At 46.5% G+C, this 52,898-nt stretch overlaps 1 protein-coding gene across 5 annotated transcripts; it reads right to left on the bottom strand.

Moving 5' to 3' along the window:
- Positions 1 to 14,390: 14,390 nt before the first annotated feature.
- tspan17 (tetraspanin 17) lies at positions 14,391 to 46,225 on the bottom strand. Of its 5 annotated transcripts, none has more exons than XM_018745208.2 (8): positions 45,799 to 46,225; positions 31,982 to 32,032; positions 23,833 to 23,979; positions 22,532 to 22,702; positions 18,959 to 19,084; positions 18,802 to 18,849; positions 18,128 to 18,244; positions 14,391 to 17,763 (listed from the first exon to the last, which is right to left on the bottom strand). In XM_018745208.2, the coding sequence occupies exons 1-8, from the start codon at positions 45,886 to 45,888 to the stop codon at positions 17,698 to 17,700; spliced, it is 816 nt and encodes a 271-aa protein (XP_018600724.1). In that variant the 5' UTR covers positions 45,889 to 46,225; the 3' UTR covers positions 14,391 to 17,697. The 5 variants fall into 5 exon arrangements, 3 of the variants coding, with proteins under 3 accessions (XP_018600724.1, XP_018600725.1, XP_018600727.1); XR_001965811.1 differs by lacking the exon at positions 14,391 to 17,763 and adding an exon at positions 18,506 to 18,715 and having other exon boundaries at positions 18,164 to 18,244; XR_001965810.1 differs by lacking the exon at positions 14,391 to 17,763 and adding an exon at positions 18,459 to 18,715 and having other exon boundaries at positions 18,176 to 18,244.
- Between the last annotated feature and the right edge of the window lie 6,673 nt (positions 46,226 to 52,898).

Below are 52,898 nucleotides of genomic sequence, written 5' to 3'. Positions count from 1 at the left end.
ACTGAAGTAATTCAGATATCCAGTAATAACTCTGGCACATCCAAAGATGTCTCATTTCTTAGTTGTGGGAGTCTTACGGATTTACCCATATTGTCCTTTAGATCTTCCTTGATTCTCCGCTGAGTTGTGGCCACCTGCCTTCTCTTTGTTTTACAGGGAGCCTCGTGAAGTCAGTGAAAAAGGAAAGACTTCCATTGTTTGGCTCTATGCTTTCTTGAGCAACACGAGCACAGAAGGCCTTGTAAGCATCATTTACAGAGTCATGGCAAAGTAAAAGAAAACACCTGTGATGTGCATTCGGCCTTATGTGACAATATCTCGAAAATATTCTACTGTATGATTCCTCTGCAGTCATAGCACTGTGCTGAGTTAGTGAACTGAACTGAAGGGAAGAGCCTGCACCTTTCAGCAATAATATTCACTGAAGGGTATATAATTTGTGATAAATGAAATCCCATTGTGGGGTTTGTAGCTCAGCCACATGTGATAAACTCACATGGTGCACAGGTGTCACATTCCAGGAATGACCAGGTGGAGAAAAGCACAAACCATTTACCCCATCATGATTACTAATGAAATGGTTATAAACAAATGGGTTTATGAAGTACAGAATGACTTCTCAGCTCAGAAAAAAAAATAGAAGTCCCAAAAACCAGTGAAACGTAAACGCGAAACACAGGGGCCAACAAATGCAGGACATCAAACTCAGTCTGTCAAGCGTAGAAATCTCAAAGCCATGGTTCAACATGTACTGTAAATAAACATGAAATGCCTCTGAAATTAGGGGGGTGCGGTGGCGCAGTGGGTTGGACCACAGTACTGCTCTCAGTGGGTCTGGGGTTTGAGTCCTGCTTGGGGTGCCTTGCGGCGGACTGGCGTCCCGTCCTGGGTGTGTCCCCTCCCCCTCCGGCCTTACGCCCTGTGTTGCTGGGTAGGCTCCGGCTCCCCGTGACCCCATATGGGACAAGCGGTTCTGAAAATGTGTGTGTGTGTGTGCGTGCCTCTGAAATTCACAAGACCTCCTCTCTCCCTACCATGCTTCCCAAAAGTTTTAGATTGTTGCATTTCCCTCATGTTTATGCAACAAAGTTGTGTTATTTGTGATTTATTTTGAAAAACTATTTTGTAACCTGGACCGCAGTCCTGCTCTGCGGTGGGTCTGGGGTTCGAGTCCCGCTTGGGGTGCCTTGTGACGGACTGGCGTCCCGTCCTGGGTATGTCCCCTCCCCCTCCGGCCTTACGCCCTGTGTTGCCGGGTAGGCTCCGGTTCCCCGTGACCCCGTATGGGACAAGCGGTTCTGAAAATGTGTGTGTGTGTGTGTATTTTGTAACCTCTTTCCTTGAGTTCACAGTTCACTGTTTCATGTCTGACCTTCTGATATTCTTCAGTGTGTCTGATGATACTGTACAAAATGTGGAAATCTTCACAAAAGAAACAAATTTACAATGTTCTCCTTCCTACTGTCCCTACAGCAGCAGTCAGTGCCTCAGGGTCTTAATTAATTATACAAAACAAATTCTGAACACCATAAACAGCAAAATCAGCTTGTATGAATGAAAAAATTCTGGTTTAATATGAAATGTTTTGAAAATGAAAATGAAGCAGGGCTAATCCAGCATGAGGCAGATCAGAAGCTTAGTCTTATCTGCAAGGCTCTTTCAGGAACATCCAAATTATTTCACAGGGTTAGGCTCAGTATCAGCTAGAAGGACATTTTAAATAGGTTTTCAGTTCTGCTTAATGAAACTGTTATGACTGTGAAGAATTTGGTCGAATGCCTTTCACAGCTAGTTTATCAGGATGCTGCAAGCGGGATGCTCTATTTTTCCACAGCTGATTGTCACTCCCCAAAACTCCTCTCACTTGTGTAGTGGGGTGGGCCATCCAAAGAGAGTGAATCATATTAACTCATCTTCCCATTAAGTGAGTAGCATTCTGATTCAATTCATTATTGCTTCCTGGCCTAGACTTAAAGCTAAATTAAATGAAGACATCATCTAATCAATGAATTATAAAACAGCAAATGCCATGAACTTTGTTTTTCTCATCGTATTGTCCGTAGCGTTGTTTATACATGACTGTTGCAAGGGGGACTGCAAATATGAAACATATAATGGTAAAATATCCATGAAAACATGTTTCAGCCTTTAACTTGTGCATTAATTAGACTCTCAGATGAGCAGATAACAGTAATGTAATGTAATGTTCCTCTATTTCCTACTGCACCAGGCAATTCATATTTTCCCGATATCGGTGACCTGGCAGAAAGTGGCTCATTCATCAAAGTGTTTGCTTTTCTGCATTTACTGTGTACTGAGTGAAAATAGCTAAACACATATTTGGACAGAGCATTAACAGATTTCCACAGCAAATGTATGCAAAATAATATAAATACATGTGAATGGCGATAAGGACTGGCGAGGAGGATGCGGATGTGCAAACACAGTCTCCATGTGTCACCTCTGGGCTTCTATTTGACGTTTCATGCCTTTCATTTTTTTTCTCAGCCACATGAAACAGAATGAGTCAAGCGCTGTCATGTGAGCGGCTGCCGCTCCGCTGTGCTGACGCAGATGTGACGCCACACCCAGCTCAATGGAGACCTTTGAGTCTACTTTTTGAGGACACCTTCACAACATAAACAGATTGTTTTTACGTGCATGTTAAGATCAGACAAATCTCTCAGTGCCGCTACTACATGGAAAGTTCATGCAATCCACTCACATCTTATGGCCCAACATCACTTATTCTTTTATGCTATTTTCTAATTACACAGCTGGTCAGGAAAGAAGTCCTTTTTTATATATTTAGAAGATTGTAATTTACAAAGGGTGGGGGGGCGCAGTGGGTTGGACCGGGTCCTGCTTTCTGGTGGGTCTGGGGTTCGAGTCCTGCTTGGGGTGCCTTGCGGCGGACTGGTGTCCCGTCCTGGGTGTGTCCCCTCCCCCCTCCGGCCTTACGCCCTGTGTTGCCAGGTAGGCTCCAGTTCCCTGTGACCCCGTCTGGGACAAGCGGTTCAGAAAGTGTGTGTGTGTGTGATTTACAAAGCAGTCACATCACACACAAGCAGTCCTCCTGGGAACATGACTAGAAGAAAGAAGTGGTCCAGATGGTGCTACACAGAGCGAGTGAGAATAAGTGTGTCATAAAGTGTGTGTGAAGTCAAAAGGAACACACTACAGATTTTTTCAAAGGAAAAATTAACACTATTTCTCAAACTCAGCATTTTTACAAACTACATTGATAATAGTTTTTTTTACTAAATCTACAGAAATGTCAACTAAGAAATCTATACACTACACTATGCATGTATACAAGAGCAACGCAAAAAATACATCCATCAGAATTAATACATTATTTATTTAAAAAATGCAACTCAGTTTCTGTAGACAAAAAATACAATACTGCAAAATGGAAAAAAAAAATCGAAGGTACAGATTTTCTGAGGTACTAAAAAAAAGCCATTACAGTAACCAGGAGGAGGTTTTGCGGTTCTACACATTTCTTTCACATACTCTGCACTGCCATGGTACAAAAAATTCACTTACAGGCTTGAGGAACAGGGAACAAGGTGGAAGGAACAAGCCTGAAAACCAGGGAATGCCACTGAACTTCTAGCCACCCTGAAGACCAAAACCAGTCTGGAAACCAAAGTTATTCCACGGGTCAATATCTCTGTCTGCTTATGTTCAAGGAGAGTGTCAAGAAGGCCAGTGAGGAACATGAGCAGATGTTTCCATAGAGTTAAGCTCAAAGATTTTCTTTAAAGATTATGTGATAACAGAAACACTAATGAAATTTTGAACAGTCAGAGCAGTGTTTTACATTCTAACAAAGCCTACCAGCTAGAGGTCAACAAGACTACGAAAACATACTTTTTCTGAGTTCTGCTCAAATGGTATGTAATAGACTTGTTCCATGACAGTTGGTAGTGTGGTTAGAGATGCTGCCTTTAGACCTACAAGTTGCAGGTTCAAATTACATCTGACTGTAGTACCCTTGAACAAGATACTTACCCTAAAATGCTCCAGTAACATTACCCAGCTGTATAAACAAGAGCTGCTCCTACTGCTACAGTAACATGGTTTATCCTTGTCTATCAAACCCTCTGTCCTGCATCAGTTTCTCCATGGGACTCTGGAACTGTCAGTCTGATGTGAGAAAGGCTGACTTCATACCAGCCTATGCCTCCCATCTCTCACTGGACCTCCTGGCTCTAGCTGAAACCTGGATCACCCCAGACAACTCAGCCACACCTGTAGCACTCTCCACTAACTACTCCTTCTCTCATACCTCTTGTTCCTCCAGCAGAGGTGGAGGCACAGGCCTGCTCATCTCTCCCCGGTGGGAATATTCTGTTCTCCCTCTCCACCTGCATGATCTGTCCTCCTTTGAATGGCATGTTGTCTCTATTACTGGCCCAATCACTCTTGTTGTGGTTGTTCTATGTCGCTCTCCTGGCCCTCTCAGCTGCTTCTTGGATGACCTTGATATCTTGTTGAGCTCTCTCCCAGAGGACAACACTCCATTGATTCTCCTAGGTGACTTCAACCTGCATATCGACGACAATCATGCAAGCAGCCTTCTGTCACTCCTACAGTCCATTGACCTCTCCCTGTCCCAATCCCCTGCTCTTCACAAAACAGGCAATTGTCTTGACCTTGTATTTTCCCTCAGCTGTGGCTGTCCCGTTCTCTCTGTCACTCCGCTGCAGGTCTCTGACCACTTCTTCATTTCCTTTCAACCCTACCTCGCCACTAATTCCTGACCTTTTTTCTGTACCCATTGTCACCTTCCACCACAACTTAAAATCTCTCTCACCTTCCTGCCTTGCCTCTGCCACGCTGTCCACTCTCTCTTCTACTGCACAATTCTCGGCTCTATCAACAGACGATGCCGCAAACAGTTTCCTCTCTGCCCTGTCTTCCACCCTTCACTCTCTCCGTCCACTATCTTCCAGACCAGCAAGCCCCAGCCCCCATGGCTGTTTGATACATTACATGTTAACAGGACCAAACTCCAGGCTGCAGAGCAAAGATGGCGAAAATCCAAGACTCGCTCGGACCTGGATGCCTATAAACTCTGCTGTCTCCTCAGCTAAAACTACCTTCTTCCACAACAAAATACAGTCTGCAACCAAAAAAACACCTAGACTCATTGCTACCTTGTCATCCCTTCTGTGTCCTCCACTGCCCCCTCCTCTTTCTTCTCTCACTGTCGATGAAGTCAATGCATTCATGGACAAGTTCTCAGCATCACCCTGCCCAGTTCGTGCTGGACCTCCCTGCAAAGTCATGCTCTCCAAATTCAAGCCACTCTCCGAATCTGAAATCTCCGACCTTCAAATATCACACAGAGCCACCACCTGCTCGCTTGATCCGATCCCATCGTCACTCCTACAGAACATTTCCCCACAACTCTCCTTCTTAATCTCTAAGATTATCAACTCCTCACTGTCCTCTGGCTGTTTCCCAGCTGCCTTCAAAATCAGTTTAATTTCACCTCTGTTAAAAAAAAAACCCTCCCTGGATCCCAATCTGGTTGAAAATTACAGACCGGTCTCTTTCCTCTCCTTCCTGTCTAAAACTCTAGAGTGGGCGGCCTGTGATCAACTGTCTGATTTACTCACCCGGAACCATCTCCTTGATGGTTATCAGTCTGGTTTCAAAGTTGGTCACTCCACTGAGACGGCCCTTCTGGCGGTGTCTGATGCTCTCCAAGCCACTAGAGCTGCTTCTCTCTCCTCGGTCTTCATCCTCCTCGATCTGTCTGCAGCATTCGACATCGTCAACCACCGGATTCTACTCTCCTCTCTTAATCAGCTTGGGATCAAAGGTGCGGCACTAAGATGGTTTGAGTCCTACCTATCTGACAGATCCTATTAAGTGGTCTGGTGGAGCTCTCGTTCTTCGCCTCTGCCTCTCTCAACCGGTGTCCCGCATTGCTCAGTTATTGGGTCCTCTTCTTTTCTCGATCTACACCTCCTCCCTGGGCCCGGTAATTGCTTCCCATGGATTCAAATGCCACTGCTATGCTGATGATACTCAGCTCTTCCTCTCCTTTCCACCTGGAGCATCAGACATTTCTGTTCGCATTGCTGCCTGCCTGTCAGACATCTCTTCATGGATGTCTGATCACCACCTCCAACTCAAACTGTCCAAAACCCAGCTGGCCTGTCCTCCTGTCACAATCTGTCCATCAAACTGGACATCTCGCTCATTTTGCCTACCTCCTCAGCTAAGAGTCTGGGAGTAATGACTGCCACGAGTCTGTCTTTCCCTCAGCACATCAAAGTCACAACCTGGTCCTGCAGATACAGCCTGCATAATATTCGTAGGATCCGTCCCTACCTCACAATTGACTCTGTCCAAGTACATGTCCAGGTCATGCTGACTTCCCATCTGGACTACTGCAACTCTCTCCTGCGTGGCCTTCCTGCTACTGCTATCAAACCTCTGCAGATATTACAGAATGCTGCTGCACGAGTTGTGTTTGATTTGCCAAAGTGTTTCTGTGTACCTCCTCTACTCATTTCTCTGCACTGGCTTCCTATAGCTGCCCGAATCAAATTCAAGACCCTGGTTATTGCCTACAAATGCATCAATAGAACTGCTCCCAACTATTTAGAGGACTTGATCAACTGCTACACCCCAGCCAGACCCCTTCGCTTGTCTACTTCTGCTCGTTTGGTGGTCCTGCGCACGAAAGGTAAAGCTTGGAGGTTCTCGGTTCTGGCTCCGTTGTGGTGGAATGACCTTCCCCTCTCACTCAGAACTGCGGAAACTCTGTCTACATTCAAGAAGGGTCTGAAAACTGACCTCTTCCAGACTCACTTTGTCCATGATCTCTCAAGCTCACATAAGGTGTAAATATTCATGCACCATAACTTTATCATCATGCCCAGATAAGCCTTTACACAGCCTCTATTCCTGTATTGTACGTAAATGTTTATGTACCTTTAAAAAAAAACAAAATTGTCAGAAAGGTGATGAGGAATTGTCTGTTTTGAGTTTTATGCACCTACTCGTGCAATGAACATTGGTGCATATAGTGGAAAGAAACTACTTACAATCACACATTTGCAACTATGTCTCTCTTTCTCCTAATGTAATGCACATATTGTATTTCTCTGAGATGTACTTCACTTTTGTTATGGCGACAGACAGACTGAAGACAGGCAGGTATGTTGTGAACCCAAGTGCGGGTTGGTTTTATTCATTTCTCCAGGTTCAAAGGGCAGGACAGGATCAGGGTCAAAGACAGGAAAAGATCTTCAAGGCACGAACGTCACAACGAGGGCAAGGCAAACTCGTGGTCAGGAAACAGGTGATGGTCAAGAATCAGGAACAGAGGTCATAGGCACAGAACAAAGGCTCACTGACACCGCAAAACCACAAGGGCATTTGCAAGAATCCGTGTTATCTTGCTGACATGGAACTCCTTTCATCCTGGGTGTCATCAATTGGTCATGGGTGTTGCCGCTCCGCTCATTCCTGGGGGCGTGACAGCTTTAGAGAAAATAATTAGGTGGTTTGACATTTTTAATTGCTTTGATGAAAAGTATGAGGGGGTGCAGTGGCGCAGTGGGTTGGACCAGGTCCTGCTCTCCGGTGGGTCTGGGGTTCGAGTCCCGCTTGGGGTGCCTTGTGACGGACTGGCGTCCCGTCCTGGGTGTGTCCCCTCCCCCTCTGGCCTTACGCCCTGTGTTACCGGGTAGGCTCCGGTTCCCCGTGACCCCGTATGGGACAAGTGGTTCTGAAACTGTGTGTGTGTGTGTGATGAAAAGTGTCAGCTAAAGGAATAAATGTTAATGAGCGTGTGGTTGTGTTGAAGAACATGGTCAATGTCAGAAATGCTAACATTGTCCTCAATTATTCAAATGTATTTGCAGTTCAATAACATTGTTGGCAAGGTCCATATTTACAACAGCAGCCTTTTGATCTTGAGACTACATAAGTACTTACAACCATGAGCTGCTTGTCTATTACGCAAAAATAGAGTGTGATTGCTGCCATGGTCCAATTACATGAAATATGATTACTCTGAATTTCATATATTTTCCAGTCCCACTGGTTGTATTATTAGTTGAATGCTGGAGTTGGCATTTTTTTTCTGCGTGTTTCACCAGCAGTTCAGGAGGCACTATCAGCTATTGAAAGTGAAAAAAGGGGTTGGAGTAGTGTAAAGACTGTTTATATACATTATCAGATGACCAATACAGGCAAACAATTTCTTTAAGTACTTTGAGTCCAGATTGCAAATGGGGTGATATAAATTGCCAGTGAAGTACAAAGTCTCTCCCATCTCTGTGAGCTTTTAAAGCACTTCAACATCATCAGTAAGGTCAAAGTAGCAGGAAGAGTGAGCACAGGCAGTGCAGTGCAGGACTCTCCAGTACTAAACTCTTTACCAATGGTGAGGACTAAAGCAATTCTCTCCTTTATCAAGACTCAAGATAGCAAAGGTATTTATTAGCATGTTATTTTTTTTTTTAATTGATTGTGGCATATTAAAATGCATGAACGTTCCAGATTTTGTATTTTTATTTGCTTACATTTTATAATTGTGTCATTAATTAAACTGTATGTATTAATTGTATTTTAATAGTTATTGTAGAGTTTTGATTGTCTAATTTTAGAAAGGGGTTTTACAAACAGGTGGTGTTTTATCATCCCAAGTAATAAATATTTATTCTCCAAGCAAAGAGGATGACTTCCATTTGATATAGATTGCTCAGAGGGTCTGTGTCTAAGTGTGAAGCAATTTTTTACGGCCTATTTTAACACACACACTGGCTGAAACTGCTTCTCCCAAGAGGGGTTGTGGGGAACTGGAGCCTAACTCCACACACAGGGCACAATGCTGGAGGGGACACACCCAGGATGGGACGCCAGTCCGTCAGGAGGCACTCCAAGCAGGGCTCTAACCCCAGACCCACCCAAGAGCAGGACCCGGCCAAACCCACCGCGCCACTGTACCCCCCTATTTTAAGAACAGTTTGTATAATTGTATTTCTTTGATTTAACAGACTTTATTGAGCAATCTAATTTATATTGTTTGACATATGTTTAAATTGATGTGGAACGTCATTATTTGAATTTGGAGTAAGCTGTTTCACTCGGTATGAAATTCTGTATTTTTTTAATGGAAGAATTGTTATTTTTATGTATGGTATTTCTACTGTGGAACTTAATTTTATGAAGTCAATTAGAAAGAAATCTATATATGTGCTTTAAGTAGTCTTATAATTTTTAAATACACTGGCTCTTTGTTTCAAAATGTGTAGTTACACATTGTCAGATATACTTTTGCAGTTTACTTGTTTAAATTGGATTTATTTACCATTCTTTTTTCTAAAATTTGTCTTGTGGAAAATTTGAAAGCAACCTGTTTTCCAGTGCAATAATTCGTTGGCAGTAAAACATTTTTAGGCAGAATGTGGCTCTGGGACCCAATTCGTTGAATTACTTTAGACAATGTTTTGTTTTTAACTGTCTGTGATTAATAACAAGATGACAAACTTTAAACGTGTTTATGGGATACGGCAGTCAACGCTAAGCGAACAGGTGTTTTTCAGAGACAAGGTATTTTATTTTCAATAACTTTCGTTTTCATACTATGCTGCACCTATATCCAAGACTTTTACAGAATCTAAGGCATAAATAAATCAAAGGACTACAGTTGGTCCCTAATTTACGATGGTTCAACAGAGTTTTTTATACTTCACGATGGTGAGATAGCGATACACATGCAGTAGAAACCATACTTCAAATTTTGAATTTTTTCCTGGGCAAACGATATGCGGAGCAATACTCTCTCGTGGTGCTGGGCAGCAGCAGCAATCTGCATCTCCCAGTTTGTCACGTAGAAATGTGTATTAGGTGTATTAAATGCATTTTTGAATTACAATATTTTGACTCTCTTACTGGATTGGGGCCTTGGTGTGGCGGAAGGGCTTGCGTGACCTAGGGATCTCCAGAGCTATGTCGCCCGGAGCATTATGCTCCTGGTAGGGTCTCCCAAGGCGAACAGGTCTGGAGTGAAGATCCATACTAACACAATCCAAAAACCTCCATGAAAAACGGAAACAGAAAAACGTTTACCCTGCCTGGAATAGGGTCACCGGGACCTACCCCTGGAGCCAGGTGTGTCGGTAGTGTTCCTAGGCGAGCACCTGGTGGCCGGGCAGCCCACGTAGCCCGGCCGGACTCAGCCCAAAAAGGCATCGTGGGGGGGCCATGTGGGCCCACCACCTGCAAGGTCCAGCATGGGGGTCCGGTGCTATGTATACCTGGTGGCGGGAGTGAGCGGGGTGGCGCATGGCATCACGGCCCCTCGCGATGAAAACTGGCTCTTGGTAAGTGGAATGTCACCTCACTTGGGGGGAAGGAGCCGGAACTGGTGCAGGAGGTTGAGAAATACCAACTAGATATAGCTGGGCTCACCTCCACTCACAGTGTTGGCTCTGGAACCAAACTCCTCGAAAAGGGATGGTCCCTCTCCTACTCAGGAGTTGCACGAGGTCAGAGGCACCGGGAGGGTGTGGGGATACTCACAAATGCCCGGCTGGCTGCCATGCAGTTGGAATTTGCCCCGGTGGACGAGAGGGTCGCCTCAATGTGACTTAGGGTTGCAAAGAGGAAAACTGACTGTTGTGTGTGCTTATGTACCAAACAGCAGTTCAGAGTATTCGGCCTTCTTGGAGAAGGTGGGAGGGGTTCTGGACAGGGCCCCACCTACAGACTCCATTGTCTTGCTAGGAGACTTCAACGCTCACATTGGCAATGACTAGGAAATCTGGCGGGGGGTGATTGGGAAGAACGGCCTGCCCGATCTGAACCCGAATGGTGAAATGTTATTGGACTTCTGTGCTAGTCATGGTTTGTCCATAACAAACACCATGTTCGAACACAAGGATGCTCATAAGCGTACTTGGTACCAGAGCTTCTTGGGCCAAAGGTCAATGATCGACTTTGTAGTCGTTTCTTCTGACTTGAGGCCACATGTTTTGGGCGCTCGGGTGAAGAGAGGTGCTGAGCTGTCAACTGATCACCATCTGGTGGTGAGTTGGATCAGATGGCGGAGAAAACTGATGGACAGACCCTGTAGGCCCAGACGTTTAATGAGGGTGTGCTGGGAAGGACTGTCAGAGGACCTTGTCCGGAATGATTTTAACTCACACCTCCAAGAGAGCTTCTCCCACGTCCCGGAGGAGGTAGGGGACATGGAGTCTGAATGGACCCTGTTCAAAACCTCCATTGTGGAAGCAGCCAGGCACAGCTGTGGCCAAAAGCTTGTTGGTGCCAGCCAGGGCGGTAACCCGAGAACCCGCTGTTGGACACCGGTGGCGAGGGAAGTCGTCAAGCTGAAGAAGGAGGCCTTTAGGACCTGGTTGGCTCTGGGGACTCCTGATTCAGCAGACAGGTACCGGCAGGCGAAAAAGGCAGCAGTGGCTGCGGTTGCAGAAGCAAAATCCCAGGCATGGGAGGAGTTTGGAAAGGCCATAGAAAACGACTATCGGTCGGCTTCAAAGAGGTTCTGGAGAACCATCCGACAGCTCAGAAGGGATCGGAGGAGTTTCGCTCAGGCTGCATTTAGCAGGAGTGGAGAAACTCTGACCTCTGATGAGGATATCATTAGGAGGTGGAAGGAGCACTTTGAAAAACTCTTAAACCCGGGTGATATGCCTCCCTTACAGGAGTCAGGGCCAGAGGCTTTCGAGCTGTCAGAGTCCATTTCCCTGGTGGAAGTCACTGAGGTAGTTGGTAAGCTCCACAGTGGCAAAGCACCGGGGGTGGATGAGATCCGCCCGGAAATGCTTAAGGCCCTGGATGTTGCACGGACCTCGGGGACAGTGTCCTTGGATTGGCAAACTGGGGTGGTGGTCCCTATCTTTAAGAAAGGGGACCGGAGAGCGTGTGCTAACTATCGGGGCATCACACTTCTCAGCCTCCCTGGGAAAGTCTATGCCGGGGTGCTGGAGAGGAGGCTCCGGCCGATAGTTGAACCTCAGATTGAAGAGGAACAATGCAGATTCCGCCCTGGCCGTGGAACAGTGGATCAGCTTTTTACCCTCTCAGGGATCATTGAAGGGGCATGGGAATTTGCTAATCCAGTCTATATGTGTTTTGTGGACTTGGAGAAGGCCTATGACCGTGTTCCCCAGGAAATTCTGTGGGAGGTGCTTCAGGAGTATGGGGTACCAGGGCCACTACTGTGGTCCATTCGGTCCTTGTACATACAGAGCGAAAGCTGTGTCCGCATACTCGGCATTAAGTTAGGCCTGTTCAGTGTGGGTGTTGGACTCCGCCAAGGTTGTGCCTCGTCTCTACTCCCGTTTGTGGTTTTCATGGACAGGATATCAAGGCGCAGTTGAGGTCAGGAGGGCATTCTGTGTGGGAGTTGGAAGGTGGCATCTCTGCTTTTTGCAGATGATGATGTCCTTTTGGCACCGTCACATGGCAGCCTCCAGCACGCACTGGAACGGTTTGCAGCCGAGTGTGAAGCGGTGGGGATGAGGATCAGCACCTCAAAGTCTGAGTCCATGGTTCTCTCATGGAAAAGGATAGTATGCCCTCTCCAGGTAAGGGGAGAGTTTTTGCCCCAGGTGGAGGAGTTCAAGTATCTTGGGGTCTTGTTCACGAGTGAGGGAAGAAGGGAGCGTGAGATCGGCCACAGACTGGGAGCAGCGGCAGCAGTAATGCGGTCGCTGTACCGGTCTGTAGTGGTGAAGGGGGAGCTGAGCCATAAGGCGAAGCTCTCCATTTACTGGTCGATCTACGTCCCTACACTCACCTATGGTCATCAACTCTGGGTGATGACCGAAAGAATAAGATTGCGGATACAAGCGGCCGAAATGAGTTTTCTCTGCAGGGTGCTGGAACTCACTCTCTGTGACAGGGTGAGGAGTTCGGACATCCCGGAGGAGCTCAGAGTACAGCCGCTACTCCTTCACATTGAGAGGAGCCAGTTCAGGTGGTTTGGGCATCTGATAAGGATGCCCCCTGGACGCCTCCCTTTGGAGGTATACCAGGCACGGCCAACTGGGACGAGGCCCCGAGGTCGGCCCAGGACCCGCTGGAGGGATTACATCTCACAGTTGGCCTGGGAACAGCTGGGGCTCCCCCAGGTTGAGCTGGAGGAAGTTGCAGGGGACAGGGGTGGCTGGGCCTCTCTGCTCTCCCTGCTGCCACCGCGACCCTTTTAGGACAAGCGGGACAGAAGATGGATGGATGAAAGTATGGATGGATGAATATTTCGACTTCCAATAGGTTTCGCAGAATGTAACCCATCGTAAACGAGACCACATGTATATTTCTTTCTTTTACCGACTGTGTACTAAAAGATAAGATGAAAGCAGACAGAAGGTGAGAAAAGCTGTGTGTGCTTATGAAATGAATCTATCAGTAAAAGGTTGTGGAAACAAATTATTATATTTGGTCGTTTCATGTGAGTTTAATTATTAATAGCTTAATGGATCTGCAGTGATGAAAAATGATTCAGAGGTAAGCAGTGAAGTATACAGTAATGTCTTGCCTCAATGCTTTTCCAACACAGGCTTTTTGGGAGAGATACTCTTCAGCTACCCTTGATCCATCATCTTGGGCTATGAGCAGGAAAAGGGAAGTCTGATGTTGGAGCTGTGGAAGTCAACAGACTAGTCCATGCGGTGTAGTAATGCCTGAGCTCAAATGGGTCACAAGCGGAAAGCAGAGGAAGAAGTAAGTGGGCCATCATCTGACTAAGGCATGAAAAGGTAGTCAGGAGGAACTGGCTTCAGATAGTAGTCAGAACCCAAACTATGCTCTTCAGCATCTGTAAAGAAGAGAAATGTTGGTCTTAGAAGTTACAAGAATTAAGGAGGATCAGTATGAAATCAAGGTGGTTAGGCAACAGCAATAAGCCTGCTGGACATCTCAGAGAGTGTGATCAACAGATTCATACACTGATCTGAAATGTAGACGATACACCACAGTGCAGACTAATTAAGACTACTAAACAATTTCCCATGCACCAGCAACCTGTGCCAGTGGTACGGCTCCAAAGAGGTGTCCCCTCTGCGATGCCCCAAATACGAGACTATTGCAAATCCTGCCTAGCTGCCAGATTCCACCACCACCACAAAGCTGGTACAGGTGGTTCCAAGTCCTGCAGAGGCTGAGAGATCCTGAAGAAAACCAGACAGGAATCAAAGAAAAAGAAACCAAAGTTTCCTTAATATTAAAGTAACGTTAAGCCAAGATGTCAATCGATATCTGGACAGCAGGTAGGGCAGTGGTTAGAGCTGCTGCCTTTGGACCCACCTCCAGCTGTAATATCATTAAGCAAGGTACTTACCCTAAATTGCTCCACTAGCTCCCCAGCTGTAAAAATGGGTGAATAATTCTAAGTAGGTTAAAACTGTAAGTTACTTTAGAGAACAGCACCAGCTAAATGAGTAAATGTAACATCTGTGATTTCCCACTGAAACAACAGTAATTCCTCAAAGCAAACATGGTGGTATGGTCTCCAACAGTTGGAATGGTCATACTGATCAAGCTAACCATCCCAGGGCTTGGAGGCATCCAACCAGAGGAAGAGGCAGAAATACTCAGGGCTTGTGGATAAATGCAGGGAAGGATGACAGAGGAGACAGACAAGGGAAGCTTCTGGTTCTGGGTAATAAAGGAAAAATCTGGCGAACACAGGGTTCGTGAGAGAAGCTGGAGGACTCTGTGAGCAGCGAAAGGGAGATGTTTGCTGCGGAGAACGGACAACTCCTGCAGGGGATGGATCCTGCAGCAAGCTCCGTATCACTGCTAGGCTACCAGGAGCTGTTCTGGGATTGAGGGGTGAAACATCAATGAGGAGTAGCTCCTGGCTGGTGACAGTGCAGCTGCTCTGAAGGCACCAGTTGAGGTGCAACAAGCAGTATTGCACCGCAGTAAATACAGCTATCTGTACATGTGATGAGGAGCCTGACTGCAAATAGTTCCCTCTTGTGACAGAAAAGGTAGACACGCACAGGAAACCAGTCATTTGTAGTTGCTACTGAAGTGTTAAACAGTGAACATTAACAGAATAGAACTCTTACTACGGTATGCAATGTGCTAAGAAACATGAGACATTAGAAGATCAACAACAGGAGATTAACAAAATAGGGCACAGACAACATTCTATATCGGATAGGAGATGGTTCAAAAGCAACACCATTATCATAAAACATTTTATTCATTATGAAAAAAGGAGCATATTTGTAAGACAGATACTATATACTCTGTTACACTAACAATCAAAGCCATTTTCATTTTTTCTACAGAAATGTAGTCTTGAGAAACATTTTACAAAATTAGCTTTTAATTAAACAATATGAGCAATGGTTCATTCCTAACTGACATTTTCCCATTGCTGTAGACATCACATAAGACGTGATCAGAATGATGCACTTACGCTTTGAAAAGGATGTTTTGGCTGGACCCCCCCAAGAAAGACAGGAAAGCTGAATAAAACATCAAACACCTCAAGAGTAACAGCGATATACTTGTGGAAAACAAAAGTGTCCAACAGAATACAAAAGTAAACATGAGTAAGAAACTTTAAAAATGAATTCATTACAATCCAATCCAGCACAAATTAACACTTGCATTGTGTAAACATGTACTGAAGTGAGACACCTGATTCAGTGGCTGAAGATGCAAAATTCAAGGTGAGATGGCAAGAAGGAACAAGGAAACCTGTGTGAAACCTCTAGGTGTGTAAAAGCTGCAAAGGAAGAAGGCAAGAAATGAAGACGACACACATTGCCTGCGCGACAGCCATAACAAAAGTGTCCTATCGGCTGGGGAAAAGTATTACACCTTAACACAATAAAAACAGGATAAATCTGTTAATTTAATGAATGCGTTCTTTCTCCACAGCTAACTGAATAATTAATGGGATTATAATTAATGACAACAGCAATTATGGTGTCACATTCAGACCTAAATTAGTGTTGCTTGCTATAAACCTTAGTTTAACTACAAACAACCTGCATAATCTGCATGTTAGAATGACATTACAGTTATTCAAGAGTTCATACTCTTCAGGCATGGTTTGAGTGATGTATTTGTGCAGAGACGCAAAATACATTATAGCTCATGATATTACTGTATACTGCAAATGTCCTGTGTCCAACTCAAAGCATTATGAGCTTCTTCTGCAGCAATTCTAACATAGCCACGACTACAGGAATGTGAAACATGCTTTACGGACCTGTCCATCAGTGCCCTTCATTTGAATCCTGAAGCGAGGGGGCTAAAGTTTGGCAATCTGACTACTGTACATATTTCATTCCCATTTTGCATTGCATAGAGAAATGAAGAGGCAAGACATTGTGATGTTACTATACTGGGAACATGACACGGGGCCTCTGAGGCCAAGCAGAGAACAAACAAAGGTAACATCAATTACAACAGAGCCGTGCTCCTAAAATGAGGTAGAGAGCGTGTTTGTGTGTTTCTGCATTTCCATGTGGTGTTTCACATGGAATGTCACACACGTGTTTTCATTGAGATTCAATACAATGTTCATTTCGCCCAGAAGAGAACCAGTGAAAGTCCAGTTCATTCCGGTCTCCCATTCCACTTAAAGCAACAGCAAAGACCCAACACGTGAGCGGCACATGCGTGATTTTGGGTTCCGCCTACATATGAGTTCTGACATTGCTCAAAGTGGGCCTTATGTGCTCCTTTGGCTTGGAGTAGAAAACACGACATCAGCGGGATCCCCAAACACCACCTTAGGTCATAAAGGACTGCACATTATTCACAATAAGAAAGAAGTTGTAATTTTGTTGAGGTATAAAGGGTACGAGTGCCAGCTGCGTGACACATGGATCAGCCCACGCGCTCTTTTGGGGATTACAGCGTGGTGCAGCAGAAGCACAGAAGAATGGTGGGGACAAGGACACGTGGACACAGTACAAGGTCATACGTGTGCCACACACAACACAGGAGTGTCGCTCCCCCAGGGAATGTTTCCACCTGCTCGGCTGCAAGGCACTGAGCTCAGAGAGGAGGGGATAACAGAAAAGGGGGGCAGTTGAGGGTGCATGCAGGAGGACTGTACACATGACACGTATCACCGACGCATCAAGATCACTGCTTCATCACTTGGAACGGTTCCAAGGACAAGTCTCACACGACTGCTCTGACATGTTCTTTCACCAGCATACGGTTCCTTCGGAGCCACTGACATGGGACTAGATGAGCGCAACACGCGCTCGTGGGTTCAGAGCAATACCAGCAAACCCTGGTGGAACACACGGGTTGGACCGAAACCACATGGGTGAAGAGCGACGAGCCGGTGCTGGATGCCACCTGGGTGATGGACAGAGGTCAGGAGTTCAGCACGCAATCTCAGTGAGGGCACTGAGGTAAAAACCACAGTAAGCTGTAAAGAAATAACAGCACAACACAGCAGAGCCACGGAGGGAAGAGGTATCTGCATCACAGCGCTGTTTCTCACAGGAGACAAAGCCACTGGACGATGAGGACAAGAAAAGAAGAGAGACCAGTGGGTCACTCCCCTAATCCAAAAAAAGAGCTATAATGCATAGGTATCCCTCAGCTAAAGCTTGAACCCAAATCCAGCACCACTCCGTGCCCAAGTCCACAGGTCCATGGTGAGGAGAAGGTGGATATGGTGCTCCGCCCCCCTGTTCCTGTACTGCAGGGATGTCACCAGTTGGCCTTGACGGCTTTGATGTCACTCACCAGGTTCTGGGCCAAACAGATGCCAAATATCTGAAAAAACACAACAGGCACGACTATAACATGTGAGCACTCGTCTCATAACACACAGCCAATGAGGCATTTTCTTCATATCCTTTAAACAGGCTACACTTACATTACAATACACGTCAGCTCGAGAGAAAATGACCGAACAGAGACATGGTGGGCCACTGCACATTTTAAAATAAGACTATTTCACATTTTATATTCAGAAAAAACATCACTCATACCAAGCACTAATAAGCAATGTAACATTACTGACGTTATGTTTCCCGGACTTTTTACACACCACTAGATAGCGCTCTTTCTTTACAAACATGCTCTCAGAGCACCAAGGGGAAATGGAGTGCACGGCAGGTTTCATCTCTGTTCTTACCTGCAGCAGTGCGATGCCGACAAACACACCAGCAACCACTATCAAATTGTCCTGAAGCCACTTTTCAAACTGTCCCACACAGCCCTTGGTATAAATATACCTCTGCTGGTCCAGCTCCTGTAGTTGGGACAGGAAGATGCATGACTGTGACACCGCCATGAAGAAGAGCAGGACACTAACACAGCTGAGAGTGTATAACACCCCGTGTGGTTCAGACCCTGGGAAACACACACACACACACACACACACACACACACACACACACACACAAAGGCATTCAGTTGATTCCACTCACACCTCATCATTTAGCTCACATTTTGCTCCAAAGCACCTGATATTGACTGATCCCTTTATGCAGCAGGTTCACTTTTACCGTACCAAGTACTCCGGTAGGAGGTAGGATTCAAACCCAGGTCCTCTTTAATCACTGGTACCCCTGCTGCTTGGGATGATGTGCACGAATGTACACACGTGAAGAGGAATAACAGGCTGCACAAATCAAACTGGTGGAGAGAGGACAGGAAGCCAACAACCGGTGCCCACACTGCAGCCCGCCGCCGAAACAGGAGGCCAGGGAAAAAGGTGGTTCTGCCAACAGATGCAGAAGGATTGGCCTCCTTGTGCCAGGCAGCACTAAACAAGAGACTAGCAGAGCAGCAGAGACCCTCGCTCACCCCCTGCAGACGCACGTCGTAGCCGCACTGCGTGTTTAGCACATCCTCCTGTGAACGGAAGCAGAAGACACCCGTTTGCACAGCAGACAGGTAGACCAAGGATGAGCCCAAGTGGGCGCGGTAACCGCACTACGTCGCATTGCACCCGGGTCCGTACCGCAGGGTCCTTGATGCAGCATGAGAAAGGCACGCCGCAGCGTTCCCTGCTGGGGTTCAGCTCAGTGCAGTTGAAGTAGATGTTCTGGTTCCAGTCGTTGGGCCCATGAGCGCCGCAGCACAACCACTGGCATACAGAGGGCACATGGTGAGAAGGGGACCCCCTGCTGGCCACAGCACTGCCATCACTGTGGCTCAAGGTGCAGCCAACAAGGTAAAAGTGAAGCAAACACCGTAACTGGATCACTGCAGGCAAAAGTGTGACCTGGGCAGCTGTAACAAAAAAGGAGAGAACAGCGAGTTCCACAAAAAAGATGCTGCGTTATCAGTAAGTGTGTGAAGAGCTCCTTACAGTGTTCCTCTAGCACTAGAGCTACTACACTCCACTATAAGTAAACAGAACTCACACCCGGAAGGAGTCTTTCTGGTAGCAGGGGATTTTAATCAGGCAAACCTCAGGTCAGTGTTCACAAAATTCCACCAGAACGTTAAATGCTCAACCAGAGGTAAGAACACACTGGACCATGTTTACACAAATGTTGATAATGTATACAAGGCCCTGCCCCCATCTAGGACAGTCTGAACATCTTTCCTTGTTAATGTTGCCTGCTTACAAGCCACTCATTAACGGGATTAAACCAACGAGGAAAATGGTTAGAGTTTGGCCTGAGGGTGCAATTGTACAGCTACAGGACTGTTTTGAGCGCACAGAGTGGAGTGTATTTGCTGAAAAAAACTCTTCATAGGTCTAGAGCAGTACACCTCATGTGCCCTGTCCTACCTTAATTACTGCAGTTAAGAAAACCCATTTGTTCCCTAACCAGAAACCCTGGATGACCACAGAGACCAGGAGTTTACTAAAACAAAGAGATGCTGCTTACAGGGCAGGTGACACAGCAGCCTATAGTTTATCCAGGGATGATCTAAGGTCATTCTCGTTTGGGCCTTCACAGTCATGGCCGGCGATGCAAACCACCGTGAAGTGGACAAAACCAAGGCGCAATTCCATGGTCTTTCTAGACTGATGGATGCCAATGATGATGATGATGATCTAAGGTGAGGCATTAATGGAGCAAAACTCAACCTTAAACTCAGGATTAAGGACAGTTTTAATAACAACAACCCCGATGTATGTGGCAAGGCATACAAGCTCTCACAGACTACAAAAGGAATGATAATTTTCCTACAGATAGTAATTAATCCATAGTGGAGGAGCTCAACTCGCACTTTGCCCGCTTTGACAAAGACAACTATAGTAGGGAAAGAGTTAATCCTGCACTGCCACCTGATCAACATCAACCGCCGACACTGGATGCCGTTGAGGACAGAAGGGTTATGCGCAGTGTCAAGGTGAGGAAAACGGCTGGTCCTGATGGTGCCCCAGGCCGTGTGCTTGTACCAAGCAGCTGACAGAGGTTTTCACCACCATTTTTAATCTCTCTTGACCACCACCGTTGTCCCCACCTGCCTCAAAACTACAACGATTGTGCCCATTCCCAAACAGCAAAATGCAAGTTGCCTGAATGACTATTGCCCGATTGCACTTAACCCTTGATATCTAAGTGCTCCCAGAAGCTGATTCTGTCACATATTAAAAATATCACTGCCACTCTGGATCAGTATCAGTTTGCCTATCGGGCGAACAGATCAACAGAGGATGCAATGAGCCTTGTCCTTCACACTGCCTTGGAGCACCTGGATAGGCCGAACACGTATGTCACAACGCTCTTCGTTGACTTCAGCGTGGCCTTTAACACGGTCATCCCCAATGTACTAGTGTCCAAACTCCACAACCTAGGGTTAAGCACAGCCATCTGTAGCTGGACTCTGGACTTCCTGACCAACCGTTGAAGTTCGCAGATGATACAAGTCATTGGTTTGATTACAAACAACGACGAACCTGCATACAAGGACGAGGTATGAAACCTGACAGCCTGGTGCTCCGCCAACAATCTTATTCTTAACACCAGGAAGACAAAGGAGATTATGGTGGACTTCAGGAAGAAAAGGAAAACTGACTTTAGTCCTGTGCTCATAAATAGCAAGGCTGTGGAGAGTCCCTGATTTCAAATTCCTGGGGGTGAACATTATAGAACACTTCTCTATAATACTACTGTCATTGGAAAGGCACAACAATGCCTCTATAATTTCATTGACAATGAAGTCTTCAATTCTATTTCTTGAGAAGACTGAGGACAGCGAAACTGCCCCAGGATCTTCTTGTGAATTTCTACCAATGTACAGTGGAGAGTGTGCTGACATACTGTATTACAGCATGGTACGCCAGCTGCACAAAAGAAGACCAAAAGGCTCTGGAACGGGTCATTAGGAAGGCTCAAAACATCAGCACACAACTACCCGGAGGCAGCAACATTTATCTGTCTAGATGTCAGAGCAGAGCCTCCAAAATTAAAAGCAACTCCACTTACCCTGCACACCACCTATTTAAACTGCTCCCTTCTGCAAGGCAATTCAGGACAATTCACACACACACAGCACAAGGATGAAATACAGCTTTTTCCCCAGAGCTATGAAACAGCTGAACACTGCCTGTTTTTTACCCCCGGAATACATTTATTCACTTAGCAGACGCTTTTCTCCAAAACGACTTCCAATGAACTCTATGTAGTGTTATCAGCCCACACACATTATTCACCAAGATGAGTTACACTGCTAGATACACTACTTACAATGGGTCACTCATCCATATATCAGTGGAACACAGACACACTCTCTGTCACTCACACACTATGGGGGAACCGAAACAGCATGTCTTTGGACTGTGGGAGGAAACCCACGCAGACATGGGGAGAACATACAAACTCCACACAGACTGAGCGGGGATTGAACCCACATCATCTTGCACCACCCAGGTGCTGTGAGACAGCAGCGCTACTCACTGTGCCACCGTGTCGCCCAACACACATGTAATACATGCAACTACACACGCACTGTATAGTCTGTCTTTTATTTGTCTTTGTCTATCCCGTTGTCACACTGGTCAATTATATTTTGCTTATTTAATTTATATTTTTATACTTCAAGTGTTTGTGTTTTATATTGTTTTCTCCTACCGCCTTACTGGTCTACTGTAATATCTTGTTTAATTTTCTGTTTTTATACTTAAATGCTGTTTTATCTGGTTGTGTAAAGAACTCAGAGAATACCATTATAATTTCGTTGTATTGCACAGCAGTACAATGACAAAGTCTTCAATTTAATTGAATTCCTCAGATTACAGGCGGTCCCCGATTTACAATGGTTTGACTTAAGATTTTTTCGACTTTACGATGGTGAGCTGGGGGCAGACATACAGTAGAAACCGTACTTAAAATTTTGATTTTTTCCTCGGTCAAGCGGTATGTGGTACAATTGTGGGACTTATGATGGGTTTCGCGGGATGTAACCATCGTAAATCAGGGACCACCTGTACTGGAATAAAGAACTATGTGAGCTGCCCTTACAGCCACACTGGGGGGGATGAGAGCTTTTTCGGGTGTATATGTGTGTATCTCCCGCACACACAGCGTGACGTCGCCGCCACTAAGCTCCTCCATCTGCAATGTGAACTCACGTATTCTTGCGCAAAGTCTATGAGGTTCTGCAGGTCGATGTCATCCCGATATGCCTTCACGTTGTTGTTGATGAAGAAGTTGAGCTGGTCTTTGATCCAGTCCTTGAAGACGAAGGCCAGGATGCCTGCTGTCAGCTCCAGGAAGAAGATGAGCCCTAGAAATACAGAGAACTGGAGCCAAAGAGGGGAGACAGCATTAGAGACGGTGTGTCAAATACACATACATACACATGCATATGCATACTGCAGTGAGCCTTGGACTGACTCAAGCAACACATTAAGACTTGACAGTGAGACATCTCACTACAGCTATTATCCACGAGTACAGAAAATGTGTGTACAACTAGTCGGTGTGTTCCCGCAACACTGTGCGTGTGTGTGTATTAAAGCACATGAAAGGAAGAATTCACTAAATCCAGTGGAAATGATGCTCAAAGTACAGCGCTGAATAATTAATCAATCTGCATTGATGTTTCCATTAGGATTCATGCAACGACACAAATTATATTTGTCTGACCGGCGATGCACTCACTGCAGACACTTCCCGCAATAAGGGTAATGTTTAACACTCCTGCCATCAATACTTTCCTGGCAAAGAAACGGTACATCATTTGAGGTCACAATGAGGAAGCGACTTATTTGCGTTTTTTTCTCCAGTTTTGTTAAATATTGAGCCCACAGGCCAACTGGGCTTTACACGACCGATTCATTCGTTCAGCAGAATCGCCCTGTCAGGCAAATGCCCAGTGAACTGGGTGGTACAGAGGCACAGTGAGTAGCACTGCTGTCCCACAGCGCCTGGGTGGTATGAGAGGATATGGATTCGATCCCGGCTCAGTCTGTGTGGAGTTTGGACGTTCTCCCCATGTCTGCATGGGTTTCCTTCGGGTACTCCGGTTTCCACCCACAGTCCAAAGACAAGCTGTTCATGTGAGTGACAGAAAGAGTGTGTTCCACTGATGTATGGATGAGTGACCCATTGTAAGCAGTGCATCTAGCAGTGTAAGTCACCTTGGTGAATAAGGTGTGTGGGCTGATAACACTATGTAGAGTTCATTGGAAGGCACTTTGGAGAAAAGTGTCTGCTAAGTGAAGAAATGTAAATGAACTCTGACAACTCAAAACTCAAACTGCTTGTAACTGGAAAACTTAACTATATCTAACATTGCAGGTGTTTTTTTTTCTTTTTTCTGTTCTTCCCTTTCGGTAAAAAAAAAAAAAAAAAGCCAGTAAAAAAAGCAGACTGCAAATGGCATTTCTAGGTGGCTGTGTATAAATAAAATGAAATAAGCAAAACGTACAAATTTCAGCAAGACGGTGTTTTCCCTTAAGGCTCCAATGCAGCCGGCGAAACCCAGAATGAACATCACCCCACCGACCACAATGAAGAGCCACACAGGGTCGAACCCGCCCAGGTCCGTGATGGATGAGATGTTGGACAGCACTCCCTGTGAAGGAAGTAGGGGACACATCTCATGTTAAGAGATTTATACAGTATGTATTTGGGTCTCCAAAAGGCACAAGTACTCCTACAGGGACCTGGCCTGTCGGCATTTACACCACCACACCTCCATGGCACTGATGATTGCATATGGATGTCCATTTGGACCAGTGACATGTGATGTGATCCCAAAATACGTTTTACAATCATTGAGGCACCGAGGGCATTCATATGGTCCTAACTCACTAAGCCTATTGTAACACATACATTGAATTATGCTCTTCACTCAGAAGACAGCAACACTTACAGGTTCCAGTCCCTCTGAAAACCACAAATGGCAGACAGTTTGGCTAGATGGCCCTAAACAGCAATGATTTACCAAACAAGGTGAAAGATGCCCCACTTGTCTCAGTCTTCACATGCAGACTGAAGATATTGTGGATTATATTTTGCGTTGGAGGTCCATCGCTGCTGTTCATGGTGTTTAAGGTAAGTGTAGCTGTTTTGCTACCGCTTTTTCCCAACGCACATTGCTGTTGAGTACCTGTGCAGACTGACAGACACAATCGGTTGTGTGTCTGTGTAGTGGTGTGTGGCACTTTAATTAATTTGTTTATTAAATAGTATTTAGAGGTTTGTTAGGGCTCACGCTCTCCGAATCATTTCTGTGTCCCGTAGCGGGAGTGGGCGTGACTCCGTGGATCGATTAAACGCGTCTGTTTGGTTGTTTGTTTTGGTCGCCATTGTTGGAGTAGGTTCAGTTTCGATTAGGAATCTCAGCTGATAGGCATTAGCCCGGTTTAAATAGCGGCTGGTGACCTGTAGCGGCAGCCTCGTTGTCGAGGACTCGGGGTGCAAAGATGAGGGAGTCTACCTGTGGAAGACCACTGAGGAAGGCCACCGGTACAGTTGTCCACAAGGGATCATGCGCCCAACATGTCGACCATCAAAGTCTTCTACGGTAAGCAAGTCGTGCGACTTCGCCACCACCGGAGACCTGGGTGCTCGCACTGCTACAGTAACTTGGTCTATCCTCACCTGTCAAACCCTCCATCCATCCATCCATCTTCCTCCGCTTTTATCCGGGGCCGGGTCGCGGGGGCAGCAGTCCGAGCAGAGTCCTCCAGACTTCCCTCTCCCCGCACACCTCCTCCAGTTCCCCTGGGGAAACCCCAAGGCGTTCCCAGGACAGCCGGGAGACATAGTCTCTCCAATGTGTCCTGGGTCTGCCCCGAGGCCTCCTCCCAGTGGGACATGCCCGGAACACCTAACCAGGGAGGCGTCCAGGAGGCATTCGGAACAGATGCCCAAGCCACCTCAACTGGCTCCTCTCGATGCAGAGGAGCAGCAGCTCTACTCCGAGCTCCTCCCGGGTGACTGAGCTCCTCACCATGTCCCTAAGGGTGCGCCCAGCCACTCTGCAGAGGAAACTCATTTCTGCCGCTTGTATCCGCGATCTCATTCTTTCGGTCATGATCATGACCATAGGTGAGGGTAGGAACGTAGATCGACCGGTAAATTGAGAGCTTCGCCTTACGACTCAGCTCCCTCTTCACCACAACAGACCGGTACAATGACCGCATTACTGCGGACGCCGCACCGATCCGTCCATCAACCTGCCGCTCCATTTTTCCTTCACTTGTGAACAAGACCCCAAGATACTTAAACTCCTCCACTTGAGGGAGCGGCTCCCCCCCTAACCTGGAGGGGGCAATCCACCTTTTTCTGACTGAGAACCATGGTCTCGGATTTGGAGGTGCTGATTCTCATCCCCGCCGCTTCGCACTCGGCTGCAAACCTCCCCAGTGCATGCTGCAAGTCTTGATTTGATGAAGCCAACAGGACCACATCATCCGCAAAAAGCAGAGACGAGATCCTGCGGCCACCAAAACAGACATCCTCCGTTCACTGGCTGCGCCTAGAAATTCTGTCCATAAAGATAATGAACAGAATCGGTGACAAAGGGCAGCCCTGGCGGAGTCCAACATGCGCCGGGAACAGGTCTGACTTACTGCCGGCAATGCGAATCAAGCTCCTGCTCCGGTCATACAGGGAACGAACAGCTCGTAGCAGCGAGCCCCGAACCCCATAATCCTGAAGTACCTCCCACAGGATACCACGAGGGACACGGTCGAATGCCTTCTCCAGGTCCACAAAACACATATGGACTGGTTGGGCAAACTCCCACGAACCCTCCAACACCCTAGTGAGGGTATAGAGCTGGTCCGGTGTTCCACGGCCAGGGCGAAAACCGCATTGCTCCTCCTGAATCCAAGGTTCGACTATCGGTCGGATTCTCCTTTCCAGTACCCCGGCATAGACTTTCCCAGGGAGACTAAGGAGTGTGATCCCCCATAGTTGGAACACAATCTCCGGTCCCCCTTCTTAAAAAGAGGGACCACCACCCCGGTCTGCCAGTCCAGAGGCACCGTTCCCGAGCTCCACGCAATGCTGCAGAGGCGTGTCAGCCAAGACAGCCCCACAACATCCAGAGACTTGAGAAACTCGGGGCGGATCTCATCCACCCCCGGAGCCTTGCCACCGAGGAGTTTTTTGACTACCTCAGCAACTTCAGCCAGGGTAATGGACGAGTCCCCCTCCGAGTCCCCAGCCTCCTCTACGGAAGGCGTGTCGGAGGGATTGAGGAGATCCTCAAAGTACTCCTTCCACTGCCCGAGAACATCCTCAGTTGAGGTCAGCAGCGCACCACTTCCACTGTAAACAGTGTTTGTGGAACACTGCTTCCCCCCTCTGAGTCGCCGGACGGTTTGCCAGAATCTCTCTGAGGCCGACCGAAAGTCTTCTTCCATGGCCTCACTGAACTCCTCCCAAGCCCGAGTTTTTGCCGCGGCGACTGCCAGAGCCGCGTTCCGTTTGGCCCGTCAGTACCCGTCAGCTGCTTCAGGGGTCCCATGAGCCAGCCAGGCCCGATAGAACTCCTCCTTCAGCTTGACGGCATCCCTTACCTCCGGTGTCCACCACCGTGTTCGGGGATTGCTGCCGCGACAGGCGCCGGAGACCTTATGGCTGCAGCTCCGAACCGCCGCCCCAACAATGGAGGCGTGGAACATAGTCCATTCGGACTCAATGTCCCCCACCTCCCTCGGGACCTGGTTGAAGCTCTGTCAGAGGTGGGAGCTGAAGACCTCTCTGACAGGGCCCTCCGCCAAACGTTCCCAACAGACCCTCACTATACGTTTGGGCTTGCCAGGTCTGTCCAGCTTTTTCCCCCGCCATCGAATCCAACTCACCACCAGGTGGTGATCAGTTGACAGCTCAGCCCCTCTCTTCACCCGAGTGTCCAAGACATATGGCCGAAGATCAGAAGAAACGACTACAAAGCCGATCATTGACCTCCAACCTAGGGTGTCCTGGTGCCAAGTGCACTGATGGACACCCTAATGCATGAACATGGTGTTCGTTATGGATAAACCGTTACTAGCACAGAAATCCAATAACTCACCGCTCGGGTTCAGATCAGGGAGGCTGTTCCTCCCAATCACGCCCCTCCAGGTGTCACTGTCGCTGCCCACGTGGGCGTTAAAGTCCCCCAGTAGAACGACAGAGTCCCCAGTGGGAGCGCTTTCCAGCACGCCCCCCAGAGACTCCAAAAAGGCCGGGTACTCTGCACTGCCGCTAGGCGCATAAGCACAAACAACAGTGAGAGACCATTCCCTGACCCGAAGGCGCAGGGAGATGACCCTCTCATTCACCGGGGTAGACTCCAACACATGGCGGCTAAACTGGGGGGGCTATTAATAAGCCCACACCTGCCCGCCGCCTCTCACCCTGGGCAACACCAGAATAGTGGAGAGTCCACCCTTGGTCGAGAAGAGTGGTTCCAGAACCCAAGCTGTGAGTGGAAGTAAGCCCGACTATATCTAGACGGTATCTCTCAACCTCCCGCACCAGCTCAGGCTCCTTCCCTGCCAGTGAGGTGACATTCCAAGTCCCAAAAACCAGAGTTGGCGCCCAAGTTTTGGGTCGGCCAGGCACTCGGCCCCGACCACCGCCCAAATCACAATGCACCGGCTCCTTACGGTCTCTCCGGCAGGTGGTGAGCCCACCCAAGAGCGGCTCCACGTCATGGCTTCGGGCTGAGCCCGGCCAGGCCCCGTGGGCATAGACCTGGCCACCAGGCGCTCGCATGCGAGCCCCCCCCCCCCCAGGCCTGGCTCCAGGGTGGGGCCCCAGTGACCCAATACCGGGCGGGGTAAACGAAAGCCTTGGTTTTAGTTTCTTCATAAGGGGCTTTTGAACCGCACTTTGTCTCGTCTGTCATCCAGGACCTGTTTGCCATGGGAGACCCTACCAGGGGCATATAGCCCCAGGCAACATAGCTCCTGGAGTCATTCAGGCACTCAAACCCCTCCACCACGGTAAGGTGGCGGTTCACGGAGGGGTCAAACCCTCCATCTTGCTTCAATTTCTCCATGGGACTCTGGAACTGCCAGTCTGCTGTGAAAAAGGCTGACTTCATACCAGCCTACGCCTCCCATCTCTCACTCGTCCTCCTGGCCCTAACTGAAACCTGGATCACCCCAGACAACTCAGCCACACCTGCAGCACTCTCCACTAACTATTCCTTCTCTCACACCTCTTGTTCCTCCAGCAGAGGTGGAGGGACAGGCCTGCTCATCTCTCTGCGGTGGAAATACTCTATTCTTCCTCTTCACTTGCATGATCTGTCCTCCTTTGAATGGCATGCTGTCTCTATCACTGCCCCAGTCACTCTTGTTGTGGTTGTCCTTTATCGCTCTCCTGGCCCTCTCGGCTGCTTCTTGGATGACCTTGACATCTTGTTGAGCTCTCTGCCAGGGGACAACTCTCCACTGATTCTCCTGGGTGACTTCAACCTGCATGTCGATGACATTCATGCAAGCGGCCTTCTGTTGCTACTACAGTCCTTTGATCTCTCCCTGTCCCAGTCCCCTGCTACTCACAAAGAGGGCAACTGTCTTGGCCTTGTATTTTCCTGCAACTGTGGCAGTCCTGTCCTCTGTCACTCCGCTGCATGTCTCTGACCGCTTCTTCATTTCCTTTCAACCCTCCCCTCACCACTAACTCCTTGCCTCTTCCTGCACCCGTTATCACCTTTTGCAGCAACTTAAAATCTCTCACCTTCCTTCTTTGCCTCTGCTACTCTGGCCGCTCTCCCTTCTGCTCCACAGTTCTCAGATCTATCTACAGATGATGCCACTTACACTTTCCTCTCTGCCTTATCTTCCTCCCTTAACTCTCTCTGTCCTCTGCCTTCTAGACCAGCATACCCCATTGCTACCCCATGGCTGTCTGATACATTATGTGCTAACAGGACCAAACTGCGGGCTGCAGAGCGAAAATGGCATAAATCCAAAACTCCATCGGACCAGGATGCCTACCAGTCACTCTTAGCTGCTTTTCAATCTGCTGTCTCTTCAGCTAAAACGTCCTTCTTCCACAACAAAATACAGTCTGCATCTAAAAAACCACACAGACTCTTTGCCACCTTCTCATCCCTTCTGTGTCCCCCCGTCACCTTCTCCTCCTCCCTCTGTTTTTTTCGACTTTGCTTTGTTTTTCAGAGAAAAAGTCAAAGCAATCACCGTTCTCAGCATCAACCTGCCCGGTTCATGCTGGACCTCTCTGCGAGGCTATCCTCTCCAAATTCAAGCCGCTCTTCGAATCTGAAATCTCTGACCTCCTGATATTGCATAGACACACCACCTGCTCGCTTGATCCAATCCCATCATCACTCCTACAGAACATTTCCCCACAACTCTCCACCTTAATCTCTAAGATCATCAACTCCTCGCTCTCCTCTGGCTGTTTCCCAGCTGACTTCAAAATCACAAATTTTACATATGTTAAAAAAAATTCTCCCTGGATCCCAATCTAGTTGAAAATTACAGACTGGTCTCTTTCCTCTCCTTCCTGTCTAAAACTCTAGAGCGGGCGGCCTGTGATCAACTGTCTGATTTCCTCACCCGGAACCATTTCCTTGATGGTTATCAGTCTGGTTTCAAAGTTGATCACTCCACTGAGACGGATGGCCCTTCTGGCGGTGTCTGATGCTCTCCAAGCCACAACAGCTGCCTCCCTCTCCTCGATCTGTCTGCAGCGTCCCTACCTCACAATCGACTCTGCCCAACTACTTGTCCAGGCCATGGTGACTTCCTGTCTGGACTACTGCAACTCTCTCCTGTGTGGCCTTCCTGCTATTGCCATCAAACCTCTGCAGATATTACAGAATGCTGCTGTATGAGTTGTGTTTGATTTGCCAAAGTGTTCCCACGTATCTCCTCTACTCATTTCTTTGCACTGGCTTCCTATAGCTGCCCGAATCAAATTCAAGACCCTGGTAATTGTCTACAAATGCATCAATAGAACTGCTCCCAACTATTTAGAGGACTTGATCAACAGCCACACCCCAGCCAGACCCCTTCACTCGTCTACTTCGGCTCGCTTGGTGGCCCGTGCACGAAAGGTAAAGCTCAAAGGTTCTCGGTTCTGGCTCCGTTGTGGTGGAATGACCTTCCCCTCTCACTCAGAACTGTGGAAACTGTCTACATTCAAGAAGGTCTGAAAACTCACCTTTTCCGGACCCATTTCACCCAAGATCTCTCCAGCTCATGTACAGTGTAAATGTTCATGCACCGTAACTTCACAAGCATCCCCAGATAAGCCTTTATTCAGCCGCTATTCCGGCATTGCATGTGACTGTTTGCATATCTTGTAATATTTAAAAAAAAAAAAAAAATGGTAGGAGGTTATCAGGATTCACCTATCCTGCATTTTGTGCACCTACTTGAGTGATGAACATTGGTGCATCAAGTGGAAGGTAAACTAGGTTTACTTAAGAGTTACATGTCTGCAGTCATGTCTCTTTCTCTTAATGTAATGCATAAATTGTACTTTTGTCAAGATGTGCGTCATTTTGGACAAGAGCATCTGCTAAATGAATAAATGTAAGTGTAAATGTAAGATGCACCATTGTACATGAGCTCTTCAGGCAGAACAGTGATCCACTCTGTGTCTCCATCATCCTCCTCATATCTCAACTGTTTCAATGTCCTATTTTCTTTAACCATTACATTTATTACTCCTCTCTTCTTTCCTTCTGCATCCTCCTCTTCATTCCCTCTGTTAAGCTCCCTGGAAGGTGACAGGATGCTCATTGCTAGCAGATCCAGCACCTTACACCAAAGCTCCCACCACAGCTCCAAGCACACCTACGCCCATTGTACAAGTCCCAGACAAGCTCAAGTCCTTAGCTACAGCAGCATCTCCCTCAGAGCAGGTGGCACAGGATGAAAAGGGGGTACCACTTCCTTGAACCTCTTGGCTATTTTCTGATCAGTACACAAGGAAATTTCCTCCTCTGTTTACTGTCTCCACGTGCTTTCCAGAGTCTCCTGTGAGCATTGTGCACGCAACTGTCCAGCTGCACACATATAAGCGCGCGCACGCGCACACACACACACACGCACACACACACACACACACACACACACACACACCGTACTGAGCCAAGTCACAATCAGTGAGCACCATGACACCAAAGTCCAGGGTTTGGGTTCTGTTAAACCTCACACAAAGCTATAATTAATTAATTGATTAATTAATTAATTCATTATAAAAAAATTTAGAAACTTCAATTTAATTACCCTCAAATACCATTAAAAATAAAACTCATATATAATTAGTGACATTTAAAAGAGCATTTCCCATGTCCTATGGAGCCCTGCCTGTGGAAGTGATCTTTTTCTGTAGGAGCTCGCAACTGTGAAACTCATTCATGTGGCTACAATAAACACAAAAGTGAGCCTTTTAAACACGTTCATTAATACCGAGCTACACCTAAATTTATTTAATAACAGCAGCCTGTGTCCAGAACATGCTGTGCAGTGGTGCCAATCATCTCAGTGTACGGGGTGGAACGGTGCAGCACCCTGGGGCCTATGCCTCCCCCAGAGCCCTGCAGGGGGCAACAGGGGATGAGCCCATGACTCTCTGCGCTCTTCACTTGCCTTCTCTGCCCAGGCCCAGAGTCCAATGCCCAGGAAGGCAGCTCCCAGCAGCTGCAAGACAAGAGAACGGAAGAGCTCGGTGAGACAGGTGGTGTTCCTGCTTACGCCAGTGTGCTCCTTATGTATTCCTTCATATTTATTGTGTCAATCACTGTATGTTTACTTTTACAATTATTGTCTAGTTTCATTTACACAATAGCTTGCCATTACCCTACAGATGCAGGCAATGTTGATAAACCGCAGTAAAATAATACATATTTTACTACTGCATCTGTCCATCATTTAGAGGAAAAGACAAAGATGAAGGGCAAGGAGAGAACACTTATTATTTCAGAAGGTGAGCTGCACACAGGCTTCGCTCTTGCTGTATGTGTGTGGGTGGAGCAGCAGTACAGAACTGCGCAACAACAAAAGACGTTGCACCTTCACAGCGACACACTCCGTTCACACAGGAGGCTCCCACTGAGGGGCTCACCAACACTGGAGACAGCAGGCAAACCGTGAGCCTCCCAAAGGAGCCTCTGCAGAGATATGAGTGGCTCTGAAGTTCTCGCTGCCACCTGTCCTCCTGGACTTGTTAACCTTCCAGCACAGAAAAGCGTGCATCACCGGTGTGTGCCGCAAACCCACGCGATGCCCTTACACACACACACCTCTCTGAGCATGAGCTTTCCCTCCCTGCCCACACCATCCCATCCAGTTCCCAACACACGGCACCCGGATTCCTGTAGCCCAAACCGATCTCGTTAAAAAACTTTTTCCACCATTTCTCCGGAGCACTTAGCACTCAGCATGAGCAGATCATTAACAGCAATTCATGAATGAGGGATAAAATACAGCTCCTGTAAACAAATAAGTCCAAGCAACAGCTCACCTGGGTTGGCCATTTCTTTTATTTAAATCAGATTTTTTATTTTATTTATTTTTTAATCTTGAGCATTTTCTGTAACTCTAAATGTTGATTTTAACAGAAATATTTCCAAAACATTTCTTTTCTTACAGAAAATGTTTAAAATTGTTTAAAACACATTTAATTGTAAAAAGTGATGTAACTGATGTGGAATCCATGGCTGCTGCCAGCCAGCTTCTTTGTGCCACTGCATCCTCTGCAGAGTGAGAGTGTGTAGAGTGTCCTTAACACATTTGGCCTTGTCCAATGAGTGTGTCTTTAATGCATGTGAACTTTTGCACCCTTCCTGGATTGGGGCCGCGTCGTGGCGAAAGGGCTTGCATGATCTAGGGATCTCCAGAGCTACAGTATATTGTTGGGAGCAGTATGCTCCTAGTAGGGTCTCCCATGGTGAACCGGTCTGGAGGGAAGATCCAGACTAACATGATCTGAAAAACCGCTATGGCAAACGTGAACAAGAGAACGTTTACCCTGCCCGGAATAGGGTTGCCTGGACCTACCGCTGGAGCCAGGCCTGGGGGTAGTGTTCCTAGATGAGTGTCTGGTGGCCGGGCAGCCCACGTAACCCAGCCGAGCTCAGCCTAAAAAGGTAACGTGGGGGGGCCATGGGGGCCCACCACCCTCAAGGTCCAAGATGGGTGTTAAGTGCAATGCCTTTCGGGAAGCAGGAGGGGGTAGGATGGCACATGGCATCACAGGCCCTTGTGGCAGAAACTGGTTCTTGGCACGTGGAATTTCACCTCACTGGGGTGAAAGGAGGTGGAACTGAGAGCAGGTTAAGAGATACCAACTAGATTTCGTTGGGCTCACCTCCACTCACAGTGTTGGCTCTGGAACTATACTACTCAGTAGGGGGTGATCTCTTTCCTACTCAGGAATTGCACAGGGTGAGAGGCGCTGGGCAGGTTTGGGGATACTCACAAGCCCCAAGCTGGCTGCTATACAGGTGGAGTTTGCCCCGGTGGACGAGAGGGTCACCTCAATGTGACTTAAGGTCGCAGAGAGGAAAACTGACTATTGTGTGTGCTTATGCACCAAACAGCAGTTCAGAGTATTCAACCTTCTTGGGGAGAGTCGGTGGGGTTCTGGACAGGGCCCCACCTACAAACTCCATAGTCCTGCTGCGGGACTTCAACGCTCACGTTGGCAATGACTGGGAAGAATGGCTTGCCCGATCTAAACCCGAATAGTGAAATGTTGTTGGACTATGGTTTTTCCATAACGAACACCACGTTCGAATGCAAGGATGCTCATAAGTGTACTTGGTACCAGAGTCCCTTGGGCCAAAGGTCAATGATTGACTTTGTAGTCATTTCATCTGACTTCAGGCCACATGTTCTGGATACTCGGGTGAATGGAGGTGCTGAGCTGTCAACCAATCACCATTTGATGGTGAGCTGAATCAGATGACAGGGAAAACTAACAGACAGACCTGGTAGACCCAAGCGCATAGTGAGGGTGTGCTGAGAACGACTGCCAGAGGACCCTGTCCAGAATCATGTTAACTCCCACCTCCGTGAGAACTTCTCCCATGTCCTGGAGGAGGTAGGGGGCATGGAGTCTGAATGGACCCTGTTCAAAACCTCTATTATGGGAGCAGCCAGGCACAGCTGTACCCAAAAGCTTGTTGGTGCCAGTCACAGTGGCAACCCAAGAATCCACCGGTGCACACCAATGGTGAGGGAAGTCGTCAAGCTGAAGGAGGAGGCCTTTAGGGCCTGGTTGACTCTGGGGACTCCTGACTTACCAGATACTGTAGGTACCAGCAGGCAAAAAAGGCAGCAGTGGCTGCGGCAACAGAAGCAAAATCCAGAGCATGGGAGGAGTTTGGAGAGGCCACGGAAAATGACTCTTGGTCAGCCTCAAAGAGGTTCTGGAAATTGAAAGAGGTCCTTGTATGTGCGAACATACTTGGCAACAAAGCTCGTTCTGATTCTGAAAACCATACTCAGGAGGTGTCGGAGGAGCTTCGCTCAAGCTGTACTCAGCAAAGGTGAAGAAACTCTGACCTCAAATGTAGACATTGTTGGGAGCTGGAAGGAACACTTTGAGAAACTCCTAAACCCAAGAGATATGTCTCCCTTACAGGAGTCAGGGCCAGAGGTCTCTGAGGTATCAGAGTCCATTTCCCTGGTGGAAGTCACTGAGGTTGTTGGAAAACTCCACAGTAGCAAAGCATAGGGGGTGGATGAGAGTCACCTGGAACTGCTTAAAGCCCTGGATATTGTGGGGCTGTCACGACTGACACGCCTCTGCAATATTGTATGGACCTCGGGGACAGTGCCTTTGGACTGGCAAACTGGGGTGGTGGTCCATATCTTTAAGAAAGGTGACAGGATAGTGTGTGCCAACTATCGGGGTATCACACTTTTCAGCCTCTGTGGGATAGTCTATGCCAGGGTGCTCGAAAGGAGGCTGCGGCTGACAGTTGAGCCTCAGATTGAAGAGGAACAATGCGGATTCCGTCCAGACCGTGGAACAGTGGACCAGCTTTTCACCGTTTCACAGATAACTGAGGACACATGAGAGTTCGCTAATCCACTCTACATGTGTTTTGTGGACTTGGAGAAGCCCTACCTACATGTTCCCTGAGAAATTCTATGGGAGGTGCTTCAGAAGTATGGGTTGTCGGGGCCACTACTGCAGGCCATTCGGTCTCTGTACACACGGAGCGAGAGCTATGTCTGCATACTCGGCATTAAGTCAAGCCCGTTCAATGTGGGTGTTGGACTCCGCCAAGGTTGTGCCTTGTCCCCACTTCCGTTTGTGGTTTTCATGGACAGGCTATCAAGGCGCAGCTGAGGTCAGGAGGGCATTCTATGTGGGGGCCGGAAGGTGATGTCTCTGCTTTTTCCGGTTGACGATGTCCTTTTAGCACTGTCACATGGATGCCTCCAATACACACTGGAACAGTTTTCAGCCAAGTGTGAAGCGGCTGGTATGAGGATCAGCACCTTTGAGTCCATGGTTCTCTCGTGGAAAAGGGTGGCATGCTCCTTCAGGTAAAGGGAGAAAAACTGCCCCAGGTGGAGGAGTTTAAGTAACTTGGGGTCTTATTCACAAGTGAGAGGAGAAGGGAGCGTGAGATCGGCTGCAGACTGGGAGCAGCGGCAGCAGTAATGTGGTCGCTGTACCGGACTGTAGTGGTGAAGGGGGAGCTGAGCCATAAGGCAAAGCTCTCTATTTACCGGTCAGTCTATGTCCCTACCCTCACCTATGGTCATGAACTGGATAATGACTGAAAGAATAAGATTGTGGATACAAGCGGCTGAACTGAGTTTTCTCCGCAGGGTGTTGGGACTCACTCTCTGTGACAGGGTGAGGAGTTCAGCCATCTGGGAGGAACTCAAGACCTGCTACTCCTCCGCATTGAGGGGAGCCAGTTGAGCTGGTTTGGGCATTTGGTAAGAATGCCCCCTGGGTGCCTCCCTTTGGAGGTACACCAGACACAGCCAACTTGGACAAGACCCTGAGGTCGGCCCAGGACCCGCTGGAGAGATTACATCTCCCAGTTGGCCTGGGAGCGGCTGGGGATCCCTCGGGTTGAGCTGGAGGAAGTTGCAAGGGACAGGTACATCTGGGCTTCTCTGCTCTCCCAATTGCCAGAAAATGGATGGATGGATGGGTGGACGGACTTGCCCAGTGAGTGTGTCTTTTCCAGTGCAAACTCCGGAACAGGAACCTTGGCACAAAATGCGGGTTTCTCTTCGAGGCCCGAAACAAGAGTACTGAGCTGGGTGAGCCGTAAGTGACCCATACTTGTAGTACAACTCTTGGTGTCTGTCAATAAAAGACCATAATATCATCATTATACAAAAGTTGTGGTGTAATTTAATTTCTGACATGTTTTTTCATGTTACAGCTCTATTAAACACTGCTTTAATTACTCTCGAGTCCTTATAGTTTCATTCATTCAACTACTTTCTGCTGATAATTTCCTCTCATTTGCAGCTGTTTTCAAGTGCTTCTAAATGTTACCAAATAAACCGAGACTTCATGAAAAGAAATTTACTGAAAATAATCAATAAACTTTAAATAAACCACTTTAAACTGGCCAAGCCTGCACCGTGTGTGTTTCTGTGTGAGAGAGAGAGACACCCATGTTGACAAAATGGGATCACCTCCACAGGCATGGAGCACCTGGCACTGGCAGGAAACACTTCTGCTTTTCAAACATTTCAAAGAAATATGCAAAGGTATGTAAGTGTGGTCTGTCCACGATTTATCTTTTTTTTTTTTAATAACTGAATTTATGACACAAATTGTTTAAAAATGCTTAAGTACTGATTCAAGCCCATGTAAATGTTATAATCAAGTTAGTTTTTCACAAATACAAACTTCCTCTTTACGATAATCTTTCTTGAACTGCATGACTGACATGAGAGAAGGAACATTCAGTAACTAAGTGCGCGCGCGCACACACACACACACACACACAAAGCAGCTTCCCATCAGCCCAGCTGAGCCTCACGTTAACGTCTTTTTCCAGAATCCAACCTCCTGTGGCTAGCTGCCATGGCGACCGCCCTCCTTACCTCTCTGCGGCTCAGATGCTGTGGGCTAAGTGAGAGGCATTTGAGTGCAGCACTCCCTAAAGGCAAGGTGACGCAGGTGCAGGCAAAGCATGCTGAACCCAGGGTTCCACTGCCAGTGCCTCCAAGGTAAATCATGTCCACAGCGCATCAGTTTGAGCAACATGCTGCACCTCAGGGGTCACCTGTAACACTCAATGTGGCTCAAGTGTCAGATATACAAGTGTCCCATCGAACATGGAGACACACTTGTTTTTACTAACCGTCACCAAACGACACCATGGGCGCTGGCAGAGTCAGTAAGCTGTAAAAGTGAGGTCTTGGCTCGCCACTTCTGCTATCAGTGATGAGAAATGCTGTTTACCATGTTCTAGCTGGTTCTACTAGAAACAGGTGCTTCACTTGCTGTCATCTCCAACAAAAAGCACCCAGTGCAGCACAGCTGCGGCACTTCCGAGACCCATTTGAGAGCACCAATGGCCCAACAGGGACTGGCTTACAGCACTCCCTCACCTGAAATACTACCACAGCCTTGGGGAAGAAAACAAGTTTGAACCCTTTCTGCTTTGAGGCTCTACAGGTGTGAGTGCTGTTTTACAGGAGGCCTGGGAAGCATGGTGGTGTAGAATTCTACAGACATCTTGAAATTTATTTATGTAGCGAACGCTCTTCTCCAAAGGCACGTACAGTGTTCACTTACCTAAAGCTATTTAACCATTTGTACAGCTGGGTCCTTTTACTGGAGCAATTCAGGGTAAGCATGTTGCTCAAGGCTACTACTACAACCAGAGGAGGTTTTCGAACCTGTGATCTTTGAGTCCAAAGGGTGCAACTTTAACCACTACGCCACAAGCTGTGCGTCTGGAGAGAATGGGAAACTAAATGTACAATGGTAGGTGAGTACTATTCAGTTTGAAATGTGCACGTCACTCAGAGACTGGGGCAAGAAGGAAGGTGGGCAAAAAATGCATCTCAGATTCTCACTTTGTGTTTCATACATTTCATGAACAGTGTCTACTAGTAGGAACAGGTTATTGATTGAATCAGGGGCAGCTCTGCTACCAATTCGAGCAACACATAGAAGAAGCGGGCTGATAAGCACACAAGAAGGCTGAAAGTGTGACAAATAAAGGGGTGAACAATGCTACAGAGCCATACTTGAGGTCACCATGTGGTCCCTTAACATCCAAGCACCTCAGACGGAGAGAAATACGAACACATGAGCCCCATTAGCTGGAGGCCTTTCCTGGACTGGGAATGTACCTTTGTCATGTCAATTCTCATAACTCAAAGGCTTTTTCAGTGTTCCTGAGCCCCAGAACTCACACCCATTGACACTATCACCAAACCCCATCAAAACTGACACAATTACTTCAAGTTAACATCAGTCATTATGACACAAGATAAGAGTGCATTTATTACCCTATAATACCCTACAGCTGTCTACCTGCGCTAACTGAACTCTTTCTTAGCTATTACATAGCACACATACACACACAAAACATACACTTCGTGTTATGTATTAATTGAGCCTTTAATGCGAAAAATGAGAGTGAACACAGCAAAGTCAATGAAAACAATGCAATGAAGCGACACTCAGAAGAAGCTGTCACGGTCTGGAGAGTCCACATGGGTCCACGATCAGCGAGATGATCAAAAATGACAGTAAACAGGGCTGATACAGGGAGAGAATGCAGTACAAGCCAAACTAGAAGTGAGAAGATCACTTGACGTGAGCTCAATTAGCGCTATAGAATTTAACTCGTGCTGAAATTGGGTGTCTCAAGGAATCACTGTACATGTATCTGTTCAGTCCACTTCCTCTCATACACACAGCTGATAACACTGCCTTTCACCACTACTGTTCCAGAATGACATTTATTAATTTAGCTGATGCTTTTCTCCAAAGCAACTTATTGTTAAGGTTACATTTATTTACCCATTTATACAGCTGGGTAATTTTACTGAAGCAATTTAGGGTAAGTACCTTGCTCAAGGGTACTACTGCTGGAGGTGGGGATCAAACCACCAACCTTTAGATCCAAAGGCAGCAGTTCTAACCACTACAATACCAGCTGTCTCATTGGCATTGTAAGCATTATACAGGAAAAAATAAATGCAAGTGTCTGATAGAAAGTGTAACTAAGGAGAGGGTTTTACAGTACTTTTACCACAGCATATCCAGGCACTGAATTCCTCTGAAAGGTGCTGAAAGCTGCTGTGCCGTCACTGCAGTTGAGGAACGAAGACGACACCCTACTAACCCTGTGCAAGGTGAAAACACAGTGAATCCCCAACAGCCGGGCAAGCGCACCTGGACAGGGCTCCGGTGCGGCGCATCCACCTTTACGTTGAGCTGCTGAGGACACCAGAGAGACATGCGGACGAGAGAAGACGTGATGACCCACGACGGCTATAATGCATCCACATAAACAGGTCTTGGTCACTTTGTCCCTAAAGCGTCATACTCGTCCCTGCAAGTGCACACAGTAGAAGGGCTGTTCCCTGACAGGATCCCTTCCCTGTCCAAACGTCCTCTTCCTACTTCTGCCACACACACTGTTGTCACACAGTCACGCTGTGACCTTACCTACCTTTACTATAGTAATAGCAGTAACTCTTTAGAGAAATCACTATAAAAAGTCTGGTTTTCCTTCTAAACAACAATACACAAGGGGCAAGAGGTACAAACTCCCCCTGAACACGAAATATATCCAAAGCAGAATTTGTTTAACACTTCGTACTGTCTTATGATTGTAATATCAAAAGAAGTGTTAAAGAAGAAGGGGAAAGATGCAGTTTATAAAGAGTTTGAGAGAGCTTCTTTAACTAAAAATGGAACATAAGGATTGTAAGAAGATTAATGGGAGTAATTTAAAATTCATCTCAACTTGGAATAATTACATACTACATGACTAAGTATAAACCTCCAACTCATCTCACGCCCACAGCCTCTCGTTCTTTGGAGCGCATGTGCTTTTCCAGTACAGGAAAGTCTTTGAGCAACAAAGAGAAAGATGTGCCTTTCATCGGAAACAAAATACAGCGAGCTCTTGGCTTATGGCATTGAGTGAGAGTGTGTGTGGTGGGAAAACTTTCCCATCTCACACACAAGTCTACAGCATGGACTACAAATCCACCTGCATTCCCCATGTTACTGAAGTCGGGAACCAGGTAAAAACAGAAGAAAACCAGTTCAGAAGTCCACAACTAGGATGGATTTGTCCAATGACTACTAGTACAGGGGGAGAGAGAAGAGAAAAAAAAAAAAAAACTCTTATATGGTGGAATATGCTTAAGTAAAATGTAGAGTGAACAAGAAAAAAGCAGAACGTGGACGAGGCTCAGTGCTGGCGGCTCACAGGACCTGGGCAGTACTGTATGTTCCAACCAGAGTTAAATTCCAGCTCAGCCTGTATGGACTCGACATTCTCCTTACTTTCTATATTATTGACTTGTATAATTTGTAAAATGCAGACTAAAATATACTTTATGATTGAACTGAATTGAATACTTCACTGTATGGAAGATGTTCTGCTGCACAGACGTACGAATGACTGGAAGGAGTTGACTGTAGTGTAAGACTGCAAGTAACCTTGGGGACAGGTGCCACATAAATACCAATAACTCACTGTACACTGTTTTGGAGAGGAGCATCTGCTAAAATAATAAATGTAGTTCTGTGTGTGTGTTACATTGAAAGTAATTTATATGTGAGATTCTTATATCCCAGGACGATATCTTCGTTCATTTGATGCAGGTTATCTTAAAGTACCTGTGATCAATAAGACCTCAGTAGGAGGTTGTGCCTTTTGTTACCGAGCACCTAAACTGTGGAATAACTCTGCCAAGGACAGTCCCAAGCCCAACTGCAAAAGAAGGGGGGTGGTCACCCCGCCGCAGTGATCAAAACTGGGAAACCAGGGAAACCAGGCAAGAAACCACATGAAATTTCGAAAGGAAGATCATACAATCAAGGCTGCAGAAACATCGTGAACAGACCAGTCGAGAAGAGCAGGCAGGATTCAAACCACAACGGAGCTGCACCGATCAAGTATTTGCTTCATTCGTTAAATGGTGGAGGAGAGGATCAGGTGTGGAAAGCAAACCATCATCGTCTTCATCGACCTTAAATCCGCATTTGACTGTGTTCACTGGCCTGCCCTGTGGAGGGCACTGGAGAACGAGCACGTACCACTGAAGATCATCCAACTTCTCCAAGCATCATACAACGGCTCAACCAGCAGCGTGCGGGTCCGAAACAAACTATCCGAGGAATTTCCTATTCAGTCTGGAGTCCGCCAGGGAGATGTCGCTTCTCCCCTGCTTTTCAATATCGTGACTGATGCCATTATGAGGAAGGCATTCGAGGGCAGATGCGGAGTTCAATACGACGTGAACAACTTCCTGACTGACTTGATGTTCGCGGACAACAGTGCCATATTCGCCGACACAGATGCAGAGGCCACCGACATTCTGCGCCAAATCGTCCGCATCGCCTAATCCTATGGTCTAAGAATCAATGCAGACAAGACCAAAGTTATGACCACCGATGGATCAGAAGCCAACATCCACCTCGATGGAATCCAAATCGAGCAGGTCCAAGAATTCAAATGCCTGGGATCGTTGGTGCAAGAGAAGAAAGTGGCATCCACCACCAAAGTCCACAGCAGGATTGGCCAGGTAACAGCAGCATTCGCCTCGCTCAAATGGTGCCTATGGAAGAAGGCTAACATCTCCACCAAGACCAAAATCCGCCTCTTCCGAACACTGATCCTGCCAATCCTCCTATACGGATCGGAAACATGGACTCTGCTCAAATCAGACATCAACAAGCTCAAAGTCTTCCAAATGCGATGCCTGAGACAGATCCTGGGTGTCTCTCTTCGTGATCGCCATTGTAACGAGATAATTCGGAAAAAGTGCGACAATCAACCCTCAATCGAAGAGCAAATCCAAGCACGCAGACTGCGATGGTTTGGCCATGTATGCAGAATGAACACCAATCGGCTGCCATACAAGCTCCTCTGGCGAGAGCGACCTGTCCACTGGAGGGTTCAACGAGCAGCGCCAAAGAAAACATGGCTTAAACATGTTGAAGACGACCTAAAGAACCAGCGACTGACCATCAACGAGGCTAGAATTATCGCCACCGATCGCCAGAAGTGGAAGCGTATCGTGAATGACATACGGAATCCAGCGGCACCTACAGCAGCATATTGGTTGAGAGGGCGACCTGCCCCCCAAATCGCCAGCTAAGGACCAAAGAAGAAGAAAGAAGAAACTGTGGAATACTTTGCCAGTTACTGTCAGAAATGCCCCGTCTGTTTGTTTTCAAATCCAGGCTAAGATTTACATGTTCACTCAGGCATTCCACCTCAAAATGTAATTCCACTTGGCTGTGTTTGTTTTTCCCACCTCTGAATCAAAACATATTTAAGTTATAAATTACTGTGGTGTGAAAATATTTAAGGGGGGTGCGGTGGCACAGTAGGTTGGACCAGGTCCTGCTCACCGGTAGGTCTGGGGTTCGAGTCCCGTTTGGGGTGCCTTGCGACGGACTGGTGTCCTGTCCTGGGCGTGTCCCCTCCCCCTCCAGCTTTACACCGTGTTGCCGGGTTAGGCTCCAGCTTCCCGTGACCCCGTATGGGACAAGAGATTCCGACTGTGTGTGTGAAAATATTTTCAGGTAGTTAATACATTTAATAATATGTTCAAGTGATTAACATGTTCTAGTTAACACTTTCAGAAAATGTATGTTGTGCCTTGGCTTCATGTTCCGTTTAACACAATGGTTAGTGTGGGTAGGGAAATGGGACGTAAAGAAAATTTGGTGACCTTTAGGATGTGGTGTTCTGCGTTAGACGCAAGGGAAGTTTCGGAAGTGTGGGCATGCCTTATGATGACCTATGTATGACCTCAAATAAAAGGAGGCAACGTAAACCGATCGGGGAGACGCCCAGCTATCTAGGGCTCTCCCATCAAGCGATGTTGTCGTGAAAAGTCTCTACGTGCCTGAGTGTTTTGTATGGATATCCTGCAGCTGATCGGTTCCAGAAAAGGAAAGAAAATGCTCAGCAAGAAGAAATTGTTAGTAATGTGAAAGAAATTATCTCCCTACAAGAAGAGCTGAGGAGGGAAGCACCTCATGCTGACTAAGGATGATGACCAACCGCCGTGATGGACAAGACGTACCTTGCTGAACCGGGAAATCAAGCTACCATACAGCAACAATGCCATTGTTATCTGTAAACTGACTTAGAATTCTTATTTAATCTAGAATGCCCAGGAGAGCAGCCACTGCCACTTGGACCCCCAGAGGTTTTCTTCTCCCTCGAATTTCAGTTGAGAGCTTTTGTTCCTTTCCTCCATGGCCAGAAGGTATACTTATAGCTTTATAAAAGCATTTGTATTACGCAAGTCTGTAGTGTCTTTGTTTCCTTGTGTGATTGATGCATTTGTTTCTGTGCTCTATGCCTGTGTTCAGACGCTCTGTGTCACTGCCTGAGAAGAGCATTCTATAAAACTGAATTGAATGTAATGTGTAAGTTCCAAGCAAGGCCTTTTCTACTGAGCTCAATGTTTATGTGCATGAGCACTGCCAAAAAATACCAAAAATACATGAGATGCTAAACCACTGAGTTTGTGCACTTTTCAAGTGATCGCCTCTAAGTTGGACAAATAACTGGCAAATATAACTATAACGGCTGTAAGTAAAAGGCATACCTCATGCTATACAGTATGTGCAGTTCACTTTGGCCTGGAAAACATTTTCTCATTGTCAGGAATAAATACATAGAAAAATTCTGTTTACTCAACCAAGTACTGTGTGAAGTTAAACCACCTTTTCTAGACAGTGCTACTGCTTGTAGTTAACATTTTGCCCACATTTATCATTTTATACATTTTGAGTAGATTAAGCAATAATGAGAACACCCACGTACACTCACATACAGTATGTGTACAATATAGCGTGGTGGTAAAATCACCCCATTAGGCAAATTCAGAATTGCTTTGGTACATTTATGAAGCAAACTAAGAAATGATTTCTTTGATATTTTCCTTGTTTTTTCTGATGTTTTTCCAAGTTATTAACGGAATTCCTGAAACTTTTTCGAAACAGAAACTCAAGTGTATCTGCATGCTTTCCCATGCCACAGCGTTATGTGAAGAGAGTAACTTCAGTTAGCAACAATAATTCGATTTATGCAAGAAGTTGCTGATGAGACATGGCAACTCAGTAACTTCATGAGAACTCAACACTCATTTTAAATGAAACAGCACAGGCATTCAAAACGTACACATACTGTATATGCACATATGTGGAGGGAATGTGTGCTCATCGCCATTAGTCGCATCTGTACTCTGCGGTTAGTGGCATGTGCCCGTTCATGTATGTTGTGACAGAAAAGTGACCATGAAATGGTTTCTTCCCCTTTAAAAGTACCGCCACCTAAAAAATGTGTTCAGTTCAATCACTTTTTAAAAATAAAAAAAAAAAAAAAATAAAAAAAAAAAAAAAACTTTCATATGTGGCACTTCAACTTTCACATGGACAATTAGTTACTGAACTATAAGAAAAGTGAAATATGAAGCATAAAGAACACATTCACTGAAAACAAGGCGTTTTACAGCACTGAAGTGAACAGTGAAACATTTACACACAGCTATGAAGGATTTGAGCAGCGCATTGTTCTCAGGCAGGGAAGCATCTACAGTTCTAAGACAGAGTGTCTCCCACCAAATTACATATTCATGGATTTTCTAAGTGCATCCAACTTTTCCTGGAGCAAATATAAATAGTACATTTGTTACTCTGCTCAACGCAACGGGTTTCATAAATACTGTTCAGCAGCAATGAGGAGGAACAAGGTCCCGCTTTGCCACACAGGTCACAGGGCACAAGTCTTAAGGACAAATAAGAATAAACATGTCGTGAAAAAGATAATGATAGTTATTAAAAGCTGGGTGCATAACGATTGTGATAATCAACAATTGCGGTGCAGACTAAGTAATTGCTAGTATTGCAGCTATTTCCACAAGCAGACGGGCTTTATGATCCAAAGAGAACGGATAGATTGGAGTCCACTGATTCAATCAGTGATTGTTCCTCCAAGTGTAGAGCCCGGCCTGCTGCGAGATCATGGGTTTGAGCTCCCCACCACCCCAAACACACAGCTAAGGAACACACTTTAAAAAATCTAACAGTCAGGGAAACAAACAAAACTGTTAGAGAAACTGCCATCTCCAGCGCTGCGGGAGCGACACTTTTCTCCCAAAAAAGCTCCTCATCTTCTTTCACCACAGTGAGCTGCTGCGAAGGTTGGGACGAAAGCAAAGGTGAAGGTGACGGAGCGGTCGGAGGAAACTCTCACCCAGAAGACGATGTTGAAGCCGAACAGAAGGTACTTGACGCAGCAGCTTACTTCGGCTCCTTTCAACTTCAAGTGCTCCTTTCTGCTCATTCTTCCACCGGCGCCTCTCTCATCTGCTCGCCACAAGTATTTAGTGGGCCGGAGTACAGACACAGCAGCGTGAGCCGCCTAGTAACAATAGGCTAGCCCGCAAAGCCCCGGGCGGCGGATCGATCGGCGGCTACTCGTCCACTCCTGCATTCATCAGACTGTGGGGTAACTAGCTCACCACGAACAGGCAGTTAGTTAACCGGTGAGCGTCGCCAGCAGTGAACCAGTTAACCAGCCAGCTGCTCGAACTCGGGCGCAAAGTGGAAGTGGCAGTTTGGAGCGGTGCTGCAATGCAGGTGCCGATGCTTGACGTACACAGATGACGCTTCTCGATGGTTCCGACTCGGACTCCACGGCGGGCAGCACGGGTACAGACCTAGCGAGCCGAGCCCAGACACAACGAACAGCGCGCGCCGCCAAGTCCAGCGCCCCCTAGCGGAGCCCATGTCACGGCTCTGCTGCTGCTCAAAACGAAAACGATGTGCGGCGTACATAGTACAGTACAGTACAGCACAGTAGGCTACACTGCAGTACATTACAGTACAGTATAGAATAGAATATACTTTATTGTCCCATTCCTGGGAAATTTGTTTTGGACAACCATGACACGTCCAGTGCACAACACTGGACTCACATAAAACAATACATAATATACAATAAATAAGAAATAAAGCAACAATCAAAATATATTAAAAACCTACTGTATATCAATCTAAAGTCTCAGTTTTGGAATTCTCTATTCAATAATTTAACTGCAGTTGGCACAAAAGAATTTTTATAGTACAGTACAGTTCAGCACAGTAGGCTACACTGCAGTACAGTAAAGTACAGCCATCACTCGACCAGTGCGGTTACTTTACTCATGCATGCAACAGCATGAACTCACACCATCTGTCAGATTCCTGTTGTCAGGGGTTCAAATTACTATTGTTTGTTTTTGGGAAAAAATAATTGATTCCCAGATGAAAAATATGTAATCTAAAACAATATAAATTCAAATACCATTATGACTTATTTTTGCATTTGCATGTTTATATATAAAATAAAACACACACACACACACACACACACACTTTCTGAACTGCTTGTCCCATACAGGGTCACAGGGAGCCGGAGCCTACCCAGCAACACAGGGCATAATGCCAGAGGGGGAGGGGACACACCCAGGACGGGACGCCAGTCCATCGCAAGGCACCCCAAGCGGGACTCAAACCCCAGACCCACTGGAGAGCAGGACCTGATCAAACCCACTGCGCCCCCTTTATAAAATAAAACATTTAAACTATATATTTTACCTTTGTATTCCACATGTGTAAACATATTTTTAGGCATGAAAATACCTAAACCAAAAAAGAACCTAAGAGGATTTATTTTAACCCAAGCAAAAGGCACCAACAAAATCAAACTAAAAACATATTTACTCTAGAACCACTCTTCAGCCCCTCCTTCACCCAACAGCCCTTCTCATATCCTCAGCCCAGCTGCTCCCTTATTGTTCTTGAGTGGGTCCAGCTGGCTGTCATTATTAGGACAGGTGTATGTCCATTATGAGCTGTCCCTCATGATGCTGCTACCTCTTGCCCTGGGTTAGATGGTTCACCAGCTCACAGGTTATATGGTGAGACTGTTGCATGTAACATCAATCCCTTGTAAGGTAATGCCTCAAGTAGCAAAGTGTTGCTGCCACATTGCAAAGTTATGCCTTCTTGGGCAATTTACAATCAATATAATGTATTTACAGTATCAGCTAGCATCAAAATTGAACAGAGCCATATGTCTACAGTGAAAAATGGAAATGTCAGAAATCAGCAAGCACACTAAGCTTACTGAAAAAAAAATATTACTGCAAGTAACAGTTTAACTGCTGCAGTGCATTCAGAAAGTATTCAGACACATTCGCTTCTTTTACAATTATGTTGCAGTCTTGTGATGCAATTGTTTGAATTCATTTTCTCCTCAATGCCCTAAAATAAAACAAAAACTGGATTTTGGAAATTTTTACAAATTAAAAATAAAAAAGTGAAATATCACTTTAACATATGTATTCAGACTCGGTACTTAGAAGAACTTTTGGCAGCAATTACAGCCTTGAGTCTTGCTCGGTCTGACACAACAAGCTTTGCACATTTGAATTTGGGGATTTTCTGCCATTCTTCACTGCAGATCCTCTCAAGCTCTCTCTGGTTCAATGGGGACCATCACTGGATAACTATTTGCAGGTTTCTCCAGGGACATTTGATTGGTTTCAAGTCTGGGCTCTGGCTGAGTTACTCACAGACATTTAGAATCAGAATCAGAATCAGAACGAGCTTTATTGCCAAGTATGTTCGCACATACAAGGAATTTGTCCTGGTGACAGGAACCACCACAGCACAGACAGAATGACAGTGACAAGACACAGATGAGAAGATAGAGCACGCGAGCAAGGGACAAAAAATATTAAAAAATATAAAGTACCCAATATACAAAAATAGTACAAAAATAGTCGCTAGATACAAATGCAAGGGAGTGTAGGAGAAATGTGATAAATAGTTATAATTATAAATAGCATTATGTATTGCACGGTTTACTCTCTAGGTGAGAGATTTAGGTGTTCATGAGGTAGATGGCCTGAGGAAAGAAACTTTTCTTATGCCTGGCTGTCCTGGTGCACAGTGCTCTGTAGCGCCGGCCAGATGGCAAGGGTTCGAAGAGGAAGTGGCCTGGATGTGAGGGGTCTAGAATGATTTTGCTCGCCCTTTTACTGACTCTGGACGAGTGCAGTTCTTGGAGAGCTGGGGGGGATGTGCCGATGATTCTTCCAGCAGTCCGAACTATCCGCTGCAGTCTTCTGATGTCTGACTTCGTAGCTGAGCCGAACCAGACAGTTATAGAGGTGCAGAGGACGGACTCAATGACTGCAGAGTAGAATTGCAGCAGTAGCTCCTGTGGCAGGTTGAACTTCCTCAGCTGGCGAAGGAAGTACAACCTCTGCTGGGCCTTCTTCACAATGGAGTCTATGTGGGGCTCCCACTTCAGGTCCTGTGAGATGGTGGTGCCCAGGAACCTGAATGACTCCACTGTTGCCACAGTGCTGTTCATGATGGTGAGTGGGGATAATGCTGAGGTGTTTCTCCTGAAGTCTACGATCATCTCCACTGTTTTGAGCGTGTTCAGCTCCAGGTTGTTATGACTGCACCAGACAGCCAGCTCTTGGACCTCCTGTCTATAGGCAGACTCGTCGCCATTCCGGATGAGGCCGATGAGTGTGGTGTCGTCTGCAAACTTCAGGAGTTTGACAGAGGGGTCTTTCGCGGTGCAGTCGTTGGTGTACAGGGAGAAGAGCAGTGGGGAGAGCACACATCCCTGGGGGGCTCCAGTACTGATTGTGCGAGTTTCGGATGAGAATTTTCCCAGCCTCACTATCTGCTGCCTGTCTGTCAGAAAGTTGGTGATCCACTGACAGATGGAGGTGGGCACAGAGAGTTGGGTTAATTTGGACAGGAGGAGGTGTGGGATGATGGTGTTGAAGGCTGAGCTGAAGTCCACGAACAGGATTCTCGCATAAGTCCCTGGTTTGTCCAGATGTTGAAGAATGTAGTGCAGTCCCATGTTGACTGCATCATCCACAGACCTGTTTGCTCGGTAAGCAAACTGCAGGGGGTCCAGCAAGGGTCCAGTGATGTCTTTCAGGTAGTCCAACACCAGTTTTTCAAGTGACTTCATGACCACAGATGTTAAGGCGACAGGTCTGTAGTCATTAAGTCCTGTGATCTTGGGTTTCTTTGGGATGGGGATGATGGTGGAGCGTTTGAAGCAGGAAGGAACTTCGCACATCTCCAGTGATCTGTTGAAGATCTTTGAGAAGATAGGGGCCAGCTGGTCAGCACAGGTTTTTAGGCAGGCCGGTGAGACACCGTCTGGGCCTGGTGCTTTCCTTGTCTTCTGTTTGATGAAGACCCGACGCACCTCCTCTTCGCAGATCAAAGGTACAGGAGGGGGGGAGGTGGGGGTTACTTGAGTTGTTAAGTGATTGGTGGAGAGAGGGTCTGAATGGGTGTAGGGTGTGAGGCAGGGTTTATCAGTGATCTGGTCGTCCATTTACAGAGATGTCCCTAAGCCACGCCTGTGTTGTCTTTGCCATGTGCTTAGGGTCATTGTACTGTTGGAAGGTGAACCTTTGGCCAAGTATGAGGTCCAAAGCACTCTAGAGCAGGTTATCCACAAAGGATATCTCTGTATTTTGCATCATTCAGCTTTCCCTCGACCCTGACGAATCCCTGCCGCTGGAAAATAACTCCACGGTTTGATTCTGCCACCACAATGCTTCAGTGTTGGGATGGTATTGTGCAGGTAATGAGCAGTGCCTGGTTTCCTCAAGACATCATGCTTAGAATTGAGGCCAAACAGTTCAGTCTTGGTTTCTCATAATCTGAGAGTCCTTTAAGTGCATTTTTGCAAAATCCAAGCAGGCTTTCATTCAATTGGTGGAGGGTTCCAGTGGTGGTTGTCTTTCTGGAAGTTTCTCTTATCTACACACAGGATGTCTGGAGCCCAACCGGAGTGACCATTGAGTTCTTGATCACTTCTCTTACCAAGGCCCTTCTCCTCTGATTTTTGTTTGGCTGAGTAGTAAGATCTAGGACGAGCTGGAGTTCTTCCAAGCTTCTTCTATTTAAGAATTATGGAGGCCACTGTGCTATTGGGAACCTTCAATGCTGCAGACATTTTTTTTAACCTTTTCCAGATCTGTGCCTCGACACAGTCCTGTCTCTGAGCTTTGCAGACAATTGCTTGAACCTTGAACCTCATGGGCTGGCTTTTGCTCAACTGTGGAACCTTATGTCCATAAGTGTGTTTCTTTCCAGATCATATCCAGTCAGTTGAATTTACCACAGGTGGATGCTGAACAAGGTGTAGAAACTTTTCAAAGATCATCAATAGAAATGGGATGCACCTCAATTAAATTTCAAGTGTCATAACACAGGGTCTGAAAACTTATATGAATGTGATATTTCAGTTTTTTGCAAAAATGTCTAAAATCTGTTTTTGCTTTTTTGTTATGAGGTACTGAATGTAAACTGATGAGGGGAAAATCAATTTAAAAGAATGTAGCATAATCTGCAACATACAGTAAATGTGAAAAAGTGAAGGGGTCTAAATACTTTCAGAATGCACTGTTTTTATAAATTTTTTTCAGCATGAAGGAAAACAAAGAAAAGTGCAGGAACTTTAGTTTGTATTGGAAAATTGTTGAAAGTGTCTCGTCAGCACGAGAAGAAAGAAAGTGGAAAGTAGGAAATGAAAGAAGAAATGCATGAGGATGACAGAAACACAAAAGAAAGAAAGAAAAAGAATTCTGACGCTGTGCTCGCCCCTGAACCTCCAAGCCAAGATGTAAAAAAAGTTTCTCGTAGCGAGTCTAAAGGTCACACTGACTCTCCAAAAATGATTCTTTAGTCCTGTACTGCGGCTGTGTCTCAGGCCACAAACCCTTATGGGATATAGCACCATAAATGTGTGCTTCTATAGAGCAGTAATAGTAACAGTAACAGGTTTAGAAACAATAGTGTTGTTACTCATAAAATAATAACACATAGTTAAAAATCACATACTATACAGGTCTGTGTGTAATAATAATATGCAAGAGAATATGTGAGAAGTGGAACAGACAAGGATGCTTGAGGTATCTGGGAGCACTATGAGTGATCTGGGACAGGGTTCATATAGCTCACTATAAAGCTTAACATCCTTCCTTTGTATAACAAGGATAATTGGTTCTTGAAGACCTATAGTTATATATCGGGGAAGCGTGGTGGTGCAGCGGGTTTGCCCTGTGGCTGCTCTCTGATGGGTCTAGGGTTCGAGTCCTATTTGGGGTGCCCTGTGACAGACTGGCCTCCTGTCCTGGGTGTGTCCCTCCCCTTCCAGCCTTGTGCCCTGAGTTGCTGGGTTAGGCTCTGGTTTGTTGCGACCCCACTTAGGACAAATGGCTTCAGTCAACATGTGTGTGTGTGTGTGTGTGTGGCCTATAGTTATTCCCTGCGAGAAAAAGAAAACACAGTTCATTTTCAATAACTTGTGTCAGGGGAAAAAATCATGCATTCCTTAGCTACACAAGGTTTGCTAACTTTTTTCATCAAATATGCAAAATTTATGCTATTTCTTTTCATAAGAAAAGAGAAATTTCCATTCAAAACCACATTCATAATATCAAAACTGTTCTCTCCATTAAAAACAGGCATATCTGCATATTTTGCTGTGCATCACGTAAGTGTCATGTTTCCCAAGGATTCCACAGGAGACCGGACTCAAGTGCAGGTGCTCGTTTATTGAAGGGCAAGGCAAAGACAGGTCGAGATTCAAGCGAGGGTCAGGCAAGGCTCAAACGTGATCCAGGAGGTCTGTAGCAGAAATCGGAAGTCAAGGAACGAGTGGAGGTCAGGGAGCAGGGGACGCATACTAGGGATTGGGAATAGGGAATAGAGAATATGGAATAGGGGATAGGGGCAAGCAAACAGAGCGCGAGGTTTGGGAAAGCGGTGCACAAAAGAGGTTCCGCAGTCTGTCTTCCCTCGAGCTGCTCCTTTTATTGCCTGTTAATGGTCATCAGCCAGTGCAGGGGCGGGTCACGCTGTCTAAGGCATGACTGTAAGTCAAATGCATGCAAGATTCGACTGCGTTGTATTTTTTTAAAACTGGTTTTACAAACAGCACAGGGTCACAACAGCATATAGATAGAGACACTACACCAAGGAAATGCATATACTTCCACAAACATATAGCAAAGGCTCAGTGTTAAAAGGTTACAATTTATCAAAGGTATGAACATGATGCTTTTCCAGAAGGGTGTCCAGATATTCCGGAATTCATTAGAATTGTTATGCAAATCAAATGCCAGTTTTTCATGTGGAAGAAATTGAAACTGTTCAGTCATTCAATATTTACAGAGAGCGCTTCTGGTGTTGAGCACAACATTAAAATACATTTCTTTGCCAGATACAGTATGTAAGAGTAGTCTATAAGAAAGG

Source organism: Scleropages formosus, chromosome 13, assembly GCF_900964775.1.
Source record: "Scleropages formosus chromosome 13, fSclFor1.1, whole genome shotgun sequence".
NCBI classification, from domain to species: domain Eukaryota; kingdom Metazoa; phylum Chordata; class Actinopteri; order Osteoglossiformes; family Osteoglossidae; genus Scleropages; species Scleropages formosus.
Note: the sequence above shows the minus strand (reverse complement) of the source record. Positions and strands in the feature narration are given on the sequence as shown.

Excerpts from the sequence above, each read along its gene's own strand:
- tspan17 (XM_018745208.2), bottom strand. The coding sequence starts at position 45,888 with ATGAGCAGAAAGGAGCACTTGAAGTTGAAAGGAGCCGAAGTAAGCTGC. Across the intron at positions 23,980-31,981 it reads TCTGGGCCTGGGCAGAGAAG|GGAGTGCTGTCCAACATCTC; the intron begins GCAAGTGAAGAG and ends CTTCCTTCACAG. Across the intron at positions 18,245-18,801 it reads ACGACGTGCGTCTGCAGGGG|GAGCTGGACCAGCAGAGGTA; the intron begins GTGAGCGAGGGT and ends TCCCAACTACAG.